General features: G+C 35.2%; 1 protein-coding gene and 1 pseudogene across 2 annotated transcripts; both read left to right on the top strand.

Moving 5' to 3' along the window:
- Positions 1-7634: 7634 nt before the first annotated feature.
- Positions 7635-22400, top strand: LOC145586366 (ethylene-insensitive protein 2.1-like). Of its 2 annotated transcripts, none has more exons than XM_081643187.1 (9): positions 7635-8191; positions 8389-8435; positions 8547-8826; positions 9354-9440; positions 9543-9653; positions 9737-9949; positions 11752-11937; positions 12020-14761; positions 21620-22400. In XM_081643187.1, exons 3-9 carry the CDS (start codon positions 8572-8574, stop codon positions 22004-22006), a joined length of 3981 nt encoding a protein of 1326 aa, XP_081499313.1. In that variant the 5' UTR covers positions 7635-8191; positions 8389-8435; positions 8547-8571; the 3' UTR covers positions 22007-22400. The 2 variants fall into 2 exon arrangements, with proteins under 2 accessions (XP_081499313.1, XP_081499312.1); XM_081643186.1 differs by having other exon boundaries at positions 8383-8435.
- Positions 22401-48153: 25753 nt separating this feature from the next.
- Positions 48154-68050, top strand: part of LOC145584068 (kinesin-like protein KIN-14I) — a 24011-nt pseudogene continuing 4114 nt past the window's right edge.

Below are 68050 nucleotides of genomic sequence, written 5' to 3'. Positions count from 1 at the left end.
TTTTTCCCTGATATGAACTTTTATTAAAAGATACTGAAGATATTAATGAATTCAATGTTTAAATTACCATAATGTCTATAAATGAAGATATTGAATGATTTGTTACCTTAAATAATTTTAATTAAAAGATATTAAAAGATTTTTATTAAGTATATGAAAGGTATTAAACGTAACTATAACTTGAATATAATAATTCTTATGATTTTATTTCCCTACCTTTTTAAATATGAGTAAACTCTATGAATAGTGTATATACCCCTAAAAATGTTTATTTGTGTATTTACTCCTATTAAAAGTATGACCACACAATATGAATAGTGCTGAGACCATTATGTCTAAGATGTTTATTTACATATTTATTCTCATTAAAGTTAATTGTTTTACTCTTAAAAATAGCATGTGGACATTATTTGATAAACATTGTTCTCAATTAATAATGAAAATAGTTTATTTTCTGCTAAGGATCTTATCTAAATATCTATATTAATGAGAAAAAATATTTTAAAAAGCATTAATTGATTCAAATTTTTGTATTTGTTGATTTAGATTTTATTTGTAGATGTCATATGGCTTTTGATTAAGGAATTGATTTGTTTCAAAAAAAAAAATTTACAATTTATTTCATTATAAAATGAGTTCAAGAGTTCACAAGAACTTGACAACATATTTTATAATTTTTGTAAAATAACTTAAAATTTAAAATAAATTTTTCCAATAAGAATTACTAAATTTTTTTTGGATATAAAATTCATTTTAGATTTTTAATATTCAAGCATCAAATTACGGGAACAATATATGGACATTTATCTTAATCAAACAATGAGATAGTAGAATTAATTAAAAAATTACAGTCTAAAAAATTATCTTTCTTTTAAAGAAATTTATACATAAAAACTCATAGAGATTAAGAGATTGCAAGAAATAGAAAAGATCATGAAAGAGGTGGTCATAATGGTACTCGAATCCATTTACGATCATACAAAAAAAATCTTCAAAAAAATAATTATTCACAAAATTACATATTAAAACTATTCATATATAGTACAAACTTAATCTAGTAGATTGACATACATAAAGAAAATCTAATGGTTATATATGGTGTTGTGAATAGTATCTAGAATGACGAGAAAAAGGAAAAATACTAAAAAAAATAAATAAATTAAAAGGAGGAAAAAATCATCAATAATTATAGACATAAAAAAAAGATGCAAATTTAATCCATGGCCTTCTCAAATGGCACATAGAATTTTCGTTATAAATAAGTGTTTAAAATAATAAGTATAAAAACACTGCTGCAAACATTATTTTTTGCCTTCTAAATTGAAGGATGCTCACTATATGCAAAACCAAAGCAAAAGATATAACATATCACAAATACTTATCATATCACTAAAAGACAACACAAATATTACTTTAATTTTACTTAATTACTTAATTTATTTAAAACTGAATTGTGAATTCCTAGCCCATAAAATTGTATTATATAGCACATTTATTAGTTTTGGCTAGAGGTTGATATAGCATATGTTAGGAGAGAATTGATAAATTCATTGATAAGCCACATCATCTTATAAAATGTTTTCTTATGATTTATGCATGATTTGTGACTTGTGCATATAGTGAAAAAAAATCAGAGAGAGATTAAAAAAGACTATCCTAAGGCCTGCAACTAAAGGTGGGCATCGTGCCGTGCCGGGCCGCCGCGAACCGTGCCTGGGGGTGGCTTGTGCCGGGCCATGCCGTGCCGTGCCAATTTTTGGCACATCCTAGCCCACGGCACGGCACGACCTATGTGCCTGGCCGGCCTTGCCATGCCAGGCAGCGGGCCGCCCCAGTTTTTTAATTTTTTTAATATATACATATATATATATATATATATATATATATATATATATATATATATATGCCGTGGTGGCGTGCCGGCGAGCGGTGCTACGGGCCGACTGATCGTATCGCCCGCCGTGCTCGTGTCGTGCCTATTTTAAAAAATTTTGTTCACGGCATGGCCCACACCGAGGTCGCCGTGCCGCTGCCGGGCCGTGCCGGGCTCGTGTCGTCCGCGTGCCGGCATGGCCTATGCCCACCTTTACCTGAAACTTTATGTTTATGGTATTTGACAATATTTGTATTGGCTGGAAATAATTTTATCATTCATGAGAAAGAGTAGAGTCTAGGTTTTACTTTAAGTTGAAAAATAAAAATTTAATTTTGTCAATAAATAATTGTATTAATTCTCCTTTGTTCGATTTACTTTTCCACTCCAAATTGAAGTTGATCTTGATGTGAGCAAAATTGCATCCCTCCCCCCCCCCCCCCCCGCGCTCTTTTAACAACAACAACAACAACAACAACAACAACAACAATAATAATAATAATAATGAATAGTCACAGGACAAGTATATATAGGGTGCGATGTAGAGCTATTGGTTATGGTTTTATTCCCTTCTCCTTTTCTTCATTGGATGAATTAGAAAATGATGTTGTTTCATTGTTGAGCGGGTTCAGGCGTTCCCAAGGACTCGGGATATAGGTGCTCGTGCAGCTGCTCGCATCTTCAGCATGATCGGGTTCCCTATAGGCCTATAATTAGAGGAGTGGGGGCCTAGGTTGTATCTCGGCTCCACACTAATTTCGTGTAAATCTATTGACTTTGTAGGTTTTTGTTAATAATAATAATAATAATAATAATAATAATAATAATAATAATAATAATAAATTTGTAAACCACAAATTTAGATAAATTAACATAACTTTTACAATCAAAATAATAACTATTTTGCATACTTGACATAACTCACACTCCACCGCTTCAAGCTTGATACGAGCAATGATTTTTTATGTCTTTGCATAATTCCAAGTAGAGACCTTCGCAACCTATGCTAATGTTTTGATTGTAGAGTTGATGACAAACCCTTAATCCATATGAATCCAAATCCCCTTCTTAATTATTATCGAAACCCTAAAAATAAAATTCTCATCCATAGCTGAGAATCAAAATCCCAGAATGTTGGGAAAAACCTTAAGAATCGGGACTCACTCTCACAAGTGGAGAGAATAAAGAAAAACAAAATAAAAAGCAAAATGAATCCAAAAAAAAAAACAAAAACAAAACAAAAAAACTGAATTAAACCAAAGAAAAAGGGTCAACCTAAATGGTTAAAAAAACCAAAACCCTAGAAGAGAAAAAAGAAGAGTTTTTATTTGTGGGTTTCTTCAAGTCTTTAATTGAATCCCCCCTCTTTCTCTTACTCCTCTATTTTTTAGTTACCAAATCGAGATTATACATTAACAAATTGTTGCAATGAAGACATTAAGGCCCTGTTTGGTTGGGCTGAAGACATTTTCCTAGAAAAGTGTTTTCCTCATTTTACCTTGTTTGGTTTGGGCCATATATGAAAAGGAAAATTTGGGCTGAAAAACTACTTTCCTCCATACTAGAAAACATTTTCCCTCAAATTAGAAGGAAAGCCTTGTTTTCCACTCTTCTTCCATCTTTCCCCTTCTCCTTACGCTGCATTGTTGCAAACTCAGGTACTTGCTCACTCGATCTCATGCTTCAAATCGGTAATCTCTCTTCTTAACTTGATTAATCTAGGGTTTAATTTGTATAATCACTTTGTAACATATTACTGTATTGCTTTACCAGCTACTACTAGTCTGTTTAAAAAACCTTTGGGTGCTTTTCTTCTCTCACAAAATTATAAATAAGGTGTTGCATCACAATCAAAAGTTTTTATACAGGAAAATCCTTCTCATGAGAAATATCTCAACCGAAAAATTGACATGTATGAAGAAATAGCAATTGTGGCTGGTAAAGACATGGCTCGTGGAGACTTTTCTAAGAGTTTTGCTGATATTGAACTTAGCAATGAGAGTGGACAAGGACAGCCTACAAGTATGACAGAATATGGGCCATCGAAATCAGATAGTGCCACTTCTTCAGAGCCAAGACAACATCGTAAGAGGACTCGAGATGAAGTTGACACTTGTGACTTGCAACAAATATCTAATCAACTAGGAGAAGTGGTTAGTGCTCTGAAGAAATTCTCAAACAACCAACTTGATGTAGAGAAACTTTATGAAGAGATAATGAAGATGGATGGTTTTGAAGAAGCAGTTCGTGATGCCGCATTTGACCACTTGGTTGAGCGGGAGATGCTTGCCAAAGCTTTTTTGACAAAGAGCAAACCTCTTCGAAGAGTTTGGATCCAAAACTTTATAAATTCTCTTAATCGTTAAAAATTAGAATGAGTATGTTTTTGTTGTTTGTCTGCAACTCCTTACTACAAATGTCTACTACTATGAGTATGTAGAAAGTAAAGTATTCTGTAATGTCTTGGTATTTTAGTTGTTACTGCTACTTTGTACTAGTCTACAACATTTTATCTTACTTGAATTGTATGATTTAATTATGCTAGTTTTTACTCTTTTATTCCTAAATTGCATTTAATATTTACAAAAACAAATTCAAAGTTGGCTTAGAAAAAGTTCAGGGATTATTATTAATAGTAGTAGTACGGTATGAGAAAGAACTGATAATATCTTCCTTAAAAATATAGGAAAGACAAAGAATAAAAAAAAATGTTGATTATATATTGAACCAAAAGACGAAAAATGCTTATGAAGGAAAATTAGTTTACATGTAACCAAACAAGGGAAAATGTATAGGAAATTACATTTTCTAATGGAAAAGGTTTTTCATGGAAAATCATTTTCCATTGAAAATATTTTACACCCAACCAAACAAGGCCTAACGATAATGACAATGGAACTTCAATATACTCTACTAAGAACTTCTAGATATGGTTAATAAAAAAAGTAGTTTCCATATGTTGTAATTAAATTAATAGATTCATGTGCATCCATGTAAGTGATTTTAATTGCTTACCTTCATAAATAGATATATTATTATACATTTAGTTCTTGAATTTCCGATGAAGAAGATAATACTTACATTTCGAATTGTAAAACAAAAATAATTCCCAATAAATTACAAGAGATTTAAATTCAAAGTTGATGATCTCTCTACCTTACCCCCCCCCTCGAGTTTTATATATATTTATAAATTTGAATTGAATTTATATAGTCTTCTTTGTTATAAACGAGAACTAATTTTTGCATCTCTGTTGGGTAAAGAAAATGATAAGTGAAATACCATATTTGGGCTTTTCTCATATAGTAACAATAGTCTTTTTACTGATATAAAGAAAAACCTGATTTCAATACTAGTTGTTAGATTATGTCAAGAAATGACTAGGTAAAAATCTGTAAGTAGGGCTTCTAACCTAGTTATTGAAAGCCTCATTGCATTTTTAACAGTCAAGGCTTAATCAAAGTAATCAAGTGTAAGAGGTGTTTCTTGAAGCTATTGGCTTGATTGTTATCTGCCCCTAACACACACACACATGTATTTTATCTATATAAATTCCTTACTAATTTATTTGTTATATAGTAAGTAATTATTGCATCAAGAATTCCATACAAACAAATCTTAAACTATTATCATATATCACAAAATAGTTAACTTTCTCAAAAATGTGTGACTTGATTGTACATTATTAAGCAGGTGTATACAAGTTGACAATATGTAAATTAGCTATAAATTGAAACATTTGGTGTCTTATAAAACATAATTTTCTACATTGCTATAATAAAAAAATAATAAAAAATAATAATAAAACATAATTTTCTACATTGCTACTAAGCATCGGCATAATGTTGTTCGGGATACCCTTGTTGATGTTTGCTATTGATCTAGGGTTTCAGCGAGAAAGGTTGTTGACATTGGGTTGTCTGATCTGGAGGGAATGACGGGACCATCAGACCTGCAAATGTGTTACTTTATTCCTGGGATCGTGGTCGTGATGTTTGCGTTGATTTGACGGAATCTTCTCCTTTGACACAGTCTGGGCTATATGACTTTGTTCCTGGACGGGTTGTAGCTGATGCGGCACATCGGAAGCGGGTCAAATACGAATCTAGTTGTCACGCGATTGGATATGGTTTCATTCCCTTCTCCTTTTCTTCACTTGGGGAATTAGAGAAGGAGGCTGTTGCATTGCTTAAGCGGATTCAGAAATTCTCGATGACACAAGACATTGGGGCGCGTGCTACTGCACATATAATTATTAGGGTAGGATTTGCTATAGCTAGAGGAGTGGGGGCCCAGATTGTATCTCGGCTTCCCAATAATTTTTTATAGGTTGTATGACTTCGTCTATTTATAATAATAATAGTAATAGTAATAGTAATAGTAATAGTAATGATAATAATAATGATAATAATAATAATAATAATAATAATAATAATAATAATAATAATAATAATAATAATCCATTTTCTCCTAATCTCCGCGTCAAGTTGCCTTATGGAAATCCCAGTAGGGGATCATACTTCTGCCTGGTTGTGGGCTGTCCCAATATCGGGGTTAGGTCAGACTATAAATGGTAAGGCTTACCGTTATGTTCTTTGCTATCGGTTGGGTATTTCATTGTTCTCCGTATTTAAGAGTCAGACATTACTTTGAGGTTGTTAAAAATCTCAAATTTAAACTTCATATTACTTTGATGTTGATACTAGATTAGTCTCGTGCGATGCACGATTGGAACAAATAAAATTTTCTAAATTTGCTTATTTTTTCATATTAAAATTAAAAAAAAAAAAAAACACCCCGAAACAAATAATGCTTCAAATGTTAAAAATAAAATTTAGAGTTCATATAAAAATTGTGATTAAAGGGCTACATGAGGAAGAAAAATTAAATAATTATTATTAAAGAGAGTCCATTCAAAAAAAAAAAAAATTTATTAGAGAAAGTAGATTATTTTTTTCAAAAATTGATACTAATAATAATATAGTTGATCAGAATTTTAATAAAGTAAAATAAAAAATAATATAATGATGGCATCATTTGTAGTTTTGGAGGGAAAATTTTTAATGACAACTTAACATGTGTCTAGCTTTATGATAGGATGATGTCAGTAGTTGCTACTTTAGTATAAGTTACAGATTAGTTGTTTTGGCATATTGTGCTCCATCCGATGAATTTTCATACTTTCATCTGCAAAACCCTCAACTAGCTTTCCTCTTTTAAAAGATCCTTCTTTCTAACTTCAACTACGTATTCTTTGACCATGTTTCATCAAAAACAAAACTCTCAAACTATAAAAGCAATCACAAAACCTAATCAACCAACATTCAAACATCACCTTACCATTACTCGACCCCAACATTTATGCATTTCATGCATAACAATGGCCTCATATAAACTTTATAAAAACAATCTTATCTCTAAATTAACCCCTAATATTAAGATCTCAACCTCATTTAATCACCAAAATCGAGGTAATAAAAAATAATTAACATCAATAATATTAAAAAAAAAAAAAAGTTGTTAAAAAATAGGAAGAAAGCGAAAGTATCGAGTCAACCCTTGAACCAATGCTAGAACTAGTAGAAGATTTTTTCACTCTACCTGGACTTACTCATGACTCTCTCACTTTCTCTTTCTAACTCTCTCTCTATTATCTCATTTGATATCAACATTGTTAAAATAACATTATTATTATTAGCATAAAAACATTATATTATATGATTATAATTATTTTATTATATAGTTTTTATAATTATAATTATTTCTTTCCCTCCTCTTAACGTTTTCTCTCTCCTCAATTCATTTTCTCTCTCTTCTTTCTCTCTCTTCCCGCTTCCATTGAAGGAACCTTCACTCTTTCTCGCTCCTCTTCTTCTTCCTTAATCTCTGAAACTCCCACCATTTTTACACCTTCCATTTTTCTTCTTTCTCTCTCCTCTTTCTCAACTTCATCTCTTCAACTGAAGCAGATTGAGTTTTTTAATCCAAAACCCTAATTAATTAATTTATCACTGAGAAAATCAATTTTATTTTGATACTCTGATATAGTTTGGTTTTTGGAGATTGAATTAAGGGAGGATAATTTGTGTGCCAGTCTTATTCATGTCATTTTGTTCGCGCACGAGTTCGTTCTCGATTTGATTCTGATTCGAGTGAGAGTATTCAGTAGAGTTGATTTTTTTTAATCAACGATTGATAGTTTAAACGTTGGTTTTTGGTTGTTTACATTGGTTTTCTGATTTTTAGATCGATATATATTTCATCTGGATTTTTGGTTTGAATCTTTTTGGGAATTGGAGCTTCATCAGTTTAATCAAGGTATGATTACATTTATGCTGATATAACTTTTTGTTTTTATGGTAAATTTGTGATTTTGGGAATCCCCAAATTTGATTTTTCTTTTTTTCATATTTTTTTTGTATAAATTTATGTATTGTATATTATTTGATTATTATGATATTTTATGCGGGAAATGATTGAATTAATTTGAGATTTTATTTTTTTACAAGATTCAGTTGAAGTCCCAAGGAAATGATCGGTAATTGTGTTGACTTCTGCAAATGTGAGTTTATTGAGTTACAGCAGATCTCTTTGTGGTTGTTTTAAGTTTTTCTGGAAATGATAGTTTCAGTGTTTAGTTAATTTTTCTTAAAAAATTTTGTTCAAATTTCAGTGTTTTAGTCTGTGAAAAATCGAAAATGGAGGCGGGAAGTTCACATGTACAGCGTATGGCGGTAGGGGGCGTTTCAAACGGGCTTTTTCCGGTCCTGGCTCCGGTTCTTCTTATCTCAATTGGGTATATCGATCCTGGGAAATGGGCGTCCTGTATCGATACTGGTGCTCGTTTCGGGATTGATCTTGTGTGGTTTGCATTTGCCTTTAACTTAATGGGAGTTTTGTGTCACTATTTATGTGCTCATATTACTGTGATCAGTGGAAAAAATCTTGCTCAGGTATAAATTTTGGCCACTTTAATTCTGTTTTGCATCCTTATCCTTGCCGGTCGTTGTTTGTGGCGAACCGGAATTATACTTATTTTGCTGATAATTTGATATGTAGTCTTTTGCTTCAATGTTGGGTGGTTCTCTTTTTATGGCACTTTTTGGTCTTCCCTTTGTTGACTGTTAAAATATTTCAATTTTGGTGTTTGTTTGTTTTGCAAGTTTTTCTCCCAACATCTGCTTATTTATTTGTAATTTGTTAACTTTTTTTTTTTTTTTTTTTTTTAATTTTTTTTTATTGTTATTTTTATTTTTATTATCTGTCGAATGGATTAAAGGGGATATGTTAACTTCCCCCTCCCCCCCCCCCCCCCCCCCCTCTTTAGGGCTTTAGTTCAGAATCTTTCGAAAATAAAGGATAAAAGAAATGGTGAAAAAAGTAACATAATCTTGCATTAATTTGACTGCTAGTTTCAAATTCACTCTTGCGTACGTGTCATTGATTGTGATTTGTTACCTTTTTTTCCATGACGCTGAAGATTTGCAGTGAAGAGTATGACAAGCTCACATGTTTTTTTCTGGGGATCCAAGCAGAGCTGTCTGCCATTACTTTGGATCTTACTATGGTAAGTTAGCTTCACTTCATGTCGTGAAATATGATTATGCCGTCATGACCCTTCTTCTTGATCTGCATTGTTTACTACTTGTTCTTGTCCTCTCCCTTCCAGATTATTGGAATTGCACATGGACTCAACATGATTTTTGGCTTGGATTTATTCACTTGCATCCTATTGACTGCGCTGAATGTTGTGATATATCCACTCTTTTCCACCCTGTTGGTGAGCTATTCTACTTTCACATCCTTCTGGGTGGAGCTCAAAATTTTGACAGTATTTCTCTTGCCAATCTTTCTTTATTTCAGGAAAGCTCCAAGGTTAAGTTCTTGGTAGTATGCTTGGCAGGAATAACATTTGCTGGCTATGTGCTTGGCATGCTACTCAGTCTTCCTGAGTTACCAGCTTCTTCGAATAGTTTGCTATCAAAGTTGAGCGGTGAGAGTGCCTTTTCTTTAATGAGTTTACTTGGAGCAAGTGTCATGCCGCACAATTTCTATCTCCATTCTTCCATTGTACAGGTAATGTGGTGTTCATCTATTCAATATAACTTTATGACTTTTTTGTCATTTAGTATTTCTTGTATGCATTTTTTTCACGTGTCTGTGACTTTATGATGCCACCAAATGGAAGATGGCATTTAAAAAAAAAATCCGTATCTTGAAAGTAGGGTTAGAAATTACCTTGTAATCAATGGCCTACTGATGACTTTATTACAACGCAAAAGAGTTAGATTTGCACTCATTAAATAACCCTATACTAAAGTAGAGTCTTTTTTACCTCCCAAATCACTTCTTATTTCACCCAAATACTTCAAAGTTTTTTATAGTCAACTGACTAGGAAAAATAGTTTACAATTAATACTATACTACCTATTACCATTAAAAAAAAAATGCAACTACCTTTTTATATATCTATATAATTCACAGGAAAGCAACTTAAAACATACCATATAGATGGCTACTAGGAGTTTTTTTTATTTATTTTTATTTAAGCCAATTGACTCGGCAAAATATTTTACAATAAATACTATACTGTTTTTACTCCTAAAAACATGCGACTACTTTTTCAGCTATCACAGAATTCAGAATTAATCCATATAAAAAATAATTTAAAATCTATCTTGGAAATGATTAATCTGTTTTATATTTTTACCAAAATCATTTATGACAACATTGTATCTTATGAACTTAAAAAGGTACAAGTAATTTTTTTAGGCAACAGCTAACGAACTCCCCGAGAGTGTTAGATAAGATAACTAAAAGTAGAAATACTAACTTGAAATAAACATTAATTACACCGATCTACGCATGATTTTGGCATGCATTCCTAAATTAATACCATTTTAGGAACTATTTTAAAGGGTTATCTAACGCCCCGAGGGCATTTGTTAGCAAGGTCCAGGTTATTATTGTTAATTGTACAATAATAAAATTACTCGTAACTTTTTAGATATATATTTTATTATATAAGTAAAAGTATTTCCTAAGCTGAATTATTTAGAAATATATTGAATTATACGAAGTAAGAGTATTTCCTAAGTTGATAGGGGAAGAGAGAGAGAGAGAAATAGAAAGATGAAGAGATGGACTGAGAGGTAGAGGGAACCATTAGCCAATAGAGTAAAGTTGCAATTATTTGGCAACTTCCTAAATGGAAAATGTTGTGATTAGAAGATGATATGGACACTCATGGACCCATTTGGTGAGGAGAGAGGTAGAGGGAACCATTAGCCAAACAGAGCGATGTTGCTATCATTTGGCAACTTCCTAAATGGGAAATGTCGTGATTGAAAAAAAAAACCCTGGAATTGAAGCACATAGTTGAACTTTTTCTAAATACATGGTCCTCTACTGCCATGATTAGACCGTATGATGAGTGATAGAATTAGGGTTTTTGTATACTAATTAGACACAGATACTTACCTTTCATCTCACTACCTATGCCACACTAAGTTACTATTTAACCTTTATTAATTTATTTCACTAATGTAAGCTTCTGGAAGGCAATATATTCTGTATCATATTATAAGTAGAAAATTGGTGTCTAAACGTAATCTTTATCATTGGTTTGTGTAATCTTTAAAATATTGGACAATTAAGGAATGAAGCCATCCATGTTATATTGAGGAAGGTAATTAGAAGTTGAGTGTTTCAACTAACTGCTTCTGCTTTTTGTTCATGATGGCATTGCATGCCTGGTTGAAATTTATTTCTAATTGTCATTGTATGTACCCTACATTATGCTGATGTTGTATTGTTTTATCTTTGGCCTTGGAGACTGTCCATATTGTTTTTTGTTTTCTGACTGTATTCTGTTGCAGCGATATCAAGGGCCAGTCTATGTGCAGAAGGGTTCGAGATCTCAGGATAATATTATCATTAGCCTCACTGTTTCTAGTGGCATATTCTTGGTGAATTATGTGCTAATGAATTCAGCTGCTAATGTCTTCTACAGCAATGGCCTTGGTTTGCTTAGCTATCCAGACGCAATGTCTCTTCTAGATCAGGTTTCTTTGTCTCTTGTGTTTTTTTTAATCTCTCTATGACACTAATCCGTGCTTACTGAAGTCCTTATATTAATTAATGCAGGCATACAGGAACCCTCTAATACCCTTTGCCTCATTTTTGCTTTTGTTTTTGGCCAACCAAATCATGGCATCAAGCTGGGAGTTTTGTGGAGAAGGTGGGGAAACGATGTTGCACAACTTCTTCAACATGGATCTTCCTGAGTGGCTTCATCGTGCAACAATCAGAATTTTTGCTGTTGTGCCTGTACTGTTTTGTTTGTGGCAGTCAGGAGCTGAAGGAATGTACCATATGCTAATGTGCACTCAGGTCATGGTGGCTCTTCTGCTCCCACCTTCTATGATACCTCTTTTCCGAATTGCCTCATCTAGACCTATTATGGGTCTGAACAAGCTTTCACCTATTCTGGAGTTTGTTGTCCTTCTTTCATTCATAGGAATGCTTGGTTTAGAGCTTATTTTTGTTGTGGAGATGATATTTGGTGAGAGTGATTGGGTTGGTAACTTGCGTTGGAGTATGGGGATTAATGCGACATCTATGGCTTATGTTTTTCTCCTTGTCGCTGCTTGTATCTCGCTTAGTTTCGTGTTTTGGCTGGCAGCCATTCCTTTAAAATCCGCAACTGCTCGATCGGAATCTTCGCCTTGGAATTGGGACAGTCAGCAAGTTTTACCTGAATCATATACAGAGAGGGAGGAAAATGATGTTATTGAAACTAGGTTTCTTGACGAGGAACGTGTTAATAAGCCAGAATCTTTGCCGTTGCAGGAGAATTCCTTCTGCAGTCATCCAGACATGCCAAGTCCTAATTACGACATTAATCTGCCCGAAACAATTATGGATACTGTTCAAGAGCCTCATGCAACTTCTGTTGAAGAAAATTTAGGAGAACATATTCCTGTCGTCTCATCGAAATGCCATTCTGAATCAGTGCAATCAGCTGCCTCTGTTGAATCAGTGCCAATCTCCAGTGTTGTAACTAAGCCTTCTGATGATTCACTTCTGGCATCTAGTCCTATGAAAAATGAACGAGCTAATCCAGCTGAGAAAATCTTGAGCATTGAGGGTGACACAGCACCTGAAAAGGATGATGAAGGGGATACCTGGGAGTCTGAGGAATCATCTAAAGATATTCCCGGAGTTGGTCCACCGGCCTCAGCAGATGGACCAGGATCATTTAGAAGTCTTAGTGGAAAACATGATGATGGCGGGCCTAGTGCTGGTAGCCTTTCAAGATTGTCAGGGTTGGGCCGTGCTGCAAGACGTCAATTGGCCGCAGCCCTTGATGAATTTTGGGGACAGCTTTATGATTTCCATGGCCAAATCACACAAGAGGCAAAATCCAAGAAATTAGATAGAGTGTTTGGCTTAAACTCTAAGCCTCACTTGTCGCTATCAAGTTCTGATTCTGCTGGGAAAGAGTATGGGAAAGAGTATGGAATGCAGTTTCAATCTTTGGGAGGCAGAGTATCAGATAATCCAATAAACATGAATTTATATGATGCTCAAAATCAATTGAAGCTTCAACACAATATAGAGTCAGCATATAGGGCACATGCAAATAAAGCATCTGCTGCATTATGGTCCAAACAGATGCAATATTTGGACAGCTATGGGCAGAGTTCTAGTCGTAATATGCTTGATGCTGGTGAAAGACGTTATCAGAGTTTGCACGCCCCTCCATCTTCTGATGTTTCGGATCATCAGCCTGCAACTGTACATGGCTATCAATATGCCTCTTATTTTAATCGATTGGCCAAGGAAAGATCTGATTATGCGGTTGGTCCTTATGCGAATACACTTCAGAAATCCCCATCTTTGGCCCCCAACAATTATAGAGAGCCTCTTGCTTTTGCTCTAGGGCAAAATACAACAAATGGATTTAACTCTGTTCAGTCATCTAGGATTCAGAATCTTGCCGTACAAAGAAATAGTGCCTTGCAATCTGACAGCCTTCATTATGATCCTTCTTCTGCAGCACCTTCTGAAAGTAACAGCACCAAGAAATATCACAGTTTGCCGGACATTTCTGGACTTTCTGTTCCTCTCCGGAACTTTTATGCATCAGATAGAAGTACAAGATTTGACAATCCTAACTCCTCTGTGGGCTTTGGATCATCAGTTGGTCGGACTTCCTATGAACCATCCTCACTTTCAAGTACAAGATTGAGGTCTGTGTCCCCCCTGGCATTTGATGAGCTTTCTCCGACTATGGCATATCGAGATTCTGTGTCATTGAGATTAAATTCAGGGGCTGATGCAAATTCTCTTTGGTCTAAACAGCCTTTTGAACAATTTGGTGTGGCTAATAAGCTAACTGATCTTGGAACTCAGGCAGCTGATAATGAGCCTTCCATGATGACTCCAGAGCCTCCTTCAGCTGCAGAGATGGAGAGCAAATTGCTGCAATCTTTGAGGCATTGCATTTTGAAGCTTCTAAAACTGGAAGGATCTGAGTGGTTATTTAGGTCTAATGATGGTGTAGACGAAGATCTCATTGATCGGGTGGCTATGAGGGAAAGATTTGTATATGAAGTTGAGTCTCAAGATTTTAAACAATCACCTCACACAGGTGATCCTCAGTATTCGTATTCTGAGAGGAAATCTGGTGCTACAATCAGGGGTGATGACATTTTTGCGAATATGATTTCTTCAGTCCCACAGTGTGGAGAGGGCTGTGTTTGGAAAGCAGACCTTGTTGTAAGCTTTGGTGTGTGGTGCATCCGTCGTATCCTAGAACTTTCACTAATGGAAAGCCGGCCTGAACTTTGGGGCAAATACACTTATGTTCTAAACCGTCTTCAGGTAACTCGTCTAATTTAACCTCAATACTTAGATTATTATCCTTATATCTCATTGTGCTCGAAATTGCTATTTATTATTGTAACTTGTCAATCATGATTATAGACACAACTGGTTTTATTTCCATTTTTGTTATTTGTCTGATCATGATTTTGGTATCATGATTTGAGATCTTGCTTAGCTTGGAGGATTTGGGTGCCAGATTTGCAAAAGTTATATGCATTAATAGAATGGAACCTAGTTGTTGGATATAGATATATTTTCATTGATGGAGGGAGTTAGAGAGAGGAGACTGACAGTCATTTTTAGTCTAAGGAAACAGATTAGCTGCACTCCAATCTTGATTAATGTCTGAGAAAGGAATTTTTTTTTGAGACTTATGTACATGAGCCTTAAGAGAGCTATAAACATGTCTCACAAATAGTATAGTAGTAAACAAAGCTAATCTAAACATATCTACTCACTTGGTCAAATAGCATAATATTATTCCTCTCTAGTCATGTCATTCATATAATAAACAAGAAGACTAATCAACATAGTATCTTTTGCCACAATACAAAGCCCCACAGGACTTATGTAAGAAGTCTGTCGGTGTTCAAAAATTATATGCTGCAGCAGAAACAGTAGGGCGCATTTTCTTTTTCCACCTGTACAGCCTTATTATCACTAAAAGGAAGTCAGCAATGTAAAATCAAGGGAACGCAATCTGAATAGAATAAAATGATAAGACATCCCAAGTTTGGGTTGTCTTCCCATACTTGTCCTAAGTGTTCTATTTATTAATAATCCCTAGCTTTAGTTTATTTCAATTCTGATCCCCAACTGAAAGTAACCCTTGGATAAACTTTCAAACAAGTCAAAATTCCACATAGAATGTCCTTTCCCAATTTGACGTATGTATTAGTTGTCTTATCTTCTTTTCCTCTTTCCTCTTTACCTCTCTCCTTTCACTTCATTGCTTGCTCCCTCCAGTAATGCAATTATGCCTTGTCTTTCTCTGCTCTAAATTTGGCAAGCCTGCTACTCGTCCTGTTGTCACTTTTGGCTGCTGCAGAGCTCTCTCCTCCTCTTTGTCATGCATTGCTTCCTCCCTCTCCCTCTTACTGCTGGCCTGCTGGGCTGGCGGTGTTACCTCTTATCTGATAAATTCCATCTCCTGTTACCTCTCCTAATCACTTACCTATTGTTTGACAATTTCATCGTCTCTTTCTCCATATCTGGAAATAATGGAATTATGATTTTGAATTTGGTGTTTGGTTGGATGGAGGAAGGTTACCTCTGGGCTCCAAAATGGGTGGTGTTGGTTTCCTTTGGTTGTATTTAGGGTTGAATAGGGGCCAAGTTTGGTTTTAATTGCAAGAGATGGAAGAACATGGAGTTTAATGATCTGGTAATATTAGCAAGTAGGCAATTAGATAAAATTGATTGAATCAATATGATTTTTCAATAAAATTTTACACTTTGAACAATGCACGAATGCACTCTGTTTAAATAACAAATGAATTAAGTGATATAGGCCCTGTTTGGTAATTAGTGGTTAGCTGATTGATAAGAGCTGGTTGCATTAGTTGATTTGACTAGCTGGTTGCATTAGCTGTTTTGACTAGCTGATTGATAAGAGCTTATTATGTAGAGTTGTTTGGTAAAATTAGCTTATTAATTGTAGTTGTTTGTTAGTTGAACACATAAAATGACAATTTAGGACATTGGCAATTTTTTTACTTGTAAATAATAATACCATTGCAAACTATAATACCATATATGTATCCTTAAAAAAAAAGTTACGTTTTTACAAGCAATTTTCTATGGTTCCATAATTGAGAAATTAAAAAAATTTAAAAAAAAAACACACTTGCTTACTACAATTATACATAAACTAAGAAAGCAATTATTTTTTAACCAATTCAACAAGGCCTATAGCTAACGAAATTGTCGTCTTCGGCGTTGTCTAGCCGCCATCAAACTAGTAACGATATCGTTACGAGCACTTGCCATCTCTCCTGTTCCCACTTCCTCACTTCCTTCTTGTGTAATATTTCCTTCTACATCATAATATAATTCATGAGGAATAAAATCAAGATCTTCATCTACAATCTTAAATGCCCAGTGAGGAATTTTGGTGGTTAACCTGATGTAGTTATGCAACGCAAATGCTGCACAAATAATTCTATTTTGATCTTGTAATGAATATCTTGGCATTTTGTCTAATATCTTCCATCGTCCTTTTAAAACGTCAAATGTCCTTTCAATACAATTTCTTAGCGATGAATGAACGCGATTAAATATTTCCCTACATCCTCTTGGATTTGCGCCATGAAATTCAGAAGGATGATACTTTGTCTTTGGGTAAGGTGTTAAGTATCCTTTTCTTTCGGGAAATCCTTTATCAGCTAAATAGTATTTGTCTAAGCATAAAAAAAATAACTATTAACCAAAATGACATTCAATGGCCTAGAGTTTTTAATATGCAATTACATAGTGTAAAAAGACTAAAATTTTACTTTCAGGAGTTTTTGGAAATTTTAGATTTGGGTTACCAATGGTGTCTAGAAAAATACGTGAATCATGAGCTGATCCCTCCCAACCAATTAGTACGTATGTAAACAAGTCAAAATCTCAAGCTGCAAGAACGTTAGTAGTAGTGTTTCCTTTTCGTCCTCTATATCTTAATTGATCTTCTTCGGGAACTAGTAGTGATATGTGAGTACCATCAATAGCTCATATGCAATCCTAACATTCACATGACAAGTATGTTAATTAATAAATAAAATTAGAATAAATGTTAAACTTTACACAATTACCTTAAAGTGTGGCATGTATCTGTTGTCATTGGCAATTTATAGAGGAATTTCTTTGAACTCTTGGAAGCCTTGGTCGTAAAATATCTCTTGTCAAGCCATCAATTACATCTAAAACTTCCTTAAAAACTCTACTTATAGTTTCACCTGAATGTTGGAATCTCTCTTGTGCGTCTCGATTTGATGCGCCCTTGCTAAGGATATGCACAAAAATACCCAGCTTCTCCAATGTTGACATTCTACCATATGGCATTAAACCATACTTATTTTCCAATTCCATGCATAATTGTTTGAAAGTTGGTGGCGTCATTCTAAGCATATTATAACATCGTTTTTCATGACCGTATAACAATTCTTTAATCCATTTTTCTCCGGTTTGAAGTGAAGTCATGCATGGTACTTTGTGTATATATTTAACATAATAAATACCCATATAACCCAATGCATAAGTAATCAAATCCCAAAACTCACTATCTTCTCTACGCCTTTTTTGAATTTTCCTTCTTGCAACATGTAAATCCATGCCTACAAGTACATCATAGTAATTACTACCACCTTCAAACAAATAGTACAATATAAATATACAGCAAGACAATTATTAAAAACTAACCTCATAACAAACCAATTCAAGGTCATACAAAAGGGAATTTCATAACTACATATTACCAATAGAGTCACAAATTCACAATACATGTACTATCCATGATCAAGTACTCTATTAATTACAAATGCAAGCTAAAAATACCATGATAGAGCTTCCATACATATATTGTCCAAAGCTACTAAATAGTCAGTTATATATACAAGCTAGTAATGGGTATGAGATGTTAAGAAATCAAAAGGCAGCTCAAAAGTTTTTTAAACAACCACAAAAGTGAACTTTTTCAATTGATATGCATCAGTAAGTGCTACGTTCCTTAAATAAGAACTTGATCCATTCGACTCTTGATTGGTCATTCGGTAAGCCATGAAGTATTGTTCTTTTTTAGGGATCCTCAATCAGTGAACAAGCAAAGAAAAATTCAGGGGAAGTTGGGTTTAGACTAGGCATTGACATTATCTTTGCTAGAGAATCAGCTATAGAATGAGTTGGTGTTTCTTTTTTCAATAACTCTAATTCTTTATTATTCCTCTCACTCACAATTTTTACCATGGAATCAAGCTTTTCCATCAACAAAGCAGCTCCAACTTTTTTCGAACTACGGCTGGTACTTTCAGTCTTACAACTCTTACTTTTTTCATTATCTTGAAATTCAGAACCTCTCTTATTGTCATTTCTTTGACCATGGTTAGCATACTGTGAAGAGGGAATAAAATTAGATGTAGGAGTCATAGGACTAGGAGAAGGAGGACTAACATCTTCCCAAACTTCTTGCCACCTCTTGTTTGCTTGGCTACTTGCAAAGTTACTACTCAAAATAAATTCCATCTCCACTAAATGCATTTACTTGTGGTGGTGAATGGACATACACATTTTTCACCTCATTTTCATCCTCATCCTCCATGTCAAAAGAGTGCCCCTTGAGCTACCGAAACCCCAAACAAAACATCCATTTTACTCTCAAGTTCAAATTCAATGCCTTCATCTTGAAAAGCTTTGAAATTAGGATTTTCCGACCAAGAAAGAAAGCAAAATTAGCCTATGTATCTAAAAAATACACTTGAAAATTAAATAGTATTTTTTTTTTTTTTTTAATATTCTGTAGTAGTTAAATTAGTTGGGACAATTGGACTACCTCAATTTTTTTCTTCCACTACTCCTCATTAGCACTAATAGTTCCTTTTTCATGATCCCAACCTAACCCCGTCTCTTTCCCTTTCAATGTCTTCCAAAGACTATCGATTTCTCATCCAATCCCACTTGTTCTTCAATTGAGATCTATCATATGCTAAGTTTGTTCGTTTACGGAACTCTACTTCAAGTATCTTCCATGGCATTCTTTGTGTGACGGTACCACCACGTTTTCCCTTGCTCTTCTCGGCATATTGGATACATAAATCAAGAAACACGTGTAATATCTCTTTAGACCAACTAGCTCGACTTACTTCTTTTCCTTTACCTTCTTCATTAGTAGTATTAGTTTTGTGTGGTGGCATCTAGTTATTGATCATGTGAGGGAAGACAAATTAATACAATTATAGCTATGCTTTATGATTTCAATTAGATGTAATTGTTTCAACTATCACAAATTTTACAAATTACCAATATCAAATCACAAAATGCAAACTACACCAAGGTAAAAATGTGAACAACACCTTGCAACAATTCATGTTTAGACTAGTAGTTTAGTATCCCATGCCACCTACAATTTAACTAGAAAGTTTATATCCTAGTTCAAAGCCTAAACGGTAGCAATGTAGTGTTGTATATATTAAGCAATGTAAATTAATGCAATTACAGACATAATATGATAATATTCATACTATAAATATAATGTAATTTTTGATTCTTTGCATTAATGTTTTTACCCAAAGATCTTTCTCCCTAATTTCATCTTTTTGGTCTATACTCATATAAACCACCATAAAAAAAAAAAAAACCCCCACTAAGTTACAGAACATGATATCCCAATACAATGAACTTACCTTAATTTTTTCTGTAGTTTTAAATATTTGTACAGTTATAGAAGTAAGAAAATTAAAATTTGTTCTTTCAAAAAAAATAAATAGAGAAAGAAAAATAAAATTTGTGATAATTGAAAACAAAGCTAAAGTGGGTATCCAATTCAAGTTATTTTTGTAAGATGAAAGTATTAATTAATTTCAAGTAGCGTTTCATTTTTGATGCAATTGACGATTATGAATACTTAAATCCAAAAATTAAAAAAATAAAAATAAAAACATGGAATGTAAATTATGAATAGGGAAAGGAAATTAGCTTACCTTAGTGACACTATGGATAATGAAATTGGAAGATGCTTAATAGTGGGCTATTTTCACTTCCACACACCTTCAGACCTTTAGTAGCTTCATGGAGGAAAGAAGGAGAAATGCTTTGGTAAAAAAAAATAAACGGCTGGAATGCTTCATGGTTGAATAGTTTTAGGGTAAGAATTTGGGAGGGCAAAAATGTCATTTGACTTTTATTATTCAATCAGCTAACTCAAAAAGCTCTATTTTTTAGCTTTTTACAAATTAGCTGACTTGCCCCAATCAGCTCATTTAAAAAGCTTTTTTACCAAACACCCAAAATAGATGATTGGGGCACTTGGTCAAATAAGCTCTTTTTTGGTCAAAACTCTAATTACCAAACATCCCCGTATTTTCTGGATTTTTGCAAAGTTTTTGGGTATTTTGTACATTTGATATTATTATCCTGATTGTCCTTTGGTTATTCTAGATTTCTACTTGATTTTGAGGTTGGGTTAACATTGTAGGATTGTAGTGGTGGGTTGGGTAGGTTATGGCTATAATAGGGGGATGGGGAAGAAAGCTGGAAGCCTGGAAGGTGTTGGTCATGACTAGTGAAGGGTGCCGATGGGCCAGTATTTGATCAGATAAAAGATACAGATGGAAAGGGAATTTACCTGTGTCACCAGGATCAATGTGGAACACATCCTAAAATTTGGGGTTATATAAACATAAAACATGTGATTAATTAGGGACTCCAAACTTGGGTTTTATCTTTTCAATTTTTCCATCTGAATGTTAGCAAATCCCAAATCAGTTAGGTGATGGTATTATCTTAAAAAGTTTAGCTAATGTCACATAAAGGTTTCTATACACTTGGAACTTTAGGCTCCATGTACAGAATCACAGAAATATGAGTTATCCTATTGACCCCAAATAAGGTTATATTTAGACGACCTGATTTAGGTACCTTATTACTTATTTCAGACAGATCAGAAAAAATAAGCTGTCTGTGTATACCTACTCTCTGAGGTATTCTGCTTAGGCTTGTAAACTGGATGCTCTCCTTTCCTCTTTTTTTTGGTGACAAGTCCATATTGCCTTTGTGCAATGTGTTGGGGTGTGGTCAAAGGAGGCTCATGTACATCTTTTCAGTCTTTCAGATAATTGCATTTAATAAAATTTTTAACAATGCCTAACTTTACCTTGTCAGGGTGTTGTTGATGTGGCTTTCTTCAAACCTCGGTCTCCAATGTCTCCATGCTTTTGCCTTCAAATACCAGCCACATATCAGATGAGATCAAGTCCACCTGTTTCTAATGGTATGTTACCTCCGGCATCCAGACCAGTAAGCAGGGGAAAGGTTACATCTTCAGCAATGCTTCTAGAAGTAATCAAGGATGTTGAGATCGCAATTTCTTGTCGAAAGGGTCGGTCTGGCACTGCAGCAGGGGATGTTGCCTTCCCCAAAGGGAAAGAAAACCTGGCCTCTGTCTTAAAACGTTACAAACGTCGCTTATCAAACAAGCCAGTGGGAACATATGATAGCACTCCTGGATCTCGCAAGCTTTCATCCTCAGCAGCATCTTATGGTTCATAGCAGGTAATGGACACAGTCACTGTTTTCTGAACTGTGAACTGTTCATTTTTGGAAGCTAGTTCAATCTTTTGATCATAGCGATGGAGTTGTAACTGGGTTGATTGCCTATCCAGGTAAACCCCCTTGTGTATTGGAAAAGTCTTTGGTGGAAATCTTTTTCTTTTGAATCTCAGTGTATACATAGGACTGCATTGCTAGTTGTTTAAGTTGCCAAATGATAGTTTGATGAATAGAGGTAGAGAAATTGGCACGCCATATGTCTGATAAACGATCAGTTGGCTTATACATCTATATGCAATTGGTTTAGATTTTCATAGCTGAAACTAACAATGTGCAGTCTTTGCCCCCTGCTCCATGATTCAACCTTACAATGTAAGATTGGTAGTTGATCCTATTTGAGTGGAGGACTGTAGAGTCGTAGATCATTTATCCTTGATAGTAGTATCACTGCTTTCTCGCACGGCTTACAGATTAGATTTCATAAATGTACGTCTGTATCTGCTTTTTTTTTTTTTAGTTCTTCAGCTTGTGTGATGAACCGGCATGTAACAGTTTCCACCCCCTCATACATTGTTGTTGATCGACACCAAAAACAAGGTCAAATGACCATTTAACCCTTGGATTTGGGGGGTTTAATCTCTATGATTCTCCTATTGTTCGAATAAATTCTACGTTTTACTCCCAAAGGAGTCTTGGATCCAATTTTAGGAGTTCTCAATATCTCATGTATTGCCTTTATGTTCAATGGCCAAGAAAATGGTTACACTCGACTTTTCCTCGAAAATAAGAAAATAATTGGGGAAGAATGATAGAGAGATTACAAAATCAGAATTTTATATTACACAAGAGTATTAATAAAAAGTAGTAGATCTAGAAAAACTAGGATAAAATATCGGAAAATTTGTTAGAAAGGTACTTATATGTTCACTTTTTTGCAAAGAAGTATCTTACAAGTTCAAAGTGGTGAAAATAGTCCTTATAAGTCACTTTTGTTGTGTACATGGACCTTGATATCGGAATATGATCATTGACTTTACTTTTCTGGTGTTGACCATCACGCACGTGACACGTGATGTTTTAAAAAGGCCTTTTCGTTCATTTTTCCCCCATGTTTTCACATTATCTTTCTTTCTTTTTCCGAATTTTCTCTCAAAATCCTTTCTCTTTCCTCAAAATCATGGAAAAAGAAGAGAAGGAAAAGACATTTTTTAAACATCACATGCATGTCAAATGATGGTCAATGCCGGAAAAGTGAAGTCAGCGGTCATATTCCGATGTCAAGGTCCCTCTTCACAACAAAAATAACTTATAAGGATCTTTTTCACCACTTTTAGCATACAAGGTCCCTTTTTACAAAAAAGTGAACTTATAAGTACCTTATAGACAAATTTTCTTAAAGTGGACATACAAGGGGTAGTTGTATAATATAAAGATGTTGCAAATTTCATTTATGTCCTATTGATTTCGCTGTTTTTTACTTTTTTTTTTTTTTTTTTAAGTTTATATTCACTTATGGGTTTGTCTTATGTTGTTGTCTTTTTGTAGGTTAGAGTTTTTTTTTTTTTTTTTTTTTTTTTTTTTTTTTTTTTTTTTTTTTTTGTGGACACGAGGGGCAAGCCCCAAAAAACAAAGAGAAAGCTAGAAACTAGAAAGCAAAACAAACGAAAGCAGAAAAGAAAAGAAAACAAACTACAATTATTCTATCCTAGCTACCCTCCTCGACATAGTTTCTCCCCTTAGATCCTCCAATAAAACAGTTTGAAGATCCTCCGGGACCGCCTCAAAGATGATCAAAGATTGTTCCAAGGTTACACCATAGTTCGCCAACCAATCGGCTACTCTATTGGCTTCCCGGTAACAATGGCCGATAGTGATTTCCCAACCTTGCCTTGCAATTAGGGCTTTGCACTTTCGGAGAATATGTATATAGGGAGAGTTAGAAGGTACAGGATCTTCCAACATACGAACTACCACTTCAGAATCCACTGGAACTTGAACTCTACGATGTCCAGCATTCCACACAATTGCTAAGCCTCTCATCACAGCTAATAGCTCAGCTTCAGTGCACGTACACACCCCACATCTGATCGCAAACAACTCGTGCACCTCTGCTGTATGACTACGAACCACACCTCCAGCTCCTGCAGCACCTGGGTTCCCTTTGCTAGCCCCATCTGTATTAAGGCAGACCCACCCCTCTGGTGAGGCTTCCCACCTCATATAAATCTCTTCTCTGCTTCTCTTCATAGGTCTCCTTAAACCAGCCCTTTCAAATTCCCATTTGATATCACCTACTCTCACTTGTATAAATCATGCTTGGTTAATTGGAACTTCAACTTTTCTATCAAAGCTTCGTACGTTTCTCCATTTCCAAAGCCACCAACAAGTGACAATAAAAATCAGATTCCAATCCTTTCTGTCATAATACCTAGTGCAAGTCAAATTTTTTAGAATCCAATCTTTCAATGGCTTTTGGAATTCGATCTCTTCCAGCTTAACTCCAAGCCTTCTCCACACCGCAATAGCAACTAGGCACGATCTCAGAATATGCTCCACATTTTCTTCTACAAACTCGCATATTCTACAACGAGGATAAGTGGTCAAGTGCCTTAAGAAACGGGCAGCATTCGTCATTAGACGCTCCCTACAAGCCAGCCAAAAGAAGAACCTCATCCTTTGCGGTGCTTAAATTCTCCAGATTATCTTCCACGGAGTTTTATCCTCTGTCTCTATATTATCTTCTTGCCGCACAATAGCCATTGCAGACTTTAAGGTGAAGCCACTAGAAGGTGATCCATTCTAGTAAACACTATCTATGGACTCTTCATCCTCAATTAATTCATGCGATTGAATCATATCAAGAGCTCCCTGTGGCAAATACTCAGCGAACACTTCAATCTTCCAACCCTATTGCTATCCCACATATCTTGAACTCTGTAATCCATAATCTCAATTGGAGGTTCTTCAATCGTTTCTTCAATCAAAGGCTTTTTAGTAGCCCACCTATGGAACCAAAATGATGTATCCCTTCCATTACCAACTACCGAACTCAAGCCTTTTTTTTTTTTTTTTTTTTTTTTTTTTTCAGAATATCAATATGTTCCACAATTCCCTTCCAAGAATTCGATGCATCTCCCTCTTAAACATGTCAATATTGCACCGTCCTTCGCAGTATTTGTATCTTAAAACTCTAGACCACAAGGCATTTGGTTCCGCCAACACCCTCTATCCCAATTTTGCCATAAATACAACATTCAATTGGCGCATTGATCTCAAGCCTAGACCACCATCAAGCTTCTGTTTAGTCACCTCCGACCAAGAAACTAAGTGCATCTTCCTTTTTTCTTCAGTACTTCCCCAAACGAATGCCCTTGTTTTCTTGTCAATAGTGTCGCATATACCACGCGGGATTCTAGCATATTGCATCACGTATGTTGGTATTGAAGAGATACAAGCTTGAGCTAATGTCGTTCTTCCAGCTATGGATCACGTTTTAGATTGCCAGCCCCCCAATTTTGCATTCACCTTGTCAACCAAGAACTGGTATGTGGCCTTAGTTACCCTCCCATTCAAAGTCGAAACTCCCAAATATGTGCCAAAATCTACTGTGCTTTCTATATTGAGCTCACCACAAATTGCATCTCTGACATCATAATTTGTATTTGGTGAAAAATAAATCCGAGATTTGTTATTGCTCACTTTACACCCAGAAGCACCGCAAAATAAATCTAAGCACTTCTTCATTACTCGAGCTTGCTCAAAACTAGCCTCACAAAATAAAATTAGATCATCTGTAAAGGCCAAGTTAGTAATAGGGGGACCACCACAACTTGCTCTAACCGGTTTCCAACCATTAAAGTGAACCTCCCCATCAATCAAGTGAGTTAATCTTTCCATACAAATGACATAAATATAAGGTGATAAAGGATTACCCGGACGAATCCCTCTTGAAGGAGAAAACCTAGGTGTTGGTTCTCCATTCCATAAGATGCTCAACTTTGTCGATGTAATACACATCATGACTATGTCAACCATACTTTGCGGCAATCTTAATTCCATAAGAGATTCTCGAATAAAAGACCACCTCAACCTATCATATGCCTTCTCGAAATTAATTTTCACCGCCATATAGCCTACTTTTCCTTGCTTCCTTCTCATCGTGTGAAGCATCTCTTGGACAATCACCACATTATCCGTAATTTGTCTTCTTAGGGCAAAGCTACCTTGTGTTGGCGAGATCAACATAGGGAGCAATGGTTTCAGTCGATTGACAAGCACTTTAGTCACAATTTTGTAGGTGATATTGCACAATCCAATTGGCTTAAAGTGATTAGCACGTTCGGGCGTATCCATTTTTGGAATTAATACTAAAAAAACATCATTAATACCCTCCGGGAACTCACGACCTTCGAGAATGTTGAGCACTAGCCTCAACAAATTCGATTTTACCAAATTCCAGAATTTTTGATAAAACAAAGGTTAGAATCCATCAGGGCCGGGGGCCTTATATGGATCCATACTTTTCAATGCCCCAATGATCTCACAGACTACAAACGGACGGTTCAAGGTTTCCCAGTCATCCTCAGTTATACGGGGGAAGTAATCTCTCAGCAGCTCTACAGCAGGCCCCTGGTATGCCTCTTCTGTAAATAAGTTCTACGAATACTCACTCACGGTTTATTGCATTTGGCTAGGATCAATCATCCACTCCCCTTCAGCATCCATGAGCGTTTCAATTCGATTTTTCTTTCTTCTAATGATAGTCGACAGATGGAAATACCTTGTATTCAAATCGCCATCACATATTGCATCAGCTCGGGACTTTTGAAGCCAAAGAGTTTCTTCTTGTGCAAGCACCTGATTCATCTAACTTCGCAATTTATCTTCCAGCTTCAACAAGTATCTTGGACCACCACTCGCTAGTGATTTTTTAATACCCTTTAGTCGAGCCATTAACTCGGATTTTTTCCTAAAAATATTATGGAAAATTTCCTTGTTCCACTCCTTTAATTTATCTACAAACTCCTTAAAATAAGGCACCAGTTCAGCACGACTATTTCAATTCGACTCTACAAAGTGCTCAAATTTTTCATGTTGCAACCAAGCCGCATGGAATCTGAATGGCTTTAAAGCCATGGGAATCGGAGTGAAACCACTTGTACTCACCAAAATCGGGCAATGATCGGAAGTAAATTTTGGAGGATTTCGTACTGCACCTTCAGCAAACCTCAGTCTCCACTCTTCATGGCTAAACCTCTGTCAAGCCGAGCTGATTTGTATGTTGCAGCCGATAGCCCCCTTGACCAAGTGTGAGCAAGCCCTGTGCATCCGAGATCAATCAAATTATTATTTTCTATCCATTCACAAAACTCCGCACATCTCTTCTGCATTTCTGGACCACCACTTCCCGATCTTTCTGACATATACATCGTATCGTTAAAGTCTCCAGTGAGAAGCCATGGTCCATTGTGACCACCCTTCATACTCACTAAGTATCTCCATAATTCCTTTCTAGTGTTGCTATCCGGACTTGCGTAGATTGCAGAGAATAGCCACGGCTCATCACCAAGTTTTTCAATTTCTACAGTAATATGTTGAGTATGGTTATCCAACACAGTCACCTTCACCAATTCCTCCCTCCAGAACAACCAAATACCGCCACTATAACCTTGTGCATCCACTCGTGTTTGTCTCGAAAAACCAATTCTGTCACATATCTTTTGAGCTTGATCTCCACTTATGTGAGTTTCAACCAAGGCCAAAATCGTTGGATCATTACTTCTAATTAGCTCCCTAATCGCAGCTAATTTACTTCCCGCCCCTTGAACATTCCAAATCATAATCTTTATCGACATATTAAACATCGGAAAAATAGGGTGACAGTCATAAATATTCAAAGGAATATTAGGCAATAGCCCTATGTACGCTTCCATCAGCGCACTCATAGGGCCCCTTACTCTCATTGGGATCTCCACCGTTGCCAACATATCCGAAGGATTGTGTTGTGGTGGCAGAAACGTGTTCACTTGAAGCGAAGCCTGGTTGGCTGTTGGGTAAACTTTGATCATGGTTGGACCCTCTATTGGGTAGTCTACTAGAGCTGCATACGATGGGGGAGTACACACCTCTAGAGTAATTGGGATTCGGGGGGTACGACATGCTTAACAGCTTCACAAACTCTAATTACTTCACTCGAATTTTGGGATTGCCGTAGTACTGAATTCGGTTTATGATTTGTCTGACCTCGAATTTCCTTCGCCCCTTTTTTATTAATTGAAATATTAAGATTTAGGAAATTAGGTACAATAATTTCCTTATTATTATGATAAACTTGATATAAATCTTTCTATCATAATAATTGGATCTCTTAATTTTATCTTTTTCCGAATTTATGCTCACCAAATCTTCTTCAATATTCTATTGAGGTTTCCTCAATGCTTCACCCAAATCAATTCTTGACTTGCCAATCAAATCCACCTCCATCTCATTGCAAGATAAATCCAAGACACTATTGCCCTTAATAGCACCATTACTTTCCTCACTCAGATTAACTGCCTCTTTCATCACTTCCGATGAATCTTCAAAAAATACTTCTGTTTCCATATTATCATTCTTTTCCAAAAGTTGTTGACCATTGACCATATCAGCCATATACATCCCATTCTCCTGGTCCAGAATGGCAAACCTCGAACCCGTACCCGATCCTTTTTTACTAGGATCCACCTTTTTCCAGACCTGATTATTCTGTTTTTTTTTTCACCTTCTTTAGTACCTTGATCACCAATAGACTTTCCTTCCTGCAACTTCTCTCCTTCTACAGGTTTACCAGCCAGTTGACCTTTGGACTTAGGTACATATTTCCTAATATTCCGTTGAACCAACATCCATGAACCATATTGGTTCTGCTCCTCAGGTCGAAATCTATTTTCCAAATCGTTACGATCAACATCTTTCTTTCGAATAATTTTCTCCCCAATGTCATCCAAGACCTCCTCAAACTCACAATCATTCTCTTTGTGCCTCAATTTTCCGCACCAAAAACAAATTTGTTTCAACCCTTCATACTGAATTCTCCATACTCTGCTATTCAGCCTGAATTTCGATAGAAGAGGTTTCGATAAATCGACTTCAATGCTAAATCGTATGTACTGTCCTCGACTCATAGTTTCAGTATTTCGGTCAATACTGATTACCTTCCCTATCTTCGAGCCAATCCTATGTAGAAATTGCTTATCAAAATACTCAATCGACAATTGAGGAATACGAACCCACGCAGTAAGAAACATGATTGGAGCTTCATCTGCAATGAAATTGGGGATCTATTTTAGAATAGTTAAATAACTATCACCAATAATCCACGATCCTTGAGTCAAAACAAAATGATAATCCTCCATATTGGTAAAACGCACTATGTAGTACTCCATTTCAGTCTTAGACGCTTGACCAACACTTCATAACTCAGTTTCTTATCAAATAGTTTGATAATTAGGGCATTTTGCCAAGGTTGGTGCAGTCTTTTCTTCTCCTCCTTAGTCAAAAGGAAATTAGGGCATGAATCATCATCTGAGTCACACTCTAGAGGAGTATCATCATCAGATTCAATATCAATGGTATCCTCTGATGTGTCCAATTTATATAGTATTTTACCCCCGTCCCTTGGTCATAATTGGTAGTGTTTTGGCTCTTTAGAGCCACTTTTATTACTAATATGTGTTTTCTAGTGTTTTTATAGTTTTGGTTGAGTTTTATAGGGAATTGCACTCTTGGAGCATTTTCCCGGGATTTTATGGAGCGACTACGAGCATTGGAGGAGCACGACCATCTTTCATAGCCCAAGATCGGTTAGAGTCATCGAATCGGTGATTAAGGGCTCGACTTATGAGAAGATGAGGCATTGGACCGAATGATTAAAGCCCCAAGGAGGATATTTGGTTTGGGCCGAGGTACAAGCCTAAACAAGGAGTCCAAGTAGCCCGAAGGGTCTCCGCCCGATGGCGCGCCCGATCGGGCGGTGCCGCGCCCGATCGGGCGCGAGAAGAGAAACATTCATTGGGAGTAAAAAGGCGGGCCCGATCGGGCGGTGCCTCGCCCGATCGGGCGTGCATTGCCATTAGTAGATTTTTAATCGTCGTTTAAGTTTGTTTAGTTTAGGATTCTTGCTTAATATAAATACTTTTCCGCTAAGCAAGTTTAGGATCTTTTTTTTAGACTTTTTTTTTTTACCTTCTCCTTTAGACTTTCTCTCTCTCTCCTCTTAAACTCTAGTATTATTTTCTCTCTCTGCAACTCTTTGTTTAATTCCATCTCTTGTTTCCTTCAACTTTGGTAACGATTTCTTCTCCTTTAATCTCAGCTATTTATTTTATTTCTTCCATCATGACTTGTTTAATTGCTTTGTTTAGTTTATGTTCGATTATGTCTGAGTAGTTTTCTTTCTAGGGTTTATGGGGATCCATAAATAATATGAAGGGGTAATTTATTGTTGTTGATTGTCAAAGCTTGATTAATTTCCTATTGATTGATTTAATGCTCTGTGACTAGATTAGGCCTGATCTTTTATGGATGAGTTTGACAATATTGATTCGAGATTCGAGAGATGAGAATTGATGTTTAGGTTTAGTTTCACTAGGCAGGTTAATTTATAAATGTTTAAGTCGAGATTCGAGAGATGAGATTTAATACCGGTAGATTAATTCTGTGATTGTAATACGTAGCGAAAGCCCTTTATGATCTGATTAATTGATGCATTGGTGATTGATTATTATGTTTTACCCTGAAATATTATTTATTGGTGAACCTATGCCCTAGGTCTTTTATTATTTGATTTCCTCCTACTTTTATTCATTCCCACTTTCAGTCTTAGTAGTTTAGTTCCCTTTTATAATAACAAATTGGTTACTTGATAATTTAGATTTTAATAATTAATTAGGAATAGAAAGACTCGTTTCCCTGTGGATTCGACCCTTCTTCCCTATCTACATAGTTAGTGGATTTAGGTATTATTTTTGATTAGGTGATTACGACTTTAGCCTGTCATCCTCCCCCATAAATTGAGAATTCCTCTGACTACTTGAAGCCCCTTTCGCTATGTTTCTGTATGAAACCTTGGACTGATGGATATTTCCCCCAATTTCATTGTCAGCAGCCATTGGTTCCATTTCAACATCATCTTGATGATGCATTTCAAATTCCTCTGGAGACAGTTGATTGATTTGTGTTTTTTTGAACTTTTTATTAGACCTTTGCATTAGGTCTTCTTCTTCACTCGAAAAAGTTTTTGCTCTCGCACTTTCGCTCTCCAGCATAGTTTCCCCCCTTCCTCTAGCTAAATTTTGTGCATGTAATTGCAGTTACATGTGAGTATTGTGACAACATTTTTTTTTTAATTTTTTTTAAGCCAAATATATTATACATGGTGTGACCATATAATACTATTCGAATATTATTGTGAGTGTAGACACCCAAATGTGTCTCCCCAATACCAAACCCAGTGATGAATACCTTTCACGTCATTTGATTATCGAACGAAGTGAAAGTGTGAAAAGTCTAGTGATGTGGTTGTTTTTATTAAAATATCTCTCTTTTTGTTTTTGAAAATATTTCTTATTATACTCTATTTATGAAAATAGCCAGTCCAATTTAGTTTAGTCCATGATAAGGGCCCAATAATAGTGTAGTTGGATCGGGTTCGAAAAGAGCTTTCCAACATATATTATAAGCCCAATTCCGATGAATAATGAGGAAGTTATGGCCTAAATACTAAATTGGGCTCGAAATAAATTTTATATCTGGCCCAATGATTTAGAGGAGGGCTTATTAATTATTATTCCTAAAGTTATTAGGATTGATTTTAATCTTCTAGAATAATTTAGAAGGTTCTTTTAAATTCTAATGGAATTAGGATTGATAATTATATTTTTGAAGAGTTTTATTTGGAATAAAATAAGTGTTTTATGATAAACCTGATTTTAATTTGATAAACACGGAATTAGCTGCTTAATCATATTAAAAAGAGGATTTCGTACAAAGCGCGTTTAATCTTTTAATTAGCGCCAAACGACAATGTCTGTCGCCAGGCGCTAATGTTTGTCGCTTGGTGCTGATCCTGACGCCTGGCGCTGATGTTTGTCACCTGGCGACAGATGTTAGTTTTATTCCGAATAGGACTGGCTTTGTTTCCAGACTATTTTTCTATAAATAGAGGTTGTATCTCCCCGTTTTCCATCATCAACAATTCACAATCATCTATTCTCTCTCTAAAATCTAGAAGCTTTCTATCTTTTTTTTCTAAACCTTCCCTCTCACAAAATTCCACATTCACAAGTTCTAGACACACCTAGCCAAGTTCAAAGTTGCCTTCGCCCTAGACGTGAAAGGTTGATAATTTATGAGGATTTGGTCCCAAATCTCTATTTTAATTATTTAATTGTTTGATTTATTATTTTCCTTGAAGTTACTAACGCGTGTATTTTGTTATTAGAAAGAGATACGAGGCATCAAAGTAAGTGATTTAATTGTTATTATTTTGATATAGAAAGCATGCTTAGATTATTTTGATTCCTAGTATCATGTTAGGATGTCTTTATGATTCCTACTATCATGTTTAGGGTAATAACTAATATTTCTAATATCATGCATGTTTCTATGATGCTTCCTATTTCTTCTATCATGTTAGTATCATGCTAGGAATAAAGCTTTGATCTTTATTGTTTAGTGACATGCTAGGGTTTGTTATTAATCTTGTTAGTATCATGCCTAGGATCTTGCTAATGTTATTATGCTTTATGGAGAGTATTATGATGATGATTGTTGCTATGTTGCTTGATCACGCCCTCTCTTGCAGGATTAAAGGGAATTTGTACTTGTAATCACGCTTAATAAGATAACTAATAATCTTGTTTAGGCTAATATGGTTATAATTCAAGTGATCACCAATAATAGATTTGTTTGTGCATTAAATTTCAACCAACATAGATTAAACAGGTTTAGGGTTAATTTATTGGTTGTATGTTAGTCAGAAAGCGCACATGAATACGAGAAGAATAAGTAGAGGCCCATTTAGGGCAGGTTCAATCTCTTTTAGGTTGGATTTGTACCTTCATCCCCGAATATCCAGTCATGGTTCCAGACCTATGGAGTTAGCGATCTCATGGATCGTGAAGGGGTGTAACCTTCACCCTGTGAACGGTTTACAAGTTCTTAAAACTTGTTGGCGACTCTTTTACTCTAGCTTCCTTCCCTTTGGACGCCACCATGCTTAAGTGTATGATCATAGTGGGGCTCAAGTGCGGGATGCTTGAAATATTCCCTACAGTTTTTTGGCGACTCCACTGGGGAGGATTTCTATTTTAATTCCTAAAATTTATTTTGGCAATAATTTAGAATGAGTGGATGAGACTCGAAAAGTTCTAAGTATTTCATGTGCGTAATTTTGATTAACATTATTGGCATAAGCATAAAAAGGTCCGCATGGGAAAGACCATCCGTAATGCGTCAAAAACATAGGATTTTTACATGTAGGAAAACTAGGGAAATATCTTTCACAACTAAAGTCGAAATAACGCTGCGAAAAACTGGAAAATTCAAGAACAGAAAGCTGTTGAGGCATGTAGGAATTAGCACTGAGACAATAGTTTCATCGTTTGGCGACAGACACTATTTTCTCGCGCAAAATTTTCCAATACCGAGCCAGAATTCTACCTTCTTGTTTCGACTAGTTTCTAGTACTGTTTGCTCGGTTTTACTTCTTGATTGAGTTTTTCTCTTTTTTCTGAAACCCATATGTGTTCTACATATGTCCATAACCCTATGGGGATTCACACTCCATCTACCCAATCGAACGCTCCTGGCAACGAAGGGTACATCCGAGTTTGTTAAATTTACCAAACCCGTGAGGTCCCATCCACTCACGCCAATCTTTCCAAAGGTAAGGCTTCCGCGTGGTGCATCCGGACTCATAACCATGGACCCTCTTTGACTAACCCATATCCTGAACTTTAGAGAACTAGAGCCATGGTTAGGTTGCAAACTCATTGCATCATATTGTGACTATTTGACTACTTGTGCATTATTTGTTTGTGCATAACCTATATGTGTTTCCACTAACCGTTTGTTTGACTTGTGAATGAGTTTAAATAAACTAATTAATGACTAAAGGACTTTGCTAAATTAATTAATTAATTAATAAATGATTAAAGTCTAAATAAAGTGATCAAACTTGACTTCGTACGACTTTAGGCTTGTCCTTTTGAAGTAAAAATACTGGAAACAATTCCAGACCAATGTTCCAGCAATGGCGCAGAAGTCTGGACTGTAGCGCCATGCGCTAGTCATTAGGGCCAGGCGAAAATGTTGTCGTCTGGCGCTGGTCTTTAGCGTTTGGCGACAGTCCTGTTGCTCCGGCGACAGTCCATGTTTTTGCTTGAGTCTTCACGACGAGTCTAATTAATCAGTTGCTTAGTCGGTTTAATCAGTTTATTAATGATAATAGTCATGTTTAGTCCTTAATTAAGTCTAGTCACATAGTCTAGTCCCATGGTCATGATACGTGTCTTAACATGTCACTTACACTCACTAGTCTTAGCACACACTTTTTATATGTCACCATGACCATGTCTTAGGTTCATGCATGAGTCGATTTTTTCCGTCATTTGAGTTGGGGGTACGTTCTATTCCTAATTCTTTCGTATCTCTCCACCTACATCGTCTTTCCATTCTCTACATGCTTTCTCCATATCACAACCTTCATTCTTCCTACCTCCTTCCATCTACTGCATGTTGAATAGAGTTTGAGTCAAATAATTAACAAAAAGTATCCATAACTTCCCTTTTCAAAGCACTTGGTCAAGGAGTGAAGGGTGATTAATCAAGGACAACACCTTTGTTCATGGCTCTTCAAATCAATGACCCTGTGAAGCAACAACAAATGGAGCTCATGCAAGAAAGCCTAAGAAAACTCTCCAGTGACTATGGATTCCAGGGCATTAGCTCACAAGGGGTCTCGGTGGACAGGGAGCTTCTTCCGCAGAAGTTCAATGCCAACGACATCCCTAAGTTCAAGCCAACATACAATCCTTATTTTCACTTAAGGGCTTTTGAAACCATAATGAATATTAAAGGGATTGATGGGAAATTCTTTCATTCTTTGTTTTCTATCAATCCCTTTAATATCAAAGGAGATGGTTAGAGTATACAGGGATTATGACTTGGACATACAGTATCATGAAGGGAAAGCAAATGTAGTTGCAGATGCTTTAAGTCGTAAGACCAGTCATGGATTGAATACCTTGATAGTGGCCGATGAGTTATGTAGGGAAATGAGTAAAATGAACTTAGAAGTTGTAGAATAGGGAGTACCAGCTGGCATTCTTGTGAATTTGACTGTCCAACCAACAATATTCGATGAGATAAGGGAAAACCAAGTAGGAGATGTGAAATTGGATAGGAGAAAATAAAGCAAGGAAGAGCTACAGACTTCAAGATTCATGAAGATGGGAGTTTGAGGTATAAAGGTCGATGGTGCGTACCTCAAAAATGTGAGGAAGTGAAGATAAAGCTAATGGAAGAGGGACACAATACGCCATATTCAGTGCACCCAGGAGGGGATAAGCTATATAAGGACTTGAAAAAGGTGTATTGGTGGCCTAGAATGAAGAATGAAGTTGCGGAATTTGTAGCAAAGTGACTGACTTGCCAAAAGGTGAAAATAGAGCACAAGAGGCCATAAGGAACTGTACAACCATTGGAAATTCCTGGATGGAAGTGGGATTGCATTTCAATGGATTTTGTGACTTGCCTTCCAAAATCAAAGAATGGAAATGATACCATTTGGGTAGTGGTGGACAGACTTACAAAATTTGCGGTGTTTATACCAATGAAGGAGACTTGGAAGATGGAGCAACTTGCAAAAGCTTACATCAAGAATGTGGTGAGGTTACATGGAATTCCAAAGGATATTGTGTCTGACAGAGATTCCAGGTTTCTTTCAAAATTTTGGAAAAGCGTACAGGAAAACTTTGGTACGACACTTAAGATGAGTACAACGTTTCACCCTGCCATAGATAGGAAAATTGAGAGAACCATTCAAACCTTAGAGGACATGTTGAGAGCTTGTGTTATAGACTTCCAAGGAGGATGGGAGGATAGCTTGGATTTAATTGAATTTTCCTATAATAATTGTTATCATTCGAGCATAGGAATGGCTCCATTTGAGGCATTATATGGGAGGAAGTGTCGTAGTCCAATTTGTTGGAACGACATAAGTGAAACAATGATTTTAGGGCCTCAAATGATTGAAGATACAGTGAAGCAAGTAAGGGAAATTCAAGCTAAGATTCAAGCAGCTCAAGATCGCCAAAAGAGCTACGCAGATTTAAAGCGTAGAGAAGAAGAGTTTGATGTTGGTGACAAGGTGTTATTAAAGGTATCACTAATGAAAGGAGTAATGAGATTTGGAAAGAAGGGAAACCGAGCCCAAAGTACATTGGTCCATATGAAATACTACAAAGGATAGGCAAAGTAGCTTATAGGTTAGCCTTACATATGGAGCTAAGCAAAGTGCATGATGTATTTCATGTGTCTCAATTAAGAAGGTATATACCTGATAAATCCCATGTGCTACAACCTGAAACCATTGAGCTAGACCAAAGTTTAACCTATGAAGAGAGACCTGTCAAAATTCTCGACAGTAAAGTGCGTAGTACACGTAATAAGAATGTTAAGATTGTAAAAGTGTTATGGTCTAACCAAGAGTATGAGGAAGCCACTTGGGAGGCAGAGGAGGAAATGAAAAAGAAATACCCTGAGTTGTTTCAGGTATGTTGAGTTACGGGGACGTAACTCGTTTTCTTTTAGGGGGGTAGAATGTGGTAGAATTTCGCTTTTTTTCCCTAGATTTTCAGTTATTTTTGTGCTTTTTGCACAATTTTATCGAGTATTTTGAGTTATTGTGTTCTCAATGAGACACGGAAAGGTAAAGGTATGACAAAAAGTACAACAATATTATACTAAGTGAGGCAAAACTTTGAATTTCGTTTTCCAAGTTTCGGGACGAAACTTCTTTTAAGGAGGGTAGACTGTAATACCTCGTATTTTAATACGTATTTTATTTAAAATAAGTATTTTGAGAAGTATTTAATTAAATTGAAATGTTTTATTTAAAGTATTTTAATTATTTATTTTAATAAGTTTGGAAATATTTTATAAAAGGAAAGTTTATTTAATTAATTATTTTAATTAAGTTGGAATTTAATTTAAGGAAAGTTTTATTTTAGTAAAGTTTTATTAGGGAAGGGATTAGGAAAATTAAAAGAGGAAAGTTTAGGGAGAAGGGTTTTAGAGAAGGGTATAAATATTCAACACATGAGGCAAATCAAACTTTGCCCAGAGTGGAGAAAACCCAAGGTAAACTTCTCTCCCTTTTCTCTTTATTTTTCTTTCTCTTTTTCCATTCCCCCTTTTTTCGGCTCCCCTTCACCACCACCGTCGACCACCAGCAGCAGGTGGCCCCGACCGCCAGCAGCGTCAGTCGCCGGCAGCAGGCAGCCACAGGCTCTGGCAGCTGGCGTGGTGGCTGCCGCTGCCACCTCATCTTTTCGGAAAAAAAAAAAATTAAAACTTTGTTTCAAAAATCAAATTAATCCTAGATCTAATTGTTAATTATGAGTTTTGGGATTTGATTTTTGATTTTTGATGTTTGATTATGAGTATTATGTTAATTAATTTTCAGATTATGTTTTAAATTAAAAAGCCTCAATTTTTGAAACCCTAGGTTCTTGATTTATAAATTATTGAAGGATTATGATATATAATGGTGTAAACCTTTGATTAAAGTGTTTTAAGGCTAAATTACATCAAGTTTTCATTAAAATATAGTGCTGAAATTTTTGGTAGAGGATAAAAAATCAAGTTTCTTTAAGGAATTTTAATTACCCATTAATTGGGATTAAAGTATGATGTTTTAAATATAATTTCAGCTTATTTTAATTAAATTATGAGGGGTTTTATAATAGTATATATTGTTGGAAATTTGTGTAGAGAGGATTTTAATACTCTTCTATGATATTAAATTGTAAGAGACTTTGAAGTGAGTGATTTCTATTAATTGTGGTGATATTAAGATCGTATTCAAGGTACGTTTGCTTACTTAGCATAATTTTATTGATGTAGTAGCATGCTAAATGTGTTTAATTGATTACAAGTAGTATCATGCTAGATTTGGAATGGAAATTATGGTTGGTTGTTATTGATGATTAGATTATGAAGCATGATTTATTTGTGATGGATTATTGGATGGAAAATTATAGTTTGGAATACTGTTTATGAACCCCACATTTATTTGTGGCATGTTAGAGAGCATGTTTAATTAAACTAAATGTTTAATTTGGTTTGGAATATTAAAAAGGAATTTTATTATGGTTCATATAATTTTTATTGATGCTTTAAGCATGAGGAAGGAGCTATTTAAGTGTCTTTGTACACGAGGAATAAATTATATTTTTGGTGCCTTAGTGCAGTTAAGGTGTATTTAACACCGAGGGATAGGATTTGTGGCGCTTTATGCGTTTAAGGTGTCATTGGCACCGAGATAGAATAAAAAAAAGGGTTCAACATTAAATATTATGTGGTCACTAATTATTCAAGAATTAAATTGGTACATCTGATTATTTGATTAATTATTGTTGATTGAATGATTATGGTTTGAGAGTCATCACCGAGTTTAATAATCAGTAAATAACGTAAAGTGAAAGAGATTATGCACCAAAACTTTTGGAACGTGTATACCTTGAGTATGAACATATGGGGGGAGTTATGGGGTTTTATATTTAACCATAACTTCTACTGGAGTACAGGACGCTGTACATTCCTTTTTTATTATTATGTGCAGGAATTCCGCCACTTACGAGTGGTTTTTGATGCTGGCACGGTTAGCTCCCGTGTTAGTAACCTCAATTTATTGGGGGAGGTTAGGGGGAAACCCGTTCGATGCGTAATCAACGCTAAATAAATTATATAGTTGTCTAGTGAGAAGTTTTGTTGAATGTTGTATGCTTGAAAAACAGGTGCAACAAGGTAAGTTGTGTGTTGATAGGTAATTGCATGTTAGTGTGTTAATTACGCTTATGTACTCAGCTTTGCTGATTGTGTGTTTTATGTGTTTGTTGGCCTTGTCTTTACCTTGGCCCTATGATGACCCATTTTTAATGGAGTGTAGTGGAAACGAGTAGAGAGAAGCTTTTCAGGTGATGAAGCGTATTCATGAATGGGCATGAGTGAAAAGCGATTCATGCTAGTTTCTATAAGTATATGATGTGTTTATTTCTTTAATTATTTATGATATTATTATTATGCATGCCTAACGCAAAAATTTTAAAGTTGGTTTGGTTTAAATAAGGGCCTATGATGGTTCTAAGTTGTAGGTTGATTTTATTTTACTTCGTTTGACTTTGGTTTGACTTTACTTTCGTTGGTTGACTTTTCAAGTTGACTTGTTTTGAATGGTTTTGAAATTAGTCTTTCGCTATGTGTCTTTGATAGTTGCCTTAGCCGTTTTTACGGTGGCGGTAATGTCTTAGATATTCCTATTTAAAGTTATAAACAGGGCAAAACAGGTATTTAAAAAGAAAAGAATTTCTAGGGTGTTACACAGTTTAACTTATATATATATATATATATATATATATATGTTAGTTTAGATGAACTACTACGAGAGGGGGGGTGAATAGTAGTAGGTTCCAATTGCGGAACTTAAGCGGAAATTAAAACAAAATGCAAAAGGAACTTAAAGTGCACATCAATTTTACGAGGAAACCATCCAGTGCCTAGCTGGAAGTAAAACTTCGGCCCTATAGGGACTTATGAACAAATTCCACTATAATAGGCAACTCTCCTAGTACAACCTATTACACAGACCTTTGCTTTACAAGTTCCTCCACAGACACTTGCTAATTGATAAGAACCTATCCTATCAGACCTAAGACAAACTCAGGCACCTTTTTCGACCCAAGACACACTCAGGTTCCTTTCTCGACCTAAGACACACTCAGGTTCCTTTTTCCCACTGTGCACCCCAAGACACACTCGAGGTGACTGACTACCACTCGAATTTTAGAGAATTCAAACTCTTACACTCAAACGTGAATTTAAGAGAATTCACAATCTCACCCCAAAACCAATTACAACACAAAGACTCACTCTAACACTTAAATGGAAAGCTACGCATGAAACCCGAAATAAAAATGATAAAGCTTAAACCTTTGGCAAACTTACTCTTAAGCACTAAGTGGTTTTCACGCTTAAAACTCTCATTTTACTTCGCTAAATTACTTCTATATTTATAGAGGTTCCTCAGCTCACAAAGTGAGGTTTTCGTAAATAAGATAAGTTAAACAGAAACCTGATCTTATCTCTTTAAAACCGAAACCAAAACAGATTTAATTTCACTTTATTTGAAAACCAAATTTTATCAAATTCGTTTTAGTTAAAAGATAGAATTTTATGAAAAAGATAAAACCGAGTTAAAACAGATTTTAAAGAATAAAATCAAATAAATTCTTTTTCATAAAACTTATACTTATCTTTTACGAATTGATTAGTAAGCCAAGCTTTATCTGATTTCTAATAAGTTCCATGCATAACAACCATTAACATGTTTACATCAACCTTCAAAACAAACTTATCTTTTATACAACTATAAGTTATGAAGTCCATCTTTTTCAATTGATATCTCGATCTTTGCACGGATCCTTGGTTGTTGAGGCTTGCCCCAGCATTACACCAGGACTAGGTCGTTACACCCGTTTTGAAGTTCCTGTTAGGAAACTTCAGGAAGTTCCATTACTGGAACTCTTCTTCTGTCTTTACTTGTCCTCATGGATCTTCTAAAGTTCCTTTGTCTAAGTTCCTACTTCAGCTCCAAACGCTTACTGAACCTGCAAACATCACAACACTAGAAAATCCTTGTTAGATGGAAGTTTGCTCAATTCTTAACATCATCATCAAAACCTCATAAGGGTCAACAATATATATATATACATATATATATATATATATATATATACATATACATATATATATATACATATATATATATATATACATATATATATATATATATACATATACATATATATATATATATACATATATATATATATATATATACATATATATATATATAGCTGAACTTTTAGCCAGGCCACGAGACAGGGATACTTGGCGTTTTAACTTTTCGCCAAGCGTCACGTTACGTCGGATAGATTTAAATAGACTTCATAAGATAAAAAAGTTTGAAATTCTATTTGGATAGAATTTTAGGATAAAATTATTGTTAGTTTAGAGTTTTATTTTCGATAAAATACCAATATTTCAGTTGTACAAATTGAATTATAATTTTATTCAAAAAAAAAATTATAAGATTATAATTCTAAAAAACTATCATATAAATTTATTTTTCATATCATAATATTTTTTTTGAGCGAAGGTTGTAGTTCAAAGCGTAAAACATACATTTATAATATATACTAATTGGTTAAAATAATATACTTCACAATCTAATAGAATTTTATTACTTATTAGATTTGTCAATTAGGGTCGGGTCATGAGACATCTCGGATTGGGTCACTTCAGGTTAGGAGTCAAAAAATGTTCAACCCTTGCCCAAAGTTTTGGGTTCGCGTCAACTAAACGGGCTTTGAACATTTATTTTATTTAATTTATTTTTTGCTATTTTTTTTAATGTATTAAATCGAACATTTTCACCAGAATTATTATTAGTGATTACATGCCTACTAGATAGCAAATCGTCACAAAAGCACTATCAATTCCTAACTTATATTTTAAAATTTGATATATAGATTAAATATTTATCTTAAAATTCAATAAACAACCCGGGCATCGCATGAAGTACAAAACTAGTAACTAATATATAAAGCTAAACTTTTAGACAGACCACGAGACAGTGACACTTGACATTCCAACTTTTCGCCAAGTGTTGCGTTACGTCAGATAGATTTAAATAGACATCATTGGATAAAAAAATTAGTTTAGAATTCTATTTTCAATCAAATTTGAATAAAATTTTAGGATAAAATTGTTAATTTAGAGATTTATTTTCGATAAAATACCAATATTTCAAATGTACAAATTGAATTATAATTTTATTCAAAAAAAATTATAAATTATAATTCTCAAAAATTATTATATAAATTTATTTTTAATATCACAATATTTTTTGGAGCGAAAGAAGTAGTTCAAAACGTAAACATCCATTTATAATATATATACTAATTGGTTAAAATAATATACTTCACAATCTAATATAAGTTTATTCATGTTAACCCAACGGGCTTTGAACATTTTTTTATCTAATTTATTTTTGGTTAATTTATTTATTTTTTATTGTCATTACATGCCTACTAGATAGAAAATCGTCACAAAATCACATCAATTGCTAAATAATTTTGTATCAATGATATATTTTAAAATTTGACATACAGATTAAAAATTTATTTTAAAAATTGATAAACAACTCGGGCATCGCACGAGGCACAACACTATATATATATATATATATATATATATATATATATATATATATATATAACTTTAAGAATATATTATACATGGTGTAACCATATTTATGGACTGAATTTTGACTTATAATGATAATATTAAAGTATATAAGAATGCTTATGAAGATAATATTCGGCCGTAATATAGTAATTAGCAAAGTTGTATTTAATCAGCTTGGAATATTAATTTATTTTAGGTAAAATTGTCCGGAATAATTTTGCCTTTGGGGTGTCCGCTAAAAATAACCCAACTTTTGGATGTTTTTTAATAATCCGACCTTTATACCTAATCCTCTCAAAATGGTCTTTATCAATTAGCTAACTTGTTATAACAAGTTACCAGACACGTGGCGGCCTGTAATTGGTAAAAAAAAAAATTAATAATTTAGATTTTTTAAAGACAAAAAAAAAATTAATTATTAAAAAACCACCCACCAAGCCATCGTCACGCCCTTGAATCCGATCCTCGCCCGCGTTTCCGACCACTAAGCCCTCTTCAACGATGCCGGCAACAGCGCCAGACCCCCTTCCTTGAATTACCAACCCTTTTCCTCACGAAAACCTAGGCGATGTTTTGGAAAGCCCAAGCGAAGCTCCGGCAAGCCATAAAACCCTCCCCTACCCTCTAAAATCCCTTTTTCGTCCCGATTCCAGAACCGTTCCCCTTCCCTTGTCCCTTTTTCGACTACCTCCCCTTCCCTAAGCCTCAATTTCGGCCCTTATCTCCTTCCCATGCCTTGATTTCGGCCCCTCTACTCTTCCACACCTTGATTTCAGTAATGATTGTGGTGGATTTGTGGCGACGGAAGGGGGTAGGGGAGGGTCAGAGAACGACACCGACGATCTGTAGTCTGGTCGCAATGAGCTGGTGCTCTGGGCTCTTCTGGCTGGTGGTAGGAGCAGCGAGGTGGCTGGTTTATTTATTTTTTTATTTTTTATTTTTTTTTTGGAGTAAAAAAATTAAAAATAGTTTTTTTTAGTGTTAGAGAGCCACAGGGCGGGGTGAGAATCTATCCCAAGATCTCTTGGAATCGGGAGGGAAGCTCTAACCACATGAGCTATCCCTCACTCTAAAAAAAAATAAAAATAGTTAATTAATATTAATTATTAATAATCATTTCTTAAAATAAAATTAAAAATGAAAACTTATTTTTTAACCAATCATGCGATGACACTTAATAAAAAAAAATACCTACTCAACCGGTTACAAGTCACTTGGGACCATTTTGAGCAGATTGGGTATAAAGGTCGGATTATTTAAAAATAATCCCAAATATCCCAAAGGTGGGATTATTTTGGGCAGACGCCCCAAAGGTGGGATTATTCCGTGCAATTTTCCTTTATTTTATCCTTATTTACAACCTTTTAAACTCTTTTAGAGTTACATTAACTAACTGAATGTCTTTATTCATATCCCATGGCCCTCCCGTTGTCAACATCATGTTGGAAAATTATGATGATTTTTTATTTTTTTTATTATTTTTATTTTAGGAATGATGAATTCTATGTACTCGTAGTAATTTTTCTATCCCCAATTTTTTTTACCCAATTTAAATTTTTTAGGTCTTCAAGATGCATTTTAAAACGTATATAACTTGATTTCTATACACATAAAAATTATAAGAACTTAATCGTAATAAAATATACATTGAGACGAATCTAGTAAGACTCCGCATGACTATATTATAAAAACTTATGTTCAATTTTTGAAGTTTGACCATTTATTTGTAATGGGGCAAAAAAATGGGGACAAAGAGAGTATGAAAGATGTTGTAGAATTTAGTGCTATACTCCCTCTGTCATTTATATTTAGCAAAATTGGCCGTAACACCCTGAAGTATGGCTTAGGTGCACCGAGCACCTTGAACTTTATGTAGTAGCCAAAACACCACCAACTATGGTATTAGGTGTAACGCATGCCATAAATGAAAATTCTCAGCAACTTATTTCACCGGAAGGAGGTGAATCTTCACTCTCTAGAACATTTATGTAGTCTTCCATCTACTTAGGACGCATGGATTCACCTCCTCCGATGAAATAAGTGGCCGAAAATTTTCATTTAAGGCACGCATTGCACCTATCACTCGAGCTGTCAAAAATTGACCCGACTCGAGAACCCGAACCGAACCGGCAATGATTTGAACCTGACCTGTACCCGAACAATGGGGTGAAACTAGTGACATGTAACCCGACCTGAACCCAACCTGATGTTAACCGACAACCAATTTGATCTAATACTTTATGGCCTAAACCCGAACCTGCACCCAACCTGATAGTAATCGTCAATCGATTTAATCCAACCTGACAACAATCCGAACCCGAACTAGTACCTGACCCAATTAGAATCTGAAAACGGTTATAAACCAACACAACCTTTTTATTGACTTGAGTCATGGAAGGTTTAATAAAATTTTATATACCTTTTGTTCAGCTTATATATTGGTATAATTATGTAAACCCTCAATCCTTAAAACTTCCATGAGAAGAAAAGGTATATAAAATTTATTCAGCTTATATATAGATTCAACTTGACCACATCGTAATATTTATTCGAAATGAACTTGAACCAAAACCAAGAATGATCCAACTTTAAGATTATCCGACCAATTATCTGACCCAACACTAACCCGAACCTGAATGTACCATCTATTAACCCGTCCAAACCCGCCTCAACACAACCCGAACCTGAAATTGAACCTGATTTGAATTTGACTCGAGTCGAACCCGACCTACACCCAAAAGGGAAAATGACCCGGAATAACTTGAACCAAAATTGACCCGACCCAAACCTGAACCTAATTAGAGGCTAAATTGATGCGACATAACCTGATCCTGATTTGACCCGAGACTGATTTGACCTGACCCGAACCCGACTTGAATACCCGGGTTGACAGCTCTACCTATCACCATAGTTGGTGGTGTTTTGGCTACTACGCAAAGTCTAGGGTGCTCAGTGCACCTAAGACATACTTCAGGGTGTTGCGGCCAATTTTGCCTTTATATTTTGTCCCATATAACTTTTTCGTGGTCTCACGATTTTATCTCCATTTTCATAGTATAAAAATTATAAAACTAGATATCTATTAACTATTACTAAAACAAAACATTGCTGATGTCATCACTGTCCACATGTCACTCTCATAATAAATTTTTTCCCGCCTAAATACAAGAATGATGTCATCATTTTTTTTTGTTATTTGGAGCTACTATATTTAACAACTAGATTAGTCTCGTGTGATGCACTGAACAAATACAATTTTTCTGAAATTTTTTATTTTTTCATATTAAAATTAAAAAAAAAAATAATAAAACAAAAAAAATCCCAAAAACAAATAAAACATCAAAAATTTAAAAAAATAAAAATAAAAAATACTCATTGCAAATTTGAATGATGAAATGGGTACATGAGAAAGAATAATTAACTTATTATTTTTAGAGAGAATAAATTATTTTTTGGAAATTGAAACTAATAATAATATAGCTGACCATAATTTTTTATTAAATAAAAATCATAAAGTGAAAACATCATTTATAGTTTTAGAGGGATAAATTTTAATGACAACCTAATATGTTTCTAATTTTAGGGTAGGATGATGTCAGCGGTTGCACTTTTAGTATTAATTATAGATTTTGAAATTTGTATATTAGAAGATTCTACATTACAAGTACAACCTATCAATTTATTTTAAAAAAATGAAATAATTAAAAATAACACTCTAATAAATGGACTCTTACATTGTAATATGTATTAGGCAATGTTGAACAAGTATCATATCATAATTTTGATGAAAATATGAAATTTTAAAATTACAAATATTTTTTGTACATAGTACATAATTATTATTTATATTTTTCCATTTTTTACATGTACAAATTATAAAAATAGATTTTATGTAAGCCGTGCATCGCACAGGTTCTAACCTAGTTAGTAAAATATACAAAGAAATGTATCCAAACTATGTTATCTCTTGTAGATTTAGAGCGATTGTCAACATTTTTAAAGTTTAACCCACACAATAATTCCTTGCATATTTTTTTTTCCTTTAATAATCAAACACTAAGGTTTAGAATTTAGGGTTATATAAATTGGGAATCAATCAAGGAAAGATTCCGTTTGAGAAAAGTAAAATTAAAAGAAATACGACATAAATCTGTAATCTATATAGTTTGTCTTTTATATCATTATAATTACTAATTCACTACACACATTTATTTTGTTTTAGAAAGACAACAATTACACATTCTATATAGTTTGTCTTTTATATCATTATAATCTATATAGTTTGTCATTTTATTTTTTAATGTAAATTTTTATTTACTCCTTTTTTTTATAAGGTTTATATATATATATATATATATATATATATATATATATATATATATATATATATATATATATATATATATATATATATATATATATATATATATATATATATATATATATATATCATAGCACATACCACTTTATTAATATTCAATAATTAAAAATTACATCATACAATTTTGGTTTTACAAGAGCTAATAAAATATAACCAATCACATTTTTTTAATGGTAAAAATTAAATTACAATTAATTTTTATAAGTAAGCCTAACAATTTGAATTATAGCTATTAGGAAAATGATATACATAATATCAAGCCTTCCAAAAGCCTTGTTTTTTATTAATTTCTTAAACCACTCAACTTCATCTTCAAGGTTTACATCTTCAACATTTTCAGCATTAACAACTCTTTTAGTTATCCAATAATAGATAACTAAAAAAATCCACAAATAATAGTAGTGACAATAATCCACAAATATTGGAGATCATTATCCCGTGATAAATTCATTATCACGGTTTCAATAGCTCAAAAACACGTATGAACTAAAATTACTTCATATTTAAATAAAACAATTATTTCTAATAAAAAAAAGAAAAAAAAAAAATCTAAATTAGTACAGAACTATACCCAAAAATCCACCAATCTTTCCCTAAACCTAGTGTTTCATCTAAGTTTACAACAGTAAGGAGAAATGTAGTGATCATAGTACAAAACGTACTTATATTTAAAAATAGTTATACTTTTACCCATTTAAGATTTCGAATAGACGAAGCATATGGAAACACTGACACATAAAATATTAATACCTTAGTTGTCACTAACAAGTAAAAATATTACTTCTCTCTTTCTCTTTAAAAAAAAAATATAATCAACTACATTTTTCTCAAATGTCAAAAAGTTTAATAAAAACTAATACTTAATTTCGATAAATATACCTAACAATTTGAAATATAACTAAAAATGATAACATGATGTATAAAACTATTGTATTTATTGCATATAAAAAAAAGTTATTGTATTTATCAAATTACATTCAAATTTTATTTACAAATTAACAAATTTCATTAAAATTATTTACAAATTAATAAATTATGTAAATTTCAAAAATCAAGTAATTTGTAAACAAATGTTTTAAAAATGTTTGTGTATAAATTGAATAAATATAAGATATTCAAATATTATGATTAGGGTCGTAAAAGAGAAAGGATTGTGAGTTGTATTCTTGTTTTGGAATTCTTTCGCGAGTGGAAGATGATAGAAGGTAATGGAATATTGAAATATTCAGGAAATTTCAAAACATCCAACTTTATTAGCAAAAATGTTGTTAGAAAGAATTCAGAACTCTTTATAAATTCAATTTCGAGAACTTCATCTATATGTGAGAAGTCTCTAGACACCGAACAGTGTAGTGACGTTGGTGTAGATTTAAGTGACACGGTTAGTACTTGTATATGATTGTTTATTTTGTATTTATTATGAAAGAATAAGCAAATATAAAAACATTTAATTTTATCTACAGAGCAATAGTCGTTCCTTAAACATGATGATTCATACAATTCTAATTTATAAGAAACAAGAAGAAATTCTAATGTAAATTTTATTTGAGCTAACTTAAACATTTTGATGGGACTAAAGATGAGCAGCTTAAATATTTCTAAAAATCAGTGTTTGATAGAGATCAATCTCAAGCATTTGACTGATGTTCTTTACTGATTTCACACTCCTGCTAGTTTTGTGATTGAATCAAATATTCCTCTCTTTTGTAATTATTTGATCACCTACTGATTTCAGATTGTTGAATCCATGCTCAATAAAGTCATAAAAGAGTTTGAATGCCGCTTAACAAGTCAAGCTGAATTTGTAAGTAGCTCGTAGCTGTTTGCTGCAGTGCTAGACTAATAGTAGTGTTATTTGAAAGCCTTCCATTCCCTTGAAATTTTGTTCTATTGAATAGAGACTTGCTATTTGGTTATAAGATTACATCACTTGGTTTCACTGTCTCATTTTGTTATAATTCAATTTACTGAAATAGTGAAATGTGTAGTTGTATAAAATTGGACAAATTAAGATCACAATAAAGTTTATCATTTCGTAGGAGAAGGCTGCTCCAGAATCATTGTCAGTTTTTGGACAAAACACATCTCCTTTAGAGTCCCCTAAGATAGAAATATAGGTAAACTAAATTAAAATACACTTTGATGACGAAGATCTTGAGTTGCTAGAGATTTCCTCATACATTTATTAATATTTTGAAGAATCATGATGACAATGCCAATGATAAAATTAATGAGCCAAAGCAAGTTAATGAAAGTGAAGAGATTCAGAGCTATTTCTCATGTGCAGCGCGTAAAAGCAGCTTCAGGAAGCATGATGAACATTTGAGAGGCAGGAGAGTAATATCAAGGTAGAGGTAATCAACATTGGCCCAGCCCGAAAATAGGGCGGGTTTGGGCAAACATAAAACACATTTTTAGTTAAAAAGCCCGAACCTGGCCTGAAAAAGCCTGCTACTTTTTGCGGGTTTGGGCACGAGGAATTGTGTTAAGGCCCGGCCCGACTCGATATTTGATCACCTCTATATCCAGGTAATTAGAAGCAACATGTTTTTAATCATTGTAGTTGATTTTTTTTTTAGTTTTTTTAAGGATTTAAAACAAACTGTCCACAGTACAAAAGAAAGCATGAGGTTATTACAAATAAGATATCTGACATGCTAAAGTCGTATCACCTTATCAAAATAATTACCTAAATCCTTTAACTAAGTAGATAGGGAAGTAGGGTCAAACCATAGGGAAACAAGTCAATTTATTCCTAATTAATTAAAATAATCTAAATTATTAAGTAACCGATTTATTGTTGTAAAAAGGATTAAACTAAGGAGATTAAAGTATAGGGAGAAATAAAATAATAAAAGCCTAGGGTACATGTTCACCAATAAATAATATTCCAGGGTAAAATACAATAATCAATCATCAATGCATCAATTAATCATATCATAAAGGGCTTTTGCTACGTATTACAATCATAGAATTAATCTATCGGTATTAAATCATGTATCTCGAATCTTGACTTAACCATTTATAAATCAACCTGCCTATTGAAACTAAGCTTAAACATCAATTCTCATCTTTTGAATCTCGAATCAACATTGCATAACTCATACAATTAAATCAGGCCTAATCTAATTTCTTAGCATTAAATCAATCAATAGGAAATTAATCAAGCATTGACAAATCAACAATAATAAATTACCTCTTCATATTATTTATGGATCCGCACAACCTTAGAAAATAATCTACTCACACATAATTAAATCTAAACTAATCAAAGCAATTAAACAAAACATGATAAACAAAAGCAAATAAATTACTGAAATTAAAAGGGAAGAAATCGTTACCAAAGTTAACGGAAAATTGAATTAAAACCAAGAGTTGTAGAGAGAGAAAACAAGAGAGAAGTCTAACCTTAAGAAAGAATTTTGCTTATGAAAGAGAGGTAATTGTATCAAAACTAAATAAAACGTATTTATACAAAACATAAAAATCTTAATTAAAATCTAAGTAGTCGAAATCCTCCTCTAAAACACGCGCCCGGTCGAGCGCTATCTTGCCTAGCCGGGATCGCCTTTTTTCTCAAATAGCATCTCTCGCGCCCAGTCAGGCGCGAGCTCGGGCACGAGCGCGTCTTCTTTGTTCTTCTGCCTCGCCCGGTCGGGCGCGCCTCAGGGCGAGGGCCTGCCCGATCGGGTGGAATACTTGGGCATTGGCTATGGCTTTCGACTTGGGCTACTTCTTGGCCCAAGTCCAAATTTCCTCTTTGGGGCTTTACTCACTCGGTCTAACGCCTCAAATCTTCTAAGTTGAGCCCTTAATCACCGATTTGATGACTCTAACTGGCCTTGGGCTATGAAACATGGTCAATATCTTCTAGTGCTCGTAATGGCTCCAAATAAAACAGGGGAAATGCTCAAAATTTGCAATTTCCTACAAAATATTACCAAACCTACGAAAGCACTAGAAAACATATTAGTAATAAAAGTGGCTCTAAAGAGCCAAAAATACTCCTAATTATGACCAAGGGACGAGGGTAAATTAATATATAAAATAGACATATCAAACTTCCCCAAGCCAAACCTTTGCTTGTCCCAAAGCAAAGAGCTCGTCAATGAACAAATAAAAATAGTTTAATTCGGTTAGTAGAAAGCTTAACTTTAAAGATCATATTTGAAAAATATTATCTTTACAAGTTATGATAAGTTTCCTAGTTGGATTAGAATTTGTTCTACACGATTTTAGGCTTATTGTTTAGCTTATAAATACGTGGTTAAGAATTAATAAAAATCAGATTTGAGTTTTGTTTATCATAGAAAAAAACGTGAGCTTAGCTTGTGTTTATGGTTTGTTAAACCTTGCCGTTGTGCTAAACTTTGATTCTTGAACTGAGGCTTCAAGTATTGCCTCTCAACTGAGCCTTGGGAGTTCTATCATTGTGTCACAAAAATTCTTTTAAACTCGTTTTTCCTGAAGAAAAACGAATACATACAACTATAATCGTATAATAAACATATTAAAATCCAAGAAAGGTTTAAAGATTGTTTCTTTTATTCGAGAAACTCAAAATAGCTGCGTAAATACGCATCAAATTGGTGTGACTTCTGCTACTGCTATTTGGCGCGGGAAAAAGTGCAGACTCGTACAAAATCTTGGCAGAAATCGGGCCTAAAAAGTACAGATTTGTAGGTCAGATTGTTTGGCTTCGTTCTCCTTTGTTACTAACTCTTTTTGGGTGATTCTTTTTTTTAAATTGGATAACATTTTGTCTAGTTTTAGCCTACAAAATTTCAGAATTTTTGGAATTGGTTAACTAAAATGGGTTCGGTTTTGGCAACTGGTCAAAAATCGGGCAATTTCTGACTCTTCTGAGGAAAATTAAAACTGCAACCTATTGGCGGGGAATTTATAGCTAAAATTTTGGTCGAGTGTTGGAGACATATATTTATAGGTTTCCACAAATTTTTAGCAATTTTCGACGTGTTTTTCTTGGGTTTTGGTCTGAAGTCCATCGAACATGGTTATTCAAGGCGAATTTGCAGCTTTGTTGGATGAATTTAAGAAGCTTCATTCTCGTATGGATAAGACAGGAGAACGCCTTCAACAACAGGACGATGAATCAGCTTCCATTTGGTCCATTCTAGCGTCAATACAGCAAGAACTCAAGGAACGTGAGTCTTCTCCACAGCCACGCAGTAACAAGAAAGAAGACGACCTTAAACTTGCGGACTTACCCTCCTTTGACGGTAATGATGATGCTGATGCTTATCTTGATTGGGAGAGACGCATGGACCGGGTGTTTGACTATAAGAAGTTTAGTGATTCACGACGCTTTGATTATGCTATTCTTAAGCTTGCAAAATATGCATCTCTTTGGTATGAAAATATGCAACATAAAAAGAAAGAGATAGGAAATCAAGAATTGATGTTTGGAGTGAATTAAAATTAAAGATGCGTAAACGTTTTGTCCCGTGTTCATACAAACAAGACTTATATTTGAAGTTGCAATCTTTTAAGCAAAATGAATTGAGGGCAGAACAATATATTAAGGAGTTTGAAAGGTTGTATATGGCATGTGAGTTACATGAAGAAGATGAGCACAAGATTGCTAAGTTTCTCTTTGGCTTGAATCCATATATCGCACATACTCTTGAATTACAACAATTTACTACTTTTGATGAAGTATGTAATTTGGCTAGTAAAATTGAAAGGCAACGGGAGTCCAAACCACGGTTTTCTAAACCAAATTTCTCAAGTAAACAAGACCTACCTACTGCTACACCTAGGGAGGATTCTATTGATGATGTTAACATTAAGAAAGTGGAGGAAACAGTCCAAGAGAAGCTAAAAAACAGGCAGCAACTTAAAGAGAGTTTGAATTGCGAGAATATGTGAAAAATTGTGTGCTTTAAATTCAAGGGCAGGGACATTTGTCTCGAAATTGTCCTAATAATTTGATCATCACACGTGAGGAACATATCGCTTTGATGGTTGAACGAGCGGAGGTAAATCAGGGAGGTTTTGAAGAAGGCAACCAAGCTCTTATTTCTTTACAAGATAAGGAAGTTGGCCATGATTATCAAGAATTATTTGGTGGACCATCTTATGGACCGTAGGAAAGACCTAACTTGATGATTCTACAATGTTCTTTGATTGCACAACCTTTGGACAAAATTGAACATGAACAACAATCCAATCTTTTTCATGCAAAGTGTTTGATTAAAGGTCGAGCTTGTAATTTGATTGTTGATTCGGGTTCGTGCACTAACGCTTGTTCACTTTCTTTAGCTAATTCTTTGAAATTGCCATGTCGTGACCACCCAACTCCTTATAAGCTATCGTGGTTCAATGACGATGGTAGTGTGTGGGTCAAGAAGCAAGCCTTGGTTGGATTTCGCATTGGTGGCTATCAAGATGAACTTTGGTGTGATGCAATACCTATGACTGCTTGTGATGTACTCCTTGGAAGACCTTGGCAAAGTGATCAGAATGTTATGCATAAAGGGAGAGAGAACATCTATTCGGTGTTGGTTAATCAAAAACGCATTTGCTTGAAACCTCTTCCCCCTAACCGTCTACAAAAGGTGCCTAATGTTGTCCAAGGTGACCAACATGTTTGCTACTCTTCTTGTCACGAGGAGCTTCTAGAAACCGCAACTAACAAGAAGGAAAGACGAGATCAAGTTGTACATATGCATGCGTCGTGGCACTAATTTGCGTGAAGGGTCTAAGGTATGGTTGTCCTTAGGTGCTCAACGGTTGCATATGGATCACAAGAATGGCGAGCCAATGGATGAGGGACCATTTGACATTGTTGAGAAAATAGGTTATGAAACGTTCAAGGTTCTTCTAGGGAATGGTGTTTGTGCTACTCTTACTTCTCCCGATTTAATCCCTTGCTTTGAATCGAAACTTGAGGACAAGTTTTTTTCAAGAAGAGGAGTGTGATACGTATTGAGATGGATATTGCTTATTTTAGATTTTTGCCTACGAGTTTTTACGTTTCACTTGAAAGGGTTTTTCTTGTTTTAGGCCTTAGGAATTTATTTTAATTACTAGGATATATTTGTTAGTTTAATTCGGTTAGTAGAAGATAGCTTAACTTAAAAGATCATATTTGCAAAATATTGTCTTTAAAAGTTAGGATAAGTTTCCTAGTTAGTTTAGAATTTGTTCTACACGATTTTAGGCTTATTGTTTAGCTTATAAATACGTGGTTAAGAATTAATAAAAATCAGATTTGAGTTTTGTTTATCATAGAAAAAACATGCGCTTAGCTTGTGTTTATGGTTTGTTAAACCTTGCCGTTGTGCTAAACTTTGATTCTTGAACCGAGCCTTCAAGTATCGCCTCTCAACTAAGCCTTGGGAGTTCTATCATTGTGTCACAAAAATTCTTTTAAACTCATTTTTCCTCAAGAAAAACGAATACATACAACTATAATCGTATAATAAACATATTAAAATCCAAGACAAGTTTAAAGATTGTTTCTTTTATTCGAGAAACTCAAAATAGCTGCGTAAATACACATTAAAGTCGATCAAAAACTGTAGACAACCATTTGTGTCTCCCCATAACCAAACCCAGTGATGAATACCTTTCATGTCATTTGATTATCGAACGAAGTGAAAGTGTGAAAAGTCTAGTGATGAGGATGTTTTTATTAAAATATCTCTTCTTTCTGTTTTTGAAAATATTTCTTTTCTCACCCTATTTTATGAAAACGTCCACTCCATTTTAGTTTGGTCCATGATAAGGGTCCAATAATAGTGTAGTTGGATGGGGCTTGAAAAGACATTTCCAACGATATATTATAAGCTCAATTCCGATGAATAATGAGGAAGTTATGGCCAAAATACTAAACCGGGCCCAAACCGGATTTTGCCTACGACCCAATGATCATGTGGAGGGTCCAAAGGTTTAATCCTATTCCTAAACTAATTAGGATTTAATTAGAAGCTTCCATAATTTTATAAAAGATCTTAATTATCCTTTTTGAAAAGATAAAATCAAAGAGTTTGAAAATGAATAAAACTTTCCTTTTTTTTAAGTCCTAATTCTACTCGAATTTAAAGATGTTCAAAGACAGTCAGATATTATTTTTGTGACTCATGATTTTTATCTAAATCTTATATGGTTGGATATATCTTGAAATCATCTTTCCAATGATATATTATAATATTAAATCCGAGCTATAATGAAAAAGATATGAAAGGAATACGAAACTCTATCCAAAACTGACACCCTTCCACTATTTAGGCTATATCTTTTTATATACAAAATATTTTAATCTGGTTCTAATTGGGTTGGAAAGTAGACTTCAAGAGCTTTCCAACGACATATTATATGCCTTATTTGGACTTCTGGATCAAAAGATATGATAAAAACAAAATTCGCAAAAACTGTCTTGCAGCGCCGGACGACAGGCTTGTCACGCGGTGCTGCACTCTGTCGCGAGGCGCTGAACTCTGTCGCGCGGCGACAAAAACTATTGCGGCGACAACGTCGTGTTTTATTCCTTTTCGAACTCCGATTCCTTTTTTATCATATCCAGACTGTTTTCATTATAAATAGGGTCCTTAGACCTCCGTTTTTAATCATCTACGATCTACAATCAACAATCATCATCTCTCTCTAAAGCTAGAAGCTTTCTCTCTCTCTATTCTTTTTCTAAACCTTTCCTCAAACAAAATTCCTCATACATTATCTCTAGACACACCTAGCTAAGTTCGAAGTTGCCTTCGCCCTAGACGTGGAAGGTTATAATTTCTGAGGGTTTGGTCCTAAATCTCTATTTCCATTATTTAATTTAATTGTTTGATTTTATAATTTTCCTTGAAGTTACTAACGTGTATATTTTGTTATTAGAAAGAGGTACGAGGCATCGAAGTAAGTACTTTAATTGTTTAATTGATCTTATGATATAGAAATCATGTTAAGATTGTTATTTTGGTTCCTAGTATCATGTTAGGATGCTTTCCTTAGTATGATATTTATGGTGATTTGCTTATATCAATTATGATTTCTAGGATGCTTCCTATTTTCTTTCCTAATAGCATGTTAGTATCATGTTAGGGCTAAAGCTTTGATCTTTGATGTTTAGTGACATGCTAGGGTTTGTTATTAATCTTGTTAGTATCATGCCTAGGATCTTGCTAATATTATGCTTTAACATGATTATTATTGTTATAATTATTGTTTTTATAATTATGATGATTGTTATTATGTTGCTTATTATATTTTATTATTGTTGTTGCTTGATCACACATTTTGTGTATGTTTAAAGGGAATTTGTACTTGTAATCACGCTTAATAAGATAATTAATAATCTTGTTTAGGTTTAATTTGATTATAATTCAAGTGATCGCCAATAATAGATTTGCTTGTGCATTAAATTCAACCAACATAGATAAATAGGTTTAGGGTTAAACTATTGATTGTATGTTAGTCAGAAAGCGCACATGAATACGAGAAGAATGAATTAGAGGCCTATTTTTAGGGCAGGTTCAATATCTTTTACGTTGGATTTGTACCTTCATCCCCGAACACCAGTCATGGTTACAGACCTATTGGAGTTGACGATCTTATGGATCGTTAAGGGGTGTAACCTTCACCTCGTGAACGGTTTACAAGTTCCTAAAACTTGTTGGCGACTCTTTTGCTCTAGCTTCCTTCCCTTTGGACGCCACCATGCTTAAGTGTATGATCACAGTGGGGTTCAAGTTTGGGGTAATGCTTGAAATATTCCCTACAGTTTTTTGGCGACTCCACTGGGGAGGATTTCTATTTTAATTCCTAAAATTTATTTTGGCAATGATTTAGAATGAGTGGATGAGACTTGAAAAGTTCTAAGTATTTCATGTGCGTAATTTTGATTAACATTAATGTCATATGCATAAAAAAGGTTCTCATTGGAAAGACCATCCGTAATGAGTCAAAAACGTAGGATTTTTTACACGTAGGAAATTTGAGGAATATCTTTCACAACTAGAACCGAAATAATGCTGCGAAAAACTGGAAAATTTTACGAACACAGAAAGCTGCTGAGGCATGTAGGAACTGGCGTCTAGAAAACAGAGCCTGTCACCGAAGATATGGCTTTGTTGCCGAGCGACAATTCTGTGGCCAGGCGACATGGCTATATCGCGGCGACAATCTCTGTTGGCTGGCGCTACGTTCTTCCAATACCGAGCCAGAAATATGAGTTCTAATTTCGACCAGTTCTAGCACTGTTGGCTCGATTCTACTTCCTAATTGAGTTTTTCTCACTTTTCTGAAACCCATATGTGTTCTGCATATGGACATAAACCTCTAGGAATTCATGCTCCATCTACCTGATTGAACGCTCTGAGTAACAAAGGGTACACCCGAGAATGTTGAATTCACCAAACCATGGAAGCGAGTTTAACTCGCGGAGTCCCATCCACTCGCGCTAACCCTTCCAAAGGTAAGGCTTCTGCGCGGTGCATCCGGACTCATAACCATGGATCCTCTTTGACTAACCCATATCCCGAACTTTAGAGAACTAGATCCATGGTTAGGTTGCAAACTCATTGCATCATGTTGTGACTACTTGACTACTTGTGCATCTCTTACTTGTGCATACTTATTATGTGACTAAACTAACCGTTTGGTTTGACTTGTGTTTATAAATAAGTCTTAATAAACTAACCAATGACTAAAGGGATTTTTTTAATTAATTTATTAATTAATTTGAGCTAATAAATATGTCTAATATCGAGTCATAGTTCCTTTAAGTCAACCCGGATTTTTTATTCACGTATACTGCACAAGCATCAACTTGTTTTGGTTATAGCCGGAGTTATAGGAAGAAGTACGAGTAATACAACCTATGGATCTGTAGCCCTGAGTTTTATCTTTAATTTGGAGTTGGTTTTGTCCCAATCAGAGTCACAGATAAAAAGTTATGACTAAAATACCATAGCCTGTCCAGTTTAATGCATATATGTGAGGTCTTAACTTAGTCTTTGCTTGAGTCTAGCCACATGGTCATGACACGAGTCTTAACATGTCACCTACACTCACTAGTCGTAGCACACACTTTGTGTATATGTCACCATGACCATGTCTTAGGTTCATGCATGAGTCGGTTTTTTCCGTCATTTGAGTTGGGGGTACATTCTATTCCTAATTTTTTCATATCTTTCCATCTACATCATCTTTCTATTCTCTACATGCTTTCTCCATATCACAACCTTCATTCTTCCTACCTTCTTCCATCCATGCATGTTGAATCGAGTTTGAGTCTTGTGATTGACAAAAAAAAAAAATGAGGGTAATGATGAAACAAATACACAAGGCAAGCTTCTCACCAAGATTTCATGCTTTCTTCTTCTTTTTTTCAAACCCTTTCCCCAATAAGTCTAGCATAGGTACCCTTCATCCTCCTTGAATTTATTTCTTAGTGTTTGATTTTTACCCTTCACTTTTTAAATAAAATGAGCATTTATTTCCTTACATATGATCATTGTATTGCCCCCCCCCCCCCCAAAAAAAAATCGAACTAAGCACAAGGTATATCAATGATTTGAGGCACCCCTTGTAGCCACATCATATTACCTTTCACCCTTTCAAATATACAATCTTTTCTTGATAAACCACTTTGAGCTTCACCTAACGATAGACCTTTCTTTCTTCAACCCACATCTACCTAACCTTGGGATGGGACAGTGTGCAATTTATGCAATTTTAAAAAAAGGTTGAGTGATTTCAAAAGATCAAAATAAATAAAATAGCAAAAATAATAAAAGTGTACAAAAGGGCAAGTGTTCCAATATCTTTGATACGAAAATGTCTTTGATAAGAACACGTCTTGGATTGTGTTTCTTATCGAGTGCTCTGTACCGTGCCTAAGAAACATGAATGCCAAGTGAGTGATAGACCGCATGATCGGGATTGCCCACACTTATCAAAAAGGTTCAAAATAAAAATGCAAAAGCAAAAAAAGAGAGAGCAAAAATATAAAAGAAAAGAGTTCAAAATTGAGGAAACCTCAAGCATACAAACAAAGATTCAAAAGCAAGGTTGCACACCTTGGGGGCTTATCTAGGGTCTTCTTCAACCTTTAGCCTAACCACGTTACAACCCTTAAAAGACCTCTTTGAGGTATACACACACTTGTGCGAGGTTCGGTTAGAGCTACGTTCGGCCTGATTCCTAACGGATACGTAGGCAACCTCACATCGAGGTGCGGCCGTAATAAACATGCATTCATATTCACATTCTCACACTCACATCATGATCATATCAAGGGATCTCCTATGCTCATCCCTGTCTACTTAGAGCTAGACTTGGGGGCTTGATCCTTACATCATTAGCTTACATAGCCTAAGAGTCACCACTATTTGACTCTTCTAAAAATAATATTTTTCCACACACTTAGCCCTTGCGGCCTAACCTTAGTGTCACTATCACACACATCACAGATACATGGCCAAATAGTCCTTTCCTTAGGAACCCTTTGTCATGAAATCTTAAAGCATACTTTGTCATAACAAAATCACTCATCACTCATCATTGCATCACAAAGTACGAAGTGCTTAGCCTCTGTGCCTAAGTTACCCAAATACTTTCATCATTGAGTCAAAAATTGAGATAGCATAGGATGAATTAATCCTTGCACCTTGAGAGATAGTATCAAACAACATTTGACTAAGCTCATTTAACATGCACCATCAAAAACTTCTTCCTTTTTGTGCCTTTCTTTTTCGGGAGAAAGTCGGTACCCTACACAAAAATGACGGAAAATTTTTGAATTTTTGCTTTTTCGCATTTTGAGTCAAGCACATCACAATACAATGCATACACGAGTCATGAGTCACACGTGTCAACTCACCTTGGGTCAACCTCAAGTCAGTCAGTCATATTGAGACAACCTCAAGTCAATGAGTCAAGCAACACTAAGTCTTAGGTTAACCCTAAAGAAAGATAAGCAAAGTCCTATAGTCCAAAATATAAATGCAGGTGCATCCCAGCAAGCAAGAACATTCCCGGATTTTTTCGAAAAACCGCGAATATGACACATGAGATTCTTCCAAGATGAGAGGAGTTACATAGATCAGTAAATTAGAGATGAAGAGTTTTAATTTACAAAAGATTTGAGTGGATTTGGTTGAAAGGAAACGACCAAGTTCAAAGTTTGAAGCGAAACCGAACAACGAACAGCAGCATCAAGAGAAAAATAAGGAAGACTCGACTCCAGCGCCAGACGACAAGGATGTCGCCTGGCACAACATCTGTCGACCGGCGACAGAGCAAAATTACAGCGACAATAATTTCCAGTGTGCACCGGTGCGGCGACAGGATACATGGCCTGAGGACCTTATGCAGCAATTTCAGGTTCCTTGGTACGCCAGTTAGCCCCTATAAGCAATTTGACATGATTAAGTAATCGGCTCGATATAATCACAATAGGTGATCGACCTGATGAAAGATTGTCTCACTTAGCTCAAAGCGCCTAAACATTGGCTCATGGCAAAGGCACCGGCATAATAGTTCACAAGCAGCAGAAGGCACCGACATAATGGTTCACAAACAGCAAAAATACGCCGACGTATTGGCACCGCGGAAATTATAGCAAAAAAAATTTGCAACTCATTTTTTTTTCTTTTGATCAACCTTCACTTAAAACATTTGAACATTAAATAAATCTTTTTTTCTTGTTGCTCTTTTTTTTTTCTTTGAAGTTCACTTATTTTTTTCCTTTTTTTTTTCTTGAACTTCTTTTCTTTTTTTTTTCACTATCATGCTTTATTTTTTTTTTCTCAAGAATTTCAACTTTCAAAATCATTAAAAATAAACCACAATCAAGAACAAACAACTTCTCAATACCACCCCAAATTGTGCAAATAATAAGCACACTACAACCTCCCTCACCTCACCCACTAATAGCTCCCTCAAGCCAAGCTTGGGACTAATAACCAATTGGGCAAAAACGGCTTGTAATGTGGCTAATAAACAACAAAAAGTCAAGGCAATAACATGGGTAGCAAGAAGAGAACAAATGTATCTAAATTCATCTGAAGGCTACCTAAAAGAACAAATGCCTTCGTCCTCCTCAATGTGCATAATAATGAGTCATACAAACACTACTCAAAGTTGCAAACCAATACTCAAATTCATTGACATACCAGGAACTAACACACATTCCTAACCAAATCAACTAGTCAAGCACTATATTCACAAGTAGTTGGACAAACTTGACTCATGTTAAGGCTTCCAAGCAATCGAACATCAAATCATAGCTAGCTTATCCACAATACTCATCATCATATACCAAGAATCAAAACAATTTTCATATATGTATAGGGCATAGGGAAGCATGATTTATCATTCATTGGATCGTATTTTTGTATAATTTTTTTAAATTTTTCTAATTTTTTTTTTGTATTTTTCAATGTTTCTAAAGCAATAAAATCTATACTACAAATCAATAAATCTATACTAAACACACCAAAAATAAAAGAGAACGAAGAAAAAGATACCTAAATTCAGAAATCTCTCCCAAGCCAAGATCAGACAATGTTCTCATAGACTCGGGAATTAGCCCAACATGGCTAATCCTTATCCTCATCATCCACCGCTCCAAATCCTCCGCCGCTACCACCTACACCACCAGAAGAGCTACCACAAAAATAGTTAGGGTTAAAGTTCCCCCTCGTGGGCCCCCAAATAAGGAATGTCCTGACCATACCCATGAAAAGCCGAGTAGTCAGTGTAAATGCCATGGGAGGTGGGATCTACATATCCCTGAGGTGGTGGATGAAACCAATCAGGGTGAATAGCCTCATCAGGAATGGCACCCCGACAAGCATAGTCATCGTACATAGGATACATGACTCTATCCTGCTTCTTCTCAATATACCCTAATTATTGGTCTATGGAGCCAACCATCCTCCTAAGCTCCCCATAGGACCCCTCAATACGACCTATGGCCTGTCCTATAATCTATAAGTCCTAAACGGTCTCGAGATCATGCCTAGGGGGAGGAGGTACATGATGTGGTATGTGAGGTAGTGATGGTGGTACCATAGGCTCAGGCTGTGTCACATGGGGTGGTGGTGGTGCTTGCCCCTAGGCATGGGCAACTAGAATGTCATATGTGTAGTTCTCTTGCCCATGGGAAAAGGCGGTCAATTCGGGGTTAGGAAGGGGAAAGATACGCAAGGGGTTTGTTCCTATCCTAACACACCAATGGGGGATTTGTTGACAATCTAACTTTATCCAATCTAAACTCTGTAAATATCTAGTGGTCATAAGAGTATCCCCCCCACATTTAGTGAAACCCTCACTCCTAGCTTCATTAAACCCGACTTTCTTGACCGCTATCCTAGTGATAAGGCCTCCTAGTCGGATAGGGGTCTTACCCGGACCACCACTAGTGGTGGCGTGCCTACTTAGATGGTTTATTATGTTTTTACCTATGTTCAACTTCCAATACCCAAATATATAGTGTCCGATGATAGCTAGTTCATAGGTTTGTGCGTTGTGCGGTTCATGTCTAGCTAGAAAACAAGTGCCCGAAAATCTTTGAAAGATTTTAGGGACGGGATGGTGAAAGGGTCGGGCACTAGAATGTTGGGCATTTGGGGTCAGTAAACCCGTTAAAATAGTGTAGATATCTTCCATTTTGTAGTTCTCATGTCAAGCCATTGGGATTTGGGGTTCAAGATCAAATAATTTGCAAAATTCAACATAAGTTAAACTAATGTTTCTATTGTTCAACCGAAAATGCAAATTAGGACCATTTCTAGATTGTTCAACATTCAAAGAAGATAAGAATTCACATTTTAATTCATGGTATGTAGGATAGTGCATATCAACAAATTTTCTCATACCAATATCGTTCATGAATCTCCTAACATGATCATATAATCCTAAAGACTCAAGAAAGGGTAGGTGTAACCACCGAGAAGGAATTACCTCACATTCGTAGAGTTTGATCAGCCGTTCTCATTGAGTTTGTTTGGTGATCCGGATGGTCGGCCATTGCTCGAGCTGCAAATTCGGATCGTAGGCTTAGCTCGAACCCGAACCCCTTCCTCCTTGAGTTCTTGCCCTCTTTGAAGCCATTTTAGAGAATGGGTGTTGGAAAATTTTGTTCAAAATTAAACAAAATTGGTATAGAAGTGTAGAGGATGAAGAGAGGAGAAGAATTATGTAAAAAATTTTGGATTTGGGTGAGAGATGGAGAGGAGATTTTAGAGAGAAGTTAGAGAAAATTTGAGTTTTAGAAAGAGAAACAATGGAGGTTGGAGAAATAATGAAGAAAAGAAATAAAGAAGAAAGAAAAAGAAAGGAGGAGCCGGGTGTGTCGCGCCCGGTCGGGCGCGATATTGTATTGATTTTTGTCCTTCTCGCACCCGGTCGGGCACCCCTCTAGCCTGGTCGGGCGATCTGATTTGGAATTTTAGACTTGGGCTCGCGCCCGTTCGGGCGAATTTTGCACTCCGTACTCGTCAACTCTCGCGCCCGGTTGGGCGAATTCACTTGATTTTTCACCTTTCTTCTCGCGTCCGGTCGGGCGAATTTCTTCCTTTTCAAACTCTCCTCTCGCACCCGGTCGGGCGCGCTACAACACTTAGGAGTCCGATTTTTTCTACTCTTTGATCCAAGTTTGACTAACTCTTTTTCTCCAATCCTGTACAAAATCTCTAAAACACATTAAATTCCCTCCTCTCTCCTCTCACGTAAGAAAATAAAAAAAACTTATTCTAAAAAGCAAGGAAATATGGGTTGCCTCCCGCAAAGCGTTGGTTTATCTAGGTCCCGCACGACCTTCTTACCATATGTCAATTAGGATGAAATGAAATTGATTAGGTGAAGTAATTCAACCGCACCAATCGCAGCCCCCTCATGGTATAGCTTAAGTCTTTGACCATTTACCTTGAATTCACCACCATGATCATCGTATAATTCCACAGAACCGAATTTATTTGCCCTTTTCACAGTAAAAGGACTTGATCACCTTGACTTCAACTTTCCTGGGAAAATTTTAAGTCTAGAGTTAAACAACAAAACTTTGTCACCCTCTTTGAACTCTCTTGGAAGGATCATATTGTCGTGCCATCTCTTAGTTTTCTCCTTGTAGACGCGTGCACTATCATAGGCCATCAACCTAAACTCATCTAATTGATTAAGTTGTAGGAGCCTCTTTTTACCCTCTATCTTAGCATCCAAATTGATCTATTTAATAGCCCAATATGCCTTGTACTCCAATTCCACCGTGAGGTGACATGCTTTACCATATACAAGTCTATAGGGAGTAATACCAATTGGGGTCTTAAATGCGATTCAATACGTCCAAAGGGTGTCGTCTAACTTATCACTCCAATCTTTCCTAGATTTTGCTACCACCTTCTCTAGAATGGCCTTGATCTCACGGTTAGAAACTTCAACTTGGCCACTAGTTTGGGGATGGTAGGCTAAACCTGTCCTATAGTATACACCATACTTCTTGAGAAGGGTATCTAACTTCCTCTCATGAAAGTGAGATCCTCCATTACTAATTATCGCTCTAGGTACTACAAATTTGGGAAAGATGGTTTTCTTGAAAAGCCTATGGACCACCTTGGCATCATTAGTAGCTGTGGTAATGGCTTCGACCCACTTGGATACATAATTAACAGCGACACGTATATATCAATTCCCCCTTGAAGAAGGAAAAGGTCCCATGTAATCAACACCCCAAACATCGAAAATTTTAACTTCCAATATACCAGTTTGAGGCATCTCATGCCACCGCGAGATGTTTCCAGTCCTTTGGCAAGAGTCACAAGCCTGGACAAAAGAGTTAGCATCATTGAATATGGTAGGCCAGTAGAATCCTGACTCATTGATCTTAGCCACCGTTTTGGTGGGACCATGATGTCCTCCATAAGGTGAGTTGTGACATCTAGTAAGAACACCGTGAACTTCCCATTCGGAAACACCTGTGAAATAAGCCATCTGCATAATCACGAAACAAAAAAGGATCATCCCAAAAATAATGTTTAACATCAGAAAGGAATTTCTTTTTCTGTTGGTAGGACAAGTCAGGAGGTAGAGTACTGCCCACCAAATAATTTGCAAAATTGACATACCAAGGATGTTGCTCTACGACTGCATACAAGTGGTCATCAAGGAAAGAATCATTTATAGGAAGAGAATCCTTACCCTCATCATACCTGATCGTGATAAGTGGTCCGCCACAACGTTCTCTTCACCTTTCTTGTCCTTTATTTCACATCAAATTCTTGGAGCAAGAGAACCCAACGGAGGAGCCTAGGCTTTGATTCCGCCTTGGCTATAAAATATTTCAAAGCTGCATGGTCAGTAAAAGCAATAACTTTAGAACCAACTAGATATGATATAAATTTTTCTAAAGCATAAATCACAGCAAGAAACTCTTTCTCAGTAGTGGCATAGTTGACTTGGGGTTCATCTAAATTTTTACTTGCATAGTAAATAGCATGCAAAACTTTGTTCTTTCTTTGCCCTAGCACGACTCCTAATGCAAAATCAATGGCATCACACATGATCTCGAGAGGAAGATCCCAATCGAGAGCACATATGATAGGTGCCGATATCAAAGCCTGCTTGATCCTGTTAAAAGCCTCAAGACACTCATAAGTAAAATTAAATGGGGCATCCTTGATTAGAAGCTGAGTTAGTGGTTTAGCAATTTTAGAAAAATCTTTGATAAAGCGATGATAAAACCCCGCATGACCTAAGAAACTTCTAAATCCCTTAACATTAACTTGAGGAGGTAATTGCTCAATCACAGAAACTTTAGCTTTATCTACTTCTATACCCTTATCAAATACAATATGACCAAGAACTACTCCCTCAGTCACCATAAAGTGACACTTTTCCCAATTTAAAACCAAATTGCATTCTTCACATCTTTTCAAAATTTTAGTGAGATTAACTTGCATCAAATGAAGAACCACACACACTAAAATCATCCATAAAAACTTCCATGATAGACTCTATGAAATCAGAAAAGATACTCATCATGCAACGTTGAAAGGTGGTAGGGGCATTACACAAACCAAAGGGCATTCTACGATAAGCAAAAGTACCATAAGGGCATGTAAATGTAGTCTTTTCTTGATCTTCAGGGTGAATTGGAATTTGGAAAAATCCCGAATACCCATCCAAATAGAAAAAGAACTTATGATTAGCTAACCTCTCAAGCATTTGATCAATAAAAGGGAAAGGGAAGTGATCTTTTTTAGTGGCGATATTTAATCTACGATAATCAATGCACATACGCCACCCTGTAACAGTTCTAGTGGGAATTAATTCATTTTTATCATTTTTATAACAGTCATTCCACCCTTTTTAGGAACCACCTAAACAGGACTTACCCACTTTGAGTCAGAAATAAGATAGATAATACCTGCATCAAGTAATTTCATAACCTCTTTCTTGACTACTTCTTACATATTGGGGTTCAACCTCCTCTGGGGTTGAATGCATGGCTTATAGTTGTCCTCTAGGTGTATCATGTGCATACAAAACTCAGGGCTAATACCCTTGAGATCATAAATATTGTACCCTATTTCCCTTTTATGGGTTCGAAGAACCTCTAGAAGTTGGGAAGTTTGTGGGTCATCAAGTGCAGAACTAATGATCACACGGTATAGTTCATGCTCATCAAGAAAAACATATTTTAAATGAGAAGGGAGAGGTTTTAGTTCAGGTTTCTTGACCTCTGCAGGTTTTGATTCCTGAACTAATTTTACTACCTTCTTGCTCTTTATAGGATCAAGTTCTTCAATAGCGAGAGCTTTTTCTATGGCGTCCACCTCTCTTCTCTAAATACTTGCATCTCCTAAAGTCAATTCACTACAAAGAACTTCCTCCAAGGGATCTCTTGCAAGAACATGTGGTAAGCTTTCTTCACAAATATCATCCATTATATCAATCACATCAATTAAACAAAAATTTTCCTCTAGAATAGGTCCTTTCAAAACCTTCCCTAAATTAAAAGTGATATTATCATCTCCAACATAAAGGGTTAGTTTTCCATTTTTCACATGAATTATGGCTCTTGTAGTGTGGAGGAAAGGCTTACCTAGGATAATGGGAATTTGTGTATCCTCAGTCATGTCTAAAACAACAAAATCTACAGGGATAAAAAATTTACCAACTCTGACTGGGACATCCTCTAGAATACCTAAGGGGTATTTAACAAAACGGTCTTCCATCTATAAAGTAATGTTAGTAAATTTTAAATCGCCCATATTAAGTTGAGAACACACAAACGATGGCATAACACTAACACTAGCACCCAAATCACATAATGCTTTATTAATGAAAACATTACCAATATGACAAGGGATTGAAAAACTACCAGGATCCTTTAATTTAGGAAGGGATTTATTTTTCAATAAAGCACTACATTTCTCTATAAAATCTACAGTTTCTACCTCATCAAAGGCCCTTTTCCTAGTCAAAATATCTTTCATAAATTTAGCATATGTAGGAACCTGAGTGATTAAATCAATGAAAGGAACTGTTACTTGCAAATTTTTCACAACCTCCAAAAACTTATCGAATTTTTTATCAAACTTACTCTTCAATTGTCTATTTGGGAATGGAAGTTTGATGATTGTGCCCTGCACATCTCCACCCTTGTCCTGAGATTTACCCTGCAAAGAAACATTGGAAGAATTAGTTTTCTCTTGTAGCCCGGCAGGAATAGTAACATTAGCACTTAGTACAAGGGAATCAGGATAAGAAATCTTTGGGCATAGGAGGCCCATCATAGTGTGAACCACTCTTTAGAGTAATTGCATTAGCATGATCCGTAGGTTAGATTGATTGCGATGGTAAGGCTCCCTGCTGACGAGTTTGTAGGGTAGATGAAATCTGCGCAATTTGATTATCCATAATTTTATTATGAGTTAGGATCGAATCAATTTGTGCATCCCTACTCTCCATGTGCTTTTGCATATTATGGAGGGGTTTGTGATTGGGTTTTCTGTCCAAAGTTAGGATGGTAATATTTTTACTGTGGTGGTGGTTATTGTTGTTGTGGTTGTTGTGGAGGTGGAGGTGGAGGATTTTGCACATTGGTACTCCGGTAAGAT

Source organism: Chenopodium album, chromosome 16 (genome assembly GCF_948465745.1).
Source record: "Chenopodium album chromosome 16, dcCheAlbu1.1, whole genome shotgun sequence".
NCBI lineage: Eukaryota > Viridiplantae > Streptophyta > Magnoliopsida > Caryophyllales > Amaranthaceae > Chenopodium > Chenopodium album.
Note: the sequence above shows the minus strand (reverse complement) of the source record. Positions and strands in the feature narration are given on the sequence as shown.

What these genes read in the sequence shown, in the direction of transcription:
- LOC145586366 (XM_081643187.1), top strand. Translation starts at nt 8,572, where the DNA reads ATGGAGGCGGGAAGTTCACATGTACAGCGTATGGCGGTAGGGGGCGTT. An exon ending in CACTCTTTTCCACCCTGTTG is followed by an intron (nt 9,654 to 9,736) that starts GTGAGCTATTCT and finishes TCTTTATTTCAG; the next exon opens with GAAAGCTCCAAGGTTAAGTT. An exon ending in TCCATTCTTCCATTGTACAG is followed by an intron (nt 9,950 to 11,751) that starts GTAATGTGGTGT and finishes ATTCTGTTGCAG; the next exon opens with CGATATCAAGGGCCAGTCTA.